The sequence below is a fragment of the Salvia miltiorrhiza genome, chromosome 2 (assembly GCF_028751815.1).
Source record: "Salvia miltiorrhiza cultivar Shanhuang (shh) chromosome 2, IMPLAD_Smil_shh, whole genome shotgun sequence".
NCBI classification, from domain to species: domain Eukaryota; kingdom Viridiplantae; phylum Streptophyta; class Magnoliopsida; order Lamiales; family Lamiaceae; genus Salvia; species Salvia miltiorrhiza.
Genome location: NC_080388.1, coordinates 48,802,852 through 48,872,609, shown reverse-complemented (window position 1 = coordinate 48,872,609; position 69,758 = coordinate 48,802,852). Strand labels below are relative to the sequence as shown.

Sequence of the window (69,758 nt, the reverse complement as noted above, 5' to 3'; positions counted from 1 at the left end):
CATTTTATCTGGTTGGGAAAGTTCTTCCACGAATTCTAGAATATTAAGGGACGCCCTTAACAGACCCCGCGGTCTTAAAGTTCCTCAGGGTAACTATACATGTACAATCATTTATTCTTATCAAATGTAGACATGTTCGTTTATAAAATAGAATTTATCAGAATAGTTGTCTATAATTAACTTGTTTGTTGGTTTATTGGGACCTCTATAGGAAATTACTATTTGTGTGACAATAGTTACGCAAACAGTGATGGTTTTCTAATGCCTTACAAAGGAGTTAGATACCACCTGAAAGAGTGGGGTTCCACTGCTGCTAGACCCCAAAACAAGGAAGAGCTCTTTAACTTGAGGCATAGCAAGGCCCGGAATGTGATAGAGAGGGCGTTTGGACTAATGAAAATGCGGTGGGGCATTCTCCGTTCCACCACTTTTTATCCAATTAAAATCCAGAATAGATTAATAATGGCTACATTTTTAATTAACAATTTTATCCGCACGGAAATGCCAAATGATCCTCTAGAGGCACAGTTTGATGAGATGGCAAACACTAATGCTACTAACTTTCAATTAGAGCCTGAGGAGTTCATTGACACCGTAGAGAATTCTCCTCAATGGAATGCCTCAAGAGATGCATTGGCTGACGAAATGTGGCTGCATTACGTGAATGAACACTAGGTGAAAACTGCCTTTCAACTTTATAAATTTAATAGTGTTTTGTTTTTGTTCTACTGCTTTTTAAATAATCTGAAAATTGTTTTTGTAAATACACCTGACATATATAAATGACATCGTTTTTTGTGTTGTTATGTATGATGTTGGTATGTGTTGTTATGTATAAAAAATAAGTTCTTTCAGTTTTTTGAACCGAATGCCTGACCATGTGGTGTATAGAATTTATGACATTACTTTGTGTTTTATTTCCGATTATTTCTATTGTGTATGTGCTATTGCTTTGTAAATAATCTGAAAATTGATTTTGTATTATTTGTTATTATAGAATTTAGTTGAAATAACAGCCTATCTTTTAGATGCTTATGTATTTATTATGTTTGTTTGCTATTAGTAAATAGAATTTAAAATCATGGTCTGTGTTGACAGATGGATGCTGAAACTGGGATATCAACGACTTCTCCTTTATGTAGTTGTGGACATGGACATATGATTTTGTTGTGCGCGGGTCTTGGAGCGAGGTACAAGGGACGATGGATTGGATTGTCACTGACCCGTGGTTATTTAGAATTTCACACAGTTATATTGTTTATGTCCATATTATTACTTATTGTTGGATTTTTTGTTGGTAAGTTCATGTGAGGGAATGGTCGATGGTATCTTCGGTATACTTTTTATTTACCTTTGGTTTTGTGTATCGTCCTTTGTTTTATGGTTGGAATTGTACTCTATTATATGGTAATAGATCTCCATAAAGTATTACGTTTCGGTTTTTGTTAGATTATGAAATTTGTTGAAAATTTATCCCACTTCTTTGTTGTCTCTATTTTTCAATTTTGTTGTGATGTTTATTCTCATAAATTTGATTTTGTGTATCTTTCCTTTGTTTGTGCTGAAAATTACCTTTGAATGAAAATAAATATGAACTTAATGCGATTGATTTGGTAATTGAAAATGAGAAATTGATTATGTGTTATCAAATGGTGTCATTTTCTGGAACAAAAACACTAAATCTGATTCGAACTAAAAAAAAAAGTTGCGTGCTGCGATACAAATGTTAACAGACTGCATCCACAAAATAAGTTAAAATATAACAAATCGCAACTTTGACTTGAATAATTCAATCAACAAAATTAACACCCCAACAAGTAGGGGTGGTAATTCGGTGCCGGTTTTTCGGTTAAAACCGTAACCGAACCGAAAAAACCGGTTATCGGTTAATCGAAAACCGGTTTTTCTCGGTTCGGTTATCGGTTAGTACTCTCACTGTTAACCGGTTTAACCGGTCGGTTAACCGGTTAAACCGATTAACTGGTTTTTTTAATTTAATTAATTAATTAATTAAAAAATAGTTAGTCATTTAGGTTAGGGTTTCCGCCACTTCATCCAAGTTCGAATTTCCAAACTGTTCCATCCAGTCCAGCCGCTCTCTCGCCTCTCTTCCTATTCTGTCGGCTATTCTCATCCCCGCCTCCCACCGGCGCCGCTGCCTCTCCCACCGGCGCCTCCCTCCCTTTCTCCAGTCCAGCAGGCGGCAGTCCCAGACTCCCAGCAGCGCTCGAGCAGCAGCAGCAGCTCGTCCCAGCAGCAGCAGCGGTCGAGCTCGTCCCTTGCACCGGCGCCGCTGCCTCTCCCACCGGCGCCTCCCTCCCTTTCTCCAGTCCGGCAGTCCCAGCAGCGCTCGGCAGCAGCAGCTCGTCCCAGTAGCAGCAACGCTCGAGCTCGCCCCTTGCACCGGCGCCGCTGCCTCTCTCACCGGCGCCTCCCTCCCTTTCTCCAGTCCGGCAGACCCAGCAGCAGCTCGTCCATTCAGCAGGTTACATGTTTTGAGAAGTTCATGAGTTGCTATAATGATGTATTATATGTGTTGGTGATTTGAATATGTATGATATGTATGAAAATCTAGTTGTCTGTGACACATCTAAACTAGTAAAGGTTTATACTGTTGGGTAAATTTCCAGAATCTCACATCTAGTGGATGAATGAATCCTCTGATATTTGAAGTGTGTTGAGATCTGCATTAAGCCTGCCTTGCATCACAGTGATGTTTATGTTGTGGTGGCTGTAAGTTTATTTACTTCATCTGCGACTAAGTTCCTATGAATAATTAGAATTACAACTGGTGGAGGCAACCTTGAATTTGGTGGAGTATGTATAATACTATTATTTTGGATTTAGAACTTATAATTCTTTTTCTCTAAAAAAAATGTATGATATGATGTATATGTATTTATGTGTTGGTGATTTGATTTCGCAGCTATATAGTTTTCTATTTGTTATGAATTATCATTTTAATTATGGTCTTTTAATACTGATGAATGATGATAAATCGATGATGATATAAGTTGATTATGGTCTTTTAACTCTTTTTTATTATATAAATTGAGATGATGATAGGCAATGTGTTTAATAATCTTTGCTTTGTTAATTAAATTGATTTGGACAATAATTTTTTTTTAGTATGTTGTCTTGATTAAGTAATAAGTTGACTAACTTCTTGATTAGATGGAGAGAATTGAAGATGGATCGCAATCTATCACACAACAAGCTAGCAATAGGCTTGGAATCGAAGACGATGATATGTTTGAAGAGGTTGAAATACGTGAACTAAAAGGTGATGATGAAGAACCAAAGGCAAAAAAAACTAGGAAATCTTCTGGGACAAGGTTCGATGTTTGGGCTGATTATATTCAGCTTATGGAAGGAGAAGGGGATGAAAAAATTAAGAAAGGGCAATGCAAGCGTTGTGGCAGAAAAATTAGGGCTGATCCGAATAGAAACGACACCACTGCTTTGAGGAATCATACTACTTCGTGCTTGAAGAAGCATCAAGCAACAGCTAGTCAATCGGTTCTCAACTTACAACCCACTACTGATGGAACATGATCGTTGACAAGTTGGAAATTCGATCAAAATGTCGTTAGAATGGCATTGTGTCAGATGATCATCATGGATGAACTTCCATTTAGATTTGTCGAGCGTGAGGGGTTCAAGATGTTTATAGAGGCTGCATGTCCTATGTTCAAGATCCCGGGCAGACAAACAGTAAGAGCTGATTGTATGAGATTGTTTTTGGAGCGGAAGGCTATTTTGAAAACTGTTTTTCAAGCTAAAGGCATGAGACGAGTGTCGATCACGACTGATTGTTGGACAGGGATCAACAACATAAATTTTATTTGTGTCACAGCACATTGCATCGACAATGACTGGAAATTGCATAAAAAGATAATCAATTTTCGCAAGTGCATGAGTCACACAGGCGATGATCTTGCTACTGCAATCATATCATCCGTGGAGGAGTGGGGCTTGCATAAGGTACTCTGTTGCACGATGGACAATGCAACGTCAAATGATGCTGCAATTAGGTACATGAAGCCAGACTTTGAGAGGTGGGGGACAAGTGTTGTTGGTGGCAAGTATTTGCACATGCGTTGTGTTGCTCACATCCTAAACTTAATTGTGAAGGAGGGATTGGATGAGATTGGCATGTCCGTGAGACGAGTAAGAGAAGCCGTCAAATGGATAAAGGCATCACCATCTAGAGCGGATAAGTTTAGAGGTTATGTGGAGGCCTTGAAGATTGCTTGCAGCAAGTCTTTGACTTTGGATGTGCCGACGAGATGGAACTCTACATATTTGATGCTCGAGTCTGCTGTGCCATATGTTGAGGTCTTCAATCTACATGTGAATGTAGTTAAGGAATTTGTACATGATTTGAATCAAAAGAAGCACAAAGACTTGACAATTGGAGTTCCTGGCAACAATGATTGGGCTAAAGTGAGGATGATTTGTGATTATTTGGGCAGATTTTATGATTTGACACTTCTCGTCGCAGGTACCACTTATGTCTTAGTCAATTTATTTTTAAAGGAAATAAGCAAGTCTTTTATTTCATGATTTGACACTTCTCTTCTCAGGTACCACATATGTCTCTGCCCATTTGTTTTTCAAGGAAATGTGCTCTATCTTTGAGTTCATTACTCAGTTACAGAGGGACACCGATACTGAGATTAGGTCCATGGCCAATGAGATGAAGGACAAGCTTGGAAAGTATTGGTTGAAAAATGATGAGATGAACCCAAGAATGAACAAGTTGTTCTACATTGCTGCATTGTTGGATCCGAGACAGAAGATAACACATGTGAAAAAGTGCTTGAAGAAAGTTTATGCTCCGCAGCGAGCAATTGAATTGTTGGGGGAGGTGCGCAACTCATTGAATGAGTTGTTTGAGTATTACAAGAAACAACTTGGTTCAACTGATGAAGCACTTGCGAATGCACCTACTTCGGTTCAAATTGAACCTCGAGTTAGTGGTGCTCGAAGTCATGTTGATGTTATTTCTGATGATAGTGAAGATGAAGATTCAGGCGATATGTCAGAGATTACTGTGTACTTTGCTGAAAAGAAATACAAGCACAAAGCTATTGAGGGGGATCAGTTTGATATGCTACAGTGGTGGTCCAAAAATAGCCCGTGCTTCCCTGTTCTATCCGAGATGGTGAGGGACATCATGGTTATCCCTATATCGAGCGTTGCTTCTGAGTCTGCATTTAGCACGGGTAGTCGTGTTTTATCTAAATTTAGAAGCTCGTTGACTGTTAATATGGTGGAGGCTTTGATATGCGCTGAGGATTGGCTCAAATCTAGTTCGTCGGATAAATTTCTCCAAGATGAAGAAGATGTGTCTGAGACTGAGTTAGAGAAGGATTTTGAATCGGGTGAGTACTTTAATGTCTTATAAACTATAAAATTCAAATCATTACAATTTACAAATATGTTAATTATTCTTTTTGTTTAATTTTAAAAATTTAACAGTTTTGACACAACTTGGGATGAGTGGAGGACATGGAGTTCGTGGAGAAAGTAGTGGAGATGTTCCTAGTCAGACAAGCCGAATTGTCTTACCGTGAATCCATTTATTTGTTGTTTGTGTTGACTGTTGAACTTTAGACTTATGTTACTTTATGTTTGTAGCCTTGTTGGTGGAGTTTAGATTAATTTTATTAGATTTTTTTATGGATTGAAAGTAATTGACTTATTATTGTTGTTTTTGGGTTTTGGCTATAATGTGAGTTAATATTGTTGTCTAGGTTGGGAATTAATTTATAATCATTGTTCTTTTTTTTTAATATAAATTACATGTGTCTATAATTTGTTTTTTGTTATTAAATTATCACAAGTTATGAATTGGTGCAGTGGGTAAGGTCTCATTCTTTCTTTCAAAGGTCATGAGTTCAAATCCTATTGCACACAATTAAAAATTCGAATTTTTTAAAATAAAAACCGGTTAATTCGGCCAAATTGAGAACCAGTGCATTAATCGGTTTCGACCGGTTAACCGATTAACCGGTCCGGTTCGGTTTTCGGTTAGAGGAATTCCTCTAAACCGGTAAACTGGTTCGGTTATAACCGAACCGACCAGTTTACCAGCCCTACCAACAAGAAAGAAACAATAGATTCCTTTGATTTGGGTGAGAGAGACGCCTATAACCAAATCTTTTTTGATCTACCACAATTTCTTGGTCTATAAAAAAACCTTGAAGGCTTAAACCTAATATTAATGCCATTCCTTTCATTTTGCCTGTTGCCATTAGAGTAGCTTTGAACATGTCTTCCAATACAATCCACCCTCAAGATTGCTATTTCTACAGTGGAATATGGTCCGAGGACCTCGACAATGAACTCCTCACTCACCTTGTATCCATGAAATTCGAATACCAAAACTCCAAAGGACCAAAATAGTAGCACAAATTGGCTGTCAATAGAGCAACGACTTCTTGCTCTGGGCCGCGCGTCCCTAAAGCAGTCGGCTTGGGGATAAAGAGGCCTATTCCAACTCGGTCTCCCGCACCTACAGAAGAGCCAAACCATGGAATTGAGGGTAGCTCATGCGCGTCGTCGCGGAGTCCGTGGAAATAGAGGAAAAAATTGCTGGCATTATTGATGAATTTGGATGCTTTATCATTTTTTTTATTGTGTTATTTTTCTAATTTGCATGATTACGTTCCACATGCAATTTGACACCATTAGGCGTTTGGACGAATTCACACATTAGCTATGTTATTGTTATTGTTAGTCATTTCGCGTTATGATGATTGTAAGTCAGAAATCAAGAAATTCATATTTATCGTCTAAAGGGGAAGGATGAAGCATCTTTATATGTTGCTCTTCGTATTCATTCTTTTCAAGCCCATATATATGATTGAAAATTACTAGAGCTATACAGCAGGTTCAGTGATTCACAGATATATGATTAGATGCATATCCTAAACCCAAAAGAAAAGAGATAGCAAAGAGCTAATGAATGACGTCCATTATGCCATACCGAAGGATACTTTGGAAAATCAGCCCAAATAAATACTGCCTCACCTCGCAAAACCCAAGCAAACTGCTGTTCACATTCGACCCCATTCCTTGGCAGAGCCGGCATCAAGAGGGCAGTAGTAGCACGCCAACTGCTCGAAAAAATACCCAGCAGAGAAACTCATTATTAAACTACAACAAGACCCTATTTTGGTTGAAATTTTTCGTGAGCAATTCTAGTTTAAAGTAGCAACGCATTAAACACAATAATACTATTTGCATGTTGCCATGTAAACATTCTGCTACATTAGTATTAAGTCGCATGTATTCACTATAAAATCAACTCAACATAATTGCCTTTCAAATTAAACTATCACAAACATTATGGTCAATAATCTTGAGCATTATTTGAAATTAAGGCACCGAATAAGTTCAAAAAAACAAATATCCTAGATAGATTCAAACAAAAATGAAGCATAAATTGCAACAAAACATGTTCTAAACAAAGCGAAATTGACATAGTTCACTCCATATGCATTGTCTTATGAAAAAAAAACCATCACTCCAGATTACTTCCACCGTTCTACTTGTTCTTCTCCTAAAAAAGGTGGTAAACGTAATCCGTCTTGGCATCTTCGGACAAACTTGTGAACACATCTAGGCACTCAACTTCTTTGGCAATCATATCGGTAATTTCAAACTTCGCTTTTTGGGACTAGCCATTGATTGAACTCAGTTGAGCATAGACCTCCTTCATCGCCTTGGAGATATCAAAATCATAGCCCATTCTACTTGCGATTGTTCGTGTCGTGACTAATCTTGGCCATGTACTCGAACATCTTCTCACCCCCGCCACCGTTCTTTCTCGATTTCTTAGGTACACGTACTTCAGGCTCGACTTGCTGGGTTTGGCTAACACTATCATAAAGAGGGACATTTTCATTCACATCATCTAGCAAGACATGATAATCACCACCGACTTCTTGAGGTTGGGTGAGATCGATGTTGCGATACATCTCATGTGCTGCCTTCATTAAATCTTCAGCGACGTCTCCGGAAGCCATGTCCTTCCCGAAGATTTCTGTACATTGATCAAAGTAGGGCCAACTTTTATATCGCATGTTTTTCACATTGCCATCCACCTATATTTAATATTATGTATTAGAAACTTTGTACACAATGAAATTAAAAACCCCAAACACTAACAGTTATTCACCTTGATAATATGAGCTTATTGCTCATCGGTGCAATCGACCATGTGCGTGCCATGCAAGTTGAAGCCCACACCACTAATCTTCAACATGCTCGATGTTGAGTTGTAATTCTTCTTCCAAGTCGCTGTTTTCAAATTTATATGCGGCATGCCTTTCAAGTCGGTTGTTGGAAATACTTTTTTCATCGACTTCTCCAATTTGTTCAAGTAGCCTGCACGAAATCCGTTGTCGGATTTCCAACCATCAACTACTAACTCCTTCAAGGCCGCCAAAAGAACCTTCTCCTCCCTACTTGACCAAGCACGACGTGTCTTGTCGATTTTATTAATCCGACCACCGCGCACGAAGCCACTGCTACCTGTTACGATTATGATTATTCAACAAAATACCAAAAGTAATTGTGTATAATTTCTTTTGTAAGAATCAGCTAGTAAAAGCTAATATCGTATAACCATAAATTCTTACTACGTTAATATACACTATACAATTGTCTTTCACAAATTCAGATTAATCAACATGAATTCAGATTTATTATTTTGATAAGAGAGCCTAATTCATTTCATGAAACAGTGATATCTTCTAGCAATTAGGTCCTTTGTAGTATGGCTTCAACATATAAACTATCAACCATGCTTTTCACTAAAATAATGTAAAGACAATTCAAAATAACCGACCCATTCCTGAATTCACATAAACATGTAGCATCTATTACATACTTTCACTATTCAACGAGTTTCATTAAATGCAACTGCAAATTTGTTTCAAACCAGAAGTTATACGTGGGCAATGCTTCATATAGCTATTCAATTCCATGAGGTTTAAGGAACATTAACAACAAAAAATAATAAAAAAAATTGCAGCAGTACAAAAATCGGCTGCATCAAATTATAGTCGAACAAAATTTATGAACTATTGGATACTCACTTTGCGTCCCAGAACTTATGTTCTAGTGCTTTCGATGCCTCGGTATTCAAAATACTCAGCCACAGACGAGGAAAACTGCTGGAACCCTAGTCTATTGCGTGATATGTGTGTCTCTGATGTTGCGATATTGCTTAGATTTGTGCATGGGGTTAATCCCACGTAAATGATGGTAATTTTTTATTTATTAGGAGGGCATATATGTATTTTTAAATATAGTGCAATAATCTGTAACCCTAATCCAGATCTTAATATATGCTACCAAAATAGATAGTTGTTTATCTACTATATTGTCAAACGAAAATTTAATATTAATAATCTACTGTATTATGGCTTAAATAACCGAACAATATTAATACAGGCTAATCTATATTAACGAACCAAACGTGCCCTTAGTCTCCTTAATAACCGTGCCCAAGTGAGGTGGGGTGGGGCCGCGGGGGTATTACTATATTTTTTGTGTCACGACCGGCCCTTAATAAGGATAATTAAGCCTGGGAAACCGTGACTAAGGGGGGGGGGAGATTAGAAGCGGGGTAGAAAGGGGAATAATTAAACAAGGAATGATAGTATTTAATCATTGTTAACAAAAGGAAATTTTATAATATAACGGAGGTTTAGTCATATTGACTCGAATAAACTAGTAAGTTCGGATAATTCCGACTTAGCCAAAATAACATAATTCTTCTGAGTACGCAGCGGAATAAGGTTCTTATTACATGTATGAAGACATGTATCCCCAGAGTTCATTAATACATAAGGATAAGACAAAAGACTCCGCTCGTCACTTCATCACCACCAGCAGCTGCTCAACCTGCACATTTAGAAATATATGCAGGGCTGAGTACAAAAGTACTCAGTGGGCACGTATGCCTAAGTATAAAAATACATGCTTCAAAACTGTAAATTGTCATGCCATCATAAACAGTACAGCAAGGGAGTTTTCGTGAAATAGGCCCAAGCTTACTAAATTCATTTGTGATTCTTAAAGTTCGACTGCAGTCTAAGTTCTCATAATCCATCATATCTGAAGCTATGTGCCGGAGAGGTGGCCACCTCTCACGGTCACTTGACCGGCCAACCCGCTAGATGACTCACGGTCACTGGTGTACACTAGCCCTGGCAGGATAGCTATCAACTGCTCAGGACCCGAATTCGATTACAACTTGGCAAAGCCACATCAGATAGATATCATACTGAAATTGAAACATTTTATGGCAAGACAATACTTGAAATAACTTAAATTCAAAGATTTTGTCATGAAATAACTTGTTCAACTGTAATATGAAACTCATTTGATATATATATATGAAAGTAATGCCCACCTGATAGCAACTCTTGTTGTGGTGCAGCAGCTCTCAATCTAGTTATTGCTCGCGCGCTTAACCTTTATTGCGGGAATTTAAATAAGATTTGTGCTCAAAGAGAATCCTCGATTAATGAGAATGCAAAAATAAATATGCATGAATCTCTTATGCATGATTCATTATTCCGACTTAATAGTCCGGGAAATTCTACTATAAATCCTAACTCTCGGATTAAATAAAATAACTAAAATAAGGCTCGTCGCATGAGGTCGGATAAATCACCATAATTAATCTGTTCACATCAGGGTGTTCTAATTCGCCAAATAAATAATCCCGCTCTATGCAGTAGATAGAAAGGAACTGACTCGGCTTATTCAATTAATAATATTATAAGTTCAAGTAATTAGAAGGCTCAACATAAGGCAACCTACTAATTAATTAAAAGTGGGCTTGAATGAAATAAATAATTACAGTCTTATTTATATATGAATCTGAAATCCAAATAAAATAATTAATCAGGGCCTAAGTATTAAAGAAAGGAAAGACTCTAATTCAAAATAACTCAGCCCAAGAAAATCGGCCTATGTAAACGGATTAAACTCCAGTTGCCATGAAATAAAGGATATGGGCCTAGTTAATTAAATAAAATCGGCCCAGAGAAAATATTTCAGCCCAAGTGGCTGAATTACTAACTGGGCTTAATTAATTGAATAATACAGAGCAGACCCAATGAAAATAAATAAGTCTGGACCCAATAAAATAATAAAGGTTGGCCCAAAACTAATTAGCACAAGCCCAATTCCTCTCCCTCCTTCGAAAACTCGGTCTCTCTCTCTTCTCAAACAGACGCTCCCTTCGGTTCTCTCTCTCTCTCGATCCGTCTCCAGCCGAGGCACCCGCCGCCACCGCTCCGCAATCCGGCGAGGCGGCGCTTCGCCGTTCCTCCCTTGTCGACGTCAATCTCCCCCTAGATTCTCGGGCGGATTTCTCCATTTTCACTCCGAGCCCTAGCTTCTCCCAAAATCAAAAATCGCCGCCGCCGCCGCCTATGGAAGAACGGCGAACGGTCGCTGGTCGTCGCCCTGCCTGACTCGGACGCTCCCTTCGCCCATCTCCTTTCGGCTTCAATCGTCCTTCTCTCCCTCGAATCTATTGAAGGAACGAAGAAGCCCTAATTTCTGCCAGAGAAAAGAATACCGCCTCCGCTGCAACTGGAAGGCCGGCTTCGCCGCGCCGCTGCACTCGCGGCGGCAGCCGCTGGTCGTCAGGCCGCCGGCTGCTCCCCCCCCTCACCTCATTTCCTTTCTTTCAAGGTCGAGGGAAAAGAAAAAGGGAGGAAACCCAAGTTCCTCAGTCAGAAATCGTCTCCGCCGCCCCTGAAATCTCCGGCGACATTGTCACCTCAAGCCGGCGTCGCTCCGCTTGAAACTCCACTGCCGCGGCGCACCGAGCTGCTGTTGCTATTTTCTCCGGGGTCGAAGGTTTGAGCCACGCCACGCTGCTGCTGGATTCGGGCAAAGGGTACTCCGCCGCTGCTGCAATCCAGAATCGGCGAGGGCCATCACCGAGGTCGGGAGTCGTCTGCCTTTCACCGCTCGACGCCGTCGACGCTGCTGTTCCCGCGAGTCGCCGCCCATATGTCGTCTCTCGGCTTGACTAAGTAGAGCAGCGCCCCTCATCTCTAAAAGCTAAGTCCCCATCTACTCTATTGTAAAGTTTTATTTTCCCTATTGTGCTTAGTATGTTGAGTTGCTCGAGTTCTACACACAAATTCTTACATAAAATAAATGTAACTGGTGTTCTGCATTATGAAGTGTAACTTCGTTGCTAAGTCCATTATGCTTATATAGGTCTTCTATCATTTGAATCTGATCATGTTTGATGGTATGAATGCAAACTGGATTGAATAACTGAGGTCGCATAAATACCTTGAGTATCTAGCTTGTTGGTTGGCTGTTGTGGTATTGATGATTGAGATGGGGAATAACTGAAATACAATGAAGGTGTTATTGCTTTAAAAATGCAGGTGGAGGTTATGGCAGGAGGTGGAAACGTTCAAGCCGAAGCTTACCTTGAGGATTTGGCGGAAGTTGGGCAGCTCTTTCTCTCCTGTTAATGAAGTCTCAAATGAACTGAAGCTTGTTCAAGTATGGCAGCAGGGAAGTCGACGCTGCTGTGAGTGAAAGGGGAGTCTGTTGGCTGGAGTTGAAGTTAATAGAGGAGGATTGTTGGCTGCATACTTGAGTATGCTAGAGAATAGGAAGAGGGGTAGAGTGAAGGTGATTGGAGGAGTGGGCGGCTGGCAGCTGCTAAGGAGTAGGGGTAGGGTGTAGGGAGAAGGGGATTGGTGAAGTGTGGTGGCTGGCAGCTGGGCTGTTTCAGCCCACACGCCCTAACCCCCTTTCTTTCTTCTTTCTCTTTTGCTTTTTCTTTCTTTGTTTAGCAGATGATGTTTTCGAATTGGGGCTAGGAAATTGTTTGGTAATTGATAGATAGGTTGTAAAAGTTGTGGTGGAATATGAATAAAATCCTTGTGTCTTGGAAATTCTAAGTCCTTAATATGAAATGCGCGTTTATGCATCTACTCGATACTCGCTTGCAAATATCGATTGATGTATAATAAATCTAAATTAAATCCGTAGATTTAATCCTCTTCACAAGTCGGAATAAATTCACGACTTAAGAAAGTACAAAAAAAAAACAAAATAATAATAACTAATAATATAAATAATATTTCTATTGCACTTAATAAATAACATGACTTTGCTAAGTCAGTTATAACCTGAACTAATAATTATCTCAGTAATCCTTATCGCGGTTTCTCAAGTGAAATAAAATAATAACTCTGCTTCAAGTGTGTATATATATATATATATATATATATATATATATAATTCAAAATCATAAGCGGATAAGCCTGATATTAAATCCTAGATAACCATTGGGTTTTATTACTGGATGATGCAATAAATAATTATCGCATTACTGGTTTTAATATAATTAAAAGAGCGGGTTATTACATTTTGTTTCTATTTTAATTCTTTCAAAAAACTTCTAAATTCAATTCGTGTAAAAATATTCAATATGAATGTTAAATTAAAGATTAGGAGAAGATCTTTAATTTGATGTAAAAATTATAAAAAAAATGAATCTAGATGAATAAGTTATAATCGTTTAAAATGTCAAGATTAATTTTTATTAGCTCTCATTTATCTATAATGTTGAACATTATATTTAATTTATTTTATTTTCGTTTGTGGGTGATAAAATAAGTAGATGTATTTTTTTTCCTTTTAAAAAAATTTACATGATTGTTTAATTATAATTATTTTAAATTTAAATATCTTTAAAAATTATAATAGTTTTTAGGGTTAATGCCTTGAAAAACCATGAACTTTGGTGAGATTTCAAAACTTTCCATGAACTATTTTTTTTATCAAATTTTTCATGAACTTAAACGCCTGAACAATTTTTCCACGATTTTTACCTCCGGTGATTGTCCGGTCTTAGGTGGCGCCTACGTGGCATTACCGAGCTGACATGGCGCCTACGTGGTAATACCGAGCTGATGTGGAGCCTACTTGAAAAAAAAATAGAAAATCGATTATTTTTCTTTGCTCTGCTCTGGTCGCCTCGCTGCTCTGCTCTGGCCGCCTCGCTGCTCTGCTCTGGTCTCTGCTTTAGCCGCCGCCTCCCTAACCCACCCTGCAGATCCGCCGCCGCGCCAGTCGCCGCCCTCTCCGCTGCTCCGATTCGCGGCCTTTACCACCACCACACCAGATCCGTCCACCGCTGCCTCCCTCACCACTGCCTCCGGCACCCGCACCAGATCCGGCGCCCCTACCGCCGCCGCGCCAGTCACCTCCGTCCCTCGTTCTTCTTCTTCTTCTTCTCCAAACATCCATCGCCGCCGTCGACTTCTTCTCCCTCAAAAAATCTTCTTCTTTCCCAGATCTCGCGCCGCCGACCTCACACCACCCCTCTCTCTCCACCACCCTCCCCCACCACCTCGCAGATCCGCCGCCCCCCTCCGCATTACCAGGTGGTTAGAAGAGCTCTGCCCACGGAGACGGAAAACTTTCTTTCCGGCGAGCTCGACCACTAACACACACAGAGAGAGAGAGAGAGAGAAAGTTTTGGGCTCAAAACGACGTCGTTTTGATTTACCGCCGGTGACGCCATGTCACTTTTTAGGTCACTTAAAAATGTCATGTCAGCACTCAATTTGGGGATTTTTGAAAATCATGGCAAAATTGATCAGCCCCTTAAGTTCCTGGAAAATTGGATAAAAAAAATAGTTCATGGAAAGTTTTGAAATCGCACCAAAGTTCATGGTTTTTCACGGCATTAACCCTAGTTTTTAATACATAAGGATAATGAAATTTATACTAATTTTAATATGAATCTGTAAATAAACGGTTGCCACTACCGGACAAGGTGACAAAATATTAATCACGTATTATTAAGGTCTCAGGTTCAAATGAATCTGTAAATAAATTAGTTATATATATATATCATAAAATATTGTAGTGTAAATTTATTTAATTATGTGGACGAATTATTATTTATTTATATAAACATATTTGTTGTTATATATTTATTTATATTATTTATATTTTTCCTGATTTTTAATTAGTTTTGAGTTGTTTAAATATGAACTTATAATAATAATAATATAGTTTGAACTTTTAAGAGCCCAAAATTGTTATATTAAATGACCTCTATTAATTTTGCTAGGGTAAATATCACTTTTTGGCCCATCGTTTGAGCGTTTTCTCAAATATATCCCACCATAAGCATATTTACAAAACAATACTCATCGTTTCATTTTTTTCTTATTTGTGGCCCGCAAAAATTTTCCGGCTACCGGTAAATGACGTGTTCCGGCCAAGTGCCATGTAGCTATTACACGTCAACATTTAAAAAAAAGAAAAAAAGAAAAGAAAATACACATCAAACTAAAAAAGTAATAGAAAATCACACCTCACTTAAAGGGAGAAAAACAGTTCATCTCCTCCGTAAGGTCTTTCAAAATTGCACTCTTCAGCGCGCCAAAACCTCCATCGCCTTCAACCTCTGATCATCCCAGCAGCATAATCCTCCATCGCGACCCCCTCCACCTTCGATTTCTCCCTCCCCCGCCTATCCTGCCTATCCTCTGTCGATTATTCTCTCTGCCTCCATCTCCCTCGCCCTGCTTGGAAAGAAATCGCGTTTGTAACTCACCGCCATATACTAGTGGTGAAATCCCTGAACGTACCGAAAAATCAACAATAAAGTCGACTTACCTGCAGGGGAGGGAGGAGCAGCCAGAGGAGATGGTTGGGGTGGGAAAAATCTGCAGTGGAAGGAGCAGTCGAGGTTAGGGTTCAATTATTTTGAACATCACTCCCGTTTGAATCTTTTATTTTGAGGAAAGGGGTTTGAATCTTTTGTTTTTAAAAGCAAGGCACGCTTCTTTAACTTATGATGTGTATTTTCTTTTCTTTTTTTTAAATGCTGACGTGTAATAGCTACATGGCACTTGGTCGGAACACGTCATTTACCGGTAGTCGGAAAATTTTTGCAGGCCACAAATAAGAAAAAAATGAAACGATGGGTATTGTTTTGTAAATAAGAAAATCCGTGGTGTCTCCATATGACTTTCACTGATGTGATTGCCTTATTCCTGAGTTGTTGCACTTTTCGATCTAGAATGGCCTCTGGTTTTTCTTCATAGCTCAAGTCTGGGCTAAGGATCATCTCTTCTTGGTGGATCACGTGCTTTGGATCGTAAACGTACTTCCTGAGTTGTGATACGTGAAAAATGTTGTGAACGTTTCCAAAACTTGGCGGTAACGCCAACCTATAGGCCACTAGGCCTATCCTCTCTAGAATCTCATAAGGTCCTACGAATCGGGGCCTAAGTTTTCCCTTGACACCAAACCTAGTTATCCCCTTGGTAATGGTAGGAGATACCTTTAGGAAGACCTTGTCTCTTATTTCAAAACGTAACTCAGTTCGGCGTGCATCAGCGTAAGATTTCTGTCTATCCTGTGCCTCCTTTATTCGCCCTCTGATCTGGCGGACTATCTCAACCATCTCATTGACCATGTCCGGTCCTAAAATTTTTCTCTCACCCACTTCATCCCAGTAAAGTGGGGATCTGCACTTCCTTCCATACAGCGCCTCGTAAGGCGCCATATCAATGGTCGCCTGATAACTATTATTGTAGGCAAACTCGACTAATGGCAGCACCGATTCCCAGTTTCCGCCTCTGTCCAACACCACTGTTCTTAACATGTCTTCAAGGGTCTGAATTGTCCTTTCAGATTATCCATCTGTCTGTGGATGGAAGGCGGTGCTGAAATTTAGCCTCGTGCCTAACTCCTTTTGTAAGCTCATCCAAAATCTAGAAGTAAACTTCGAGTCTCGGTCCGAAGTGATCGACACGGGCACGCCGTGTAAGCGCACAATCTCCCGAACATACAACTGAGCCAGCTTGTCTGACCCGTATGTGATCGGTATTGGTATAAAATGAGCACACTTCGTGAGTCGATCCACTATTACCCAAATGGCAGTGTTTCCTTTCCTTGTCTTGGGCAAACTGGTCACAAAGTCCATTGCTATGTGCTCCCACTTCCATTCCGGGATTTCCAATGGTTGTAGCTTTCCATATGGCCTTTGGTGTAGGGCCTTCACTTGTTGGCAAGCTAGGCATCTCTCTACAAAGGATGCTATCTACAAAGGATGCTATGTCTCTTTTCATGCCTTCCCACCAAAAATGCTTCTTTAGATCTTGATACATCTTAGTGCTCCCCGGGTGGGCAGTATAAGGGGTATCGTGAGCTTCGCTCATGATTTTATCCTTAAGTTCATCATCGTGGGGGATGCATATCTTTCCCTCAAAGAGGATAGCATTATCTGATGCTTCTTGATAATTCTTGACGCCTCCTTTTCTTACCGCTTCCCGTAGCTTTTCCATCTTCTCGTCTTTTCTTTGTGCTTCTACGATCATCTTTCTTAAATTAGGTACCGTTGCCACAACGCTTGCTATCGTTCCTGATGGTTTGACCACTTCCATGCTCATTTTACCAAATTCTCTTATGAGCTCCATCTCTCGAGTGATGAGAGATCCCAATTTAGATTGAGTCTTACGACTCAATGCATCAGCCACTACGTTGGCCTTGCCTGGGTGGTAGTTAATACCACAGTCATAATCTTTCACTAGTTCGAGCCATCTCCTTTGCCTCATGTTAAGGTCCTTTTGCTCGAAAAAGTATTTTAGGCTTTTGTGGTCCGTGAATATCTCGCACCTAACTCCATATAGGTGATGTCTCCAAATCTTCAGTGCGTGCACCACCGCGGCTAACTCCAAATCATGAGTCGGGTAGTTAAGTTCGTGTGGTCTAAGTTGTCGCGATGCGTATGCTATCACTCTTCCTTCTTGCATCAGCACGCAGCCAAGTCTATTTTTGGACGCGTCTGTATAGATCACGTATTCCTTGTCAGCTGTTGGGACGGCTAACACTGGTGCCGTAGTTAACTTTTCCTTGAGTTTTTGGAAGCTCTTCTCGCACTCCTCTGTTCAAGAAAATTTTATCCCCTTCCTGAGTAGTTGCGTCATTGGCCTTGCGATTTTGGAAAATCCTTCTATGAACCTCTGATAGTAACCTGCCAATCCTAAGAAACTTCTTATCTCATTAGGGTTAGTAGGCGATCTCCATTCGCGCACCGCTTGCACTTTCTCAGGGTCCACTTTAATCCCTTCTGATGACACAATATGTCCTAAAAACGTGACTTCGCTGAGCCAAAACTCGCACTTGCTGAATTTGGCATAAAGGCGCTCCGTCCTCAACGTTTCTAGGACAATTCTCAGATGTTCCTCATGGTCTTTCTCGTTCTTCGAGTAGACCAAGATGTCATCTATGAATACCAAGACAAATTTGTCTAAGTACGGATGGAACACTCGATTCATGAGGTCCATGAACACGGCTGGCGCGTTGGTTAGCCCGAATGGCACAACTACAAATTCGTAGTGGCCATACCTAGTTCGAAACGCCGTCTTAGGTACGTCTTCTGGTAGAATCTTCAGCTGATGATAACCAGACCGCAGATCGATCTTTGAGAACACGCTTGCTCCCTTGAGCTGGTCGAAGAGGTCGTCTATCCTTGGTAAAGGATATTTGTTCTTGAGTGTCACTTTGTTCAGTTCCCTATAGTCTATGCACATTCGCAATGTGCCATCCTTTTTCTTCACGAAAAGTACGGGTGCACCCCAAGGTGATACACTTGGCCTAATGAATCCAAGATCCAAAAGTTCTTGAAGTTGTATCTTGAGTTCTTCCAACTCTTTAGGAGCCATTCGGTACGGTGCCTTTGAAATGGGAGCTGCCCCGGGCTCCAAATCAATGGTAAACTCGATCTGTCTATTTGGTGGTGGCCCTAGCAAAATCTCTGGGAACACATCTGAACAGTCTCGTACAATTGTCACGTCTTCTATGCTCTTTTCGGGTCCTGGCTCTTCGTGCAAGTACACGAGGTAGGCTGGGTGTCCTTTCTTCATCATTCTCGTTGCTTGCAGAGCGGAGATGATCATCTTTCTTCTCCCCATGCTAATTCCGTGGAAATGTGACGGCTCCCTTCCTGGGGGTCGAAACGATATCCGTCTTTCATTACATAGGATGGTGGCGTAATTCTCAGCCAGCCAGTCCATTCCTAGAATTATGTCCACGTCTCCCATCGGTATAACATATGAGTTGTTCACTAAAACCCTGAGTGGTCCTATGTTCAGTTCTAGGTTCAAGCACACATGTTCTACTGTCGTCATCCCCCCTATTGGTGATGATATACTCAACCCCTGATCAGCTCTTTCCGTTTTTAGTCTTAAGGCATCAACGCAGGCACTTGCAATGAAAGTATGCGATGCGCCCGTATCAAATAGGAGTACAACAGGAGTATTGAGTAGCATGCCCATACCTGCCAGGTTTCCCTGGTTGTTCTCGGGCTGCTTCTGCCTCATAGCATAGGCTCTAGCATGACGAGGCTCTTCATGTTGTTTCTGTTGTAGCTGCTGTTGTTGGCGAGCCTGTTGCTGATACGGTTGTTGAGGTTGTGGTTGGTACGGTAGCTGTTGGTGCTGCTGTGGCTGCTGATACTGTGGTTGCTGCCCTGGGTATGGTTGGGGCAGAGCTTGGATTGCTCGCAGATGCGGAGCCTGGATAGGTGGGTTCGGCCTTGAACCCGTTCCGTGTTGCTTATTCGGGCACCGGTTGGCATAGTGCCCCTTCTGGTTGCAGATATAGCAACTATCACTGCCGGCCTTACAAATTCCCACATGACTTTTGTTACATTTGGGGCAAGGTGGAGTTCTTTGCTGGCTATTTCCCATCTGTTTTGATGCACTCTGACCCCCATAGCTCTGTGACGGGAAAGTCTGCCCCTGCCATGGCCTCTTCTCGGCTTGGCCCGAGTTACTATTGTCCCATTTTCTCTTTCCTTTGAAATTCTGATCATGATTCTGATTATGTGGAGGTGCTGGCATAGGTATAGATGCTGGTCTTTCTCCCGGCATTGCTGCCTCAATGTCCAATGCTCGGCTGAGCGACTCAGTATAAGACAATCCTCCATGGCTTGCCAACGCCATCCTGATTTCGTGCCTCAGACCGGCACAAAACTTCTCAGCCATTTTCTCATCCGTGTCAACCTGTCCTGGCGCATACCTAGACATATCGCAGAACATCCTGTCGTATTGGGTTACCGACATCTTCCCTTGTTTCAGATTATAAAATTCGGCCTCCTTCTTCTTGCGATAGTTCTTGGGTATATACTTGTCATATAAGCCCGCTTTGAATTGTTCCCAAGTCAGATTTTCCAATTGCTCGACTGTCATTGTTTTCATCCTTGCTTCCCACCAGAAATCAGCTGACCCAGCCAGTTGAAAGGACACGCAATTCAGGCGTTCTTAATCAGTGCAGCGCAGAAAGTTGAAAATGCGCTCTATAGCGCGTATCCAGGTTTCGGCCTCTGCCGGATCCCCTATTCCGTTAAAGGTAGGTGGGTTCTGTCGCAGGAATAATTCTTCGATTCTTCGTTCCGGCTGCACAGGTGGTGGGACAATTTTCGGTTCAGGCCCAGCTTCCGGACCTCTTTCCTCATTTCGGGGACCCCTTCCCCTTCCTCTCGGACGTCCTCGTCTTGGTGGCATTCTAATGAGTCAAAACATAAGTTGTCAGCGCATTAAAACGCAATAAGGACATACTATCATTTCTATAGTTACTCCTTAACTCATCGAGTTCTGCTCCTGCTAAAACTTAAGCGAACATACAAATAAAACATAGCGGGACGACTTGCCACGAAGGACCAATAGGTCACTGTATGCACCTCATAAGAAAATTGCCTCAATGGGGACTTCACATCGATATGAGAGCCTGGATCTAAAGATCTATCTAAGTGCTACCCCTGACGTACTGGCCATCTGGCGGAACCTTTACAAGGTATTCTGTCACGGAACGCCCTGCGGTTCGGGTGATCATAATTTGAACTACCGTACCTCAACATCGTAAGATCTTAACACTAGACTCGGGTATCAATCGTGCAGTCGCTATCATGTTGTAAATAGTACTGACTAGGGTTCGATTGAGGTATCCTATTATGCCGCGTCTAACTAGTCATATATATATATATATATATCACACTTATTGTTATGAGAAATGCTCATGATACTCGTTCGATTAAGGCCATAGCTGATTCGGTGTCCCGCCTTGCGTGAACAATCCGAACGAAGAACTATGCCCGTGTCATCAACTAGCATGACACACTTCTTTACACCTCATCGTATCTTGGTTGTCAGTTTCTTGTGTCCCCTTGAGTGACATTTGACTTCCACCTCTTGTGGCTCACTCTTCACCTTAACCTGTGGCGAAAAGCAATTGTGTTTCTGCTAGTTACTTCTACTGTCTTTCTCACAACAGTGATCATGCATTCTTAACGCATCTAAGTTCATTGAGTGATCTTCTTAATAAAGGCATATGCATGATAACAAACACTTTCGCATTCGCGCGAAACATCAAGCTTTTGACTCTTGAAAACCTTTTGTTGTTCTTTCTCCTGGTTGAGCATGGCGAAGTGATGAAGTGTTGAGCTTTGGTTGACTCACTCTTATATACTAGTGATCATACTAGAAAAATGGATTAACTCTAGGGTTCAGAGCAAATGAACTGCTCTGATACCACTCTGTCACGACCGGCCCTTAATAAGGATAATTAAGCCTGGGAAACCGTGACTAAGGGGGGGGGAGATTAGAAGCGGGGTAGAAAGGGGAATAATTAAACAAGGAATGATAGTATTTAATCATTGTTAACAAAAGGAAATTTTATAATATAACGGAGGTTTAGTCATATTGACTCGAATAAACTAGTAAGTTCGGATAATTCCGACTTAGCCAAAATAACATAATTCTTCTGAGTACGCAGCGGAATAAGGTTCTTATTACATGTATGAAGACATGTATCCCCAGAGTTCATTAATACATAAGGATAAGACAAAAGACTCCGCTCGTCACTTCATCACCACCAGCAGCTGCTCAACCTGCACATTTAGAAATATATGCAGGGCTGAGTACAAAAGTACTCAGTGGGCACGTATGCCTAAGTATAAAAATACATGCTTCAAAACTGTAAATTGTCATGCCATCATAAACAGTACAGCAAGGGAGTTTTCGTGAAATAGGCCCAAGCTTACTAAATTCATTTGTGATTCTTAAAGTTCGACTGCAGTCTAAGTTCTCATAATCCATCATATCTGAAGCTATGTGCCGGAGAGGTGGCCACCTCTCACGGTCATTTGACCGGCCAACCCGCTAGATGACTCACAGTCACTGGTGTACACTAGCCCTGACAGGATAGCTATCAACTGCTCAGGACCCGAATTCGATTACAACTTGGCAAAGCCACATCAGATAGATATCATACTGAAATTGAAACATTTTATGGCAAGACAATACTTGAAATAACTTAAATTCAAAGATTTTGTCATGAAATAACTTGTTCAACTGTAATATGAAACTCATTTGATATATATATATGAAAGTAATGCCCACCTGATAGCAACTCTTGTTGTGGTGCAGCAGCTCTCAATCTAGTTATTGCTCGCGCGCTTAACCTTTATTGCGGGAATTTAAATAAGATTTGTGCTCAAAGAGAATCCTCGATTAATGAGAATGCAAAAATAAATATGCATGAATCTCTTATGCATGATTCATTATTCCGACTTAATAGTCCGGGAAATTCTACTATAAATCCTAACTCTCGGATTAAATAAAATAACTAAAATAAGGCTCGTCGCATGAGGTCGGATAAATCACCATAATTAATCTGTTCACATCAGGGTGTTCTAATTCGCCAAATAAATAATCCCGCTCTATGCAGTAGATAGAAAGGAACTGACTCGGCTTATTCAATTAATAATATTATAAGTTCAAGTAATTAGAAGGCTCAACATAAGGCAGCCTACTAATTAATTAAAAGTGGGCTTGAATGAAATAAATAATTACAGTCTTATTTATATATGAATCTGAAATCCAAATAAAATAATTAATCAGGGCCTAAGTATTAAAGAAAGGAAAGGCTCTAATTCAAAATAACTCAGCCCAAGAAAATCGGCCTATGTAAACGGATTAAACTCCAGTTGCCATGAAATAAAGGATATGGGCCCAGTTAATTAAATAAAATCGGCCCAGAGAAAATATTTCAGCCCAAGTGGCTGAATTACTAACTGGGCTTAATTAATTGAAAAATAAAGAGCAGACCCAATGAAAATAAATAAGTCTGGACCAATAAAATAATAAAGGTTGGCCCAAAACTAATTAACACAAGCCCAATTCCTCTCCCTCCTTCGAAAACTCGGTCTCTCTCTCTTCTCAAACAGACGCTCCCTTCGGTTCTCTCTCTCTCTCGATCCGTCTCCAGCCGAGGCACCCGCCGCCGCCGCTCCGCAATCCGGCGAGGCGGCGCTTCGCCGCTCCTCCCTTGTCGACGTCAATCTCCCCCTAGATTCTCGGGCGGATTTCTCCATTTTCACTCCGAGCCCTAGCTTCTCCCAAAATCAAAAATCGCCGCCGCCGCCGCCTATGGAAGAACGGCGAACGGTCGCTGGTCGTCGCCCTGCCTGACTCGGACGCTCCCTTCGCCCATCTCCTTTCGGCTTCAATCGTCCTTCTCTCCCTCGAATCTATTGAAGGAACGAAGAAGCCCTAATTTCTGCCAGAGAAAAGAATACCGCCTCCGCTGCAACTGGAAGGCCGGCTTCGCCGCGCCGCTGCACTCGCGGCGGCAGCCGCTGGTCGTCAGGCCGCCGGCTGCTCCCCCCTCACCTCATTTCCTTTCTTTCAAGGTCGAGGGAAAAGAAAAAGGGAGGAAACCCAAGTTCCTCAGTCAGAAATCGTCTCCGCCGCCCCTGAAATCTCCGGCGACATTGTCACCTCAAGCCGGCGTCGCTCCGCCTGAAACTCCACTGCCGCGGCGCACCGAGCTGCTGTTGCTATTTTCTCCGGGGTCGAAGGTTTGAGCCACGCCACGCTGCTGCTGGATTCGGGCGAAGGGTACTCCGCCGCTGCTGCAATCCAGAATCGACGAGGGCCATCACCGAGGTCGGGAGTCGTCTGCCTTTCACCGCTCGACGCCGTCGACGCTGCTGTTCCCGCGAGTCGCCGCCCAGATATCGTCTCTCGGCTTGACTAAGTAGAGCAACGCCCCTCATCTCTAAAAGCTAAGTCCCCATCTACTCTATTGTAAAGTTTTATTTTCCCTACTGTGCTTAGTATGTTGAGTTGCTCGAGTTCTACACACAAATTCTTACATAAAATAAATGTAACTGGTGTTCTGCATTATGAAGTGTAACTTCGTTGCTAAGTCCATTATGCTTATATAGGTCTTCTATCATTTGAATCTGATCATGTTTGATGGTATGAATGCAAACTGGATTGAATAACTGAGGTCGCATAAATACCTTGAGTATCTAGCTTGTTGGTTGGCTGTTGTGGTATTGATGATTGAGATGGGGAATAACTGAAATACAATGAAGGTGTTATTGCTTTAAAAATGCAGGTGGAGGTTATGGCAGGAGGTGGAAACGTTCAAGCCGAAGCTTACCTTGAGGATTTGGCGGAAGTTGGGCAGCTCTTTCTCTCCTGTTAATGAAGTCTCAAATGAACTGAAGCTTGTTCAAGTATGGCAGCAGGGAAGTCGACGCTGCTGTGAGTGAAAGGGGAGTCTGTTGGCTGGAGTTGAAGTTAATAGAGGAGGATTGTTGGCTGCATACTTGAGTATGCTAGAGAATGGGAAGACGGGTAGAGTGAAGGTGATTGGAGGAGTGGGCGGCTGGCAGCTGCTAAGGAGTAGGGGTAGGGTGTAGGGAGAAGGGGATTGGTGAAGTGTGGTGGCTGGCAGCTGGGCTGTTTCAGCCCACACGCCCTATCCCCCTTTCTTTCTTCTTTCTCTTTTGCTTTTTCTTTCTTTGTTTAGCAGATGATGTTTTCGAATTGGGGCTAGGAAATTGTTTGGTAATTGATAGATAGGTTGTAAAAGTTGTGGTGGAATATGAATAAAATCCTTGTGTCTTGGAAATTCTAAGTCCGTAATATGAAATGCGCATTTATGCATCTACTCGATACTCGCTTGCAAATATCGATTGATGTATAATAAATCTAAATTAAATCCGTAGATTTAATCCTCTTCACAAGTCGGAATAAATTCACGACTTAAGAAAGTACAAAAAAAAAACAAAATAATAATAACTAATAATATAAATAATATTTCTATTGCACTTAATAAATAACATGACTTTGCTAAGTCAGTTATAACCTGAACTAATAATTATCTCAGTAATCCTTATCGCGGTTTCTCACGTGAAATAAAATAATATCTCTGCTTCAAGTGTATATATATATATATATATATATATATAATTCAAAATCATAAGCGGATAAGCCTGATATTAAATCCTAGATAACCATTGGGTTTTATTACTGGATGATGCAATAAATAATTATCGCATTACTGGTTTTAATATAATTAAAAGAGCGGGTTATTACATTTTGTTTCTATTTTAATTCTTTCAAAAAACTTCTAAATTCAATTCGTGTAAAAATATTCAATATGAATGTTAAATTAAAGATTAGGAGAAGATCTTTAATTTGATGTAAAAATTATAAAAAAATGAATCTAGATGAATAAGTTATAATCGTTTAAAATGTCAAGATTAATTTTTATTAGCTCTCATTTATCTATAATGTTGAACATTATATTTAATTTATTTTATTTTCGTTTGTGGGTGATAAAATAAGTAGATGTATTTTTTTTCCTTTTAAAAAAATTTACATGATTGTTTAATTATAATTATTTTAAATTTAAATATCTTTAAAAATTATAATAGTTTTTAGGGTTAATGCCTTGAAAAACCATGAACTTTGGTGCGATTTCAAAACTTTCCATGAACTATTTTTTTTATCAAATTTTTCATGAACTTAAACGCCTGAACAATTTTTCCACGATTTTTACCTCAGGTGATTGTCCGGTCTTAGGTGGCGCCTACGTGGCATTACCGAGCTGACATGGCGCCTACGTGGTAATACCGAGCTGATGTGGTGCCTACTTGAAAAAAAATAGAAAATCGATTATTTTTCTTTGCTCTGCTCTGGTCGCCTCGCTGCTCTGCTCTGGCCGCCTCGCTGCTCTGCTCTGGTCTCTGCTTTAGCCGCCGCCTCCCTAACCCACCCTGCAGATCCGCCGCCGCGCCAGTCGCCGCCCTCTCCGCTGCTCCGATTCGCGGCCTTTACCACCACCACACCAGATCCGTCCACCGCTGCCTCCCTCACCACTGCCTCCGGCACCCGCACCAGATCCGGCGCCCCTACCGCCGCCGCGCCAGTCACCTCCGTCCCTCGTTCTTCTTCTTCTTCTCCAAACATCCATCGCCTCCGTCGACTTCTTCTCCCTCAAAAAATCTTCTTCTTTCCCAGATCTCGCGCCGCCGACCTCACACCACCCCTCTCTCTCCACCACCCTCCCCCACCACCTCGTAGATCCGCCGCCCCCCTCCGCATTACCAGGTGGTTAGAAGAGCTCTGCCCACGGAGACGGAAAACTTTCTTTCCGGCGAGCTCGACCACTAACACAGAGAGAGAGAGAGAGAGAGAAAGTTTTGGGCTCAAAACGACGTCGTTTTGATTCACCGCCGGTGACGCCATGTCACTTTTCAGGTCACTTAAAAATGTCATGTCAGCACTCAATTTGGGGATTTTTGAAAATCATGGCAAAATTGATCAGCCCCTTAAGTTCCTGGAAAATTGGATAAAAAAATTAGTTCATGGAAAGTTTTGAAATCGCAACAAAGTTCATGGTTTTTCACGGCATTAACCCTAGTTTTTAATACATAAGGATAATGAAATTTATACTAATTTTAATATGAATCTGTAAATAAACGGTTGCCACTACCGGACAAGGTGGCAAAATATTAATCACGTATTATTAAGGTCTCAGGTTCAAATGAATCTGTAAATAAATTAGTTATATATATATATATCATAAAATATTGTAGTGTAAATTTATTTAATTATGTGGACGAATTATTATTTATTTATATAAACATATTTGTTGTTATATATTTATTTATATTATTTATATTTTTCCTGATTTTTAATTAGTTTTGAGTTGTTTAAATATGAACTTATAATAATAATAATATAGTTTGAACTTTTAAGAGCCTAAAATTGTTATATTAAATGACCTCTATTAATTTTGCTAGGGTAAATACCACTTTTTGGCCCATCGTTTGAGCGTTTTCTCAAATATATCCCACCATAAGCATATTTACAAAACAATACTCATCGTTTCATTTTTTTCTTATTTGTGGCCCGCAAAAATTTTCCGGCTACCGGTAAATGACGTGTTCCGGCCAAGTGCCATGTAGCTATTACACGTCAACATTTAAAAAAAAGAAAAAAAGAAAAGAAAATACACATCAAACTAAAAAAGTAATAGAAAATCACACCTCACTTAAAGGGAGAAAAACAGTTCATCTCCTCCGTAAGGTCTTTCAAAATTGCACTCTTCAGCGCGCCAAAACCTCCATCGCCTTCAACCTCTGATCATCCCAGCAGCATAATCCTCCATCGCGACCCCCTCCACCTTCGATTTCTCCCTCCCCCGCCTATCCTGCCTATCCTCTGTCGATTATTCTCTCTGCCTCCATCTCCCTCGCCCTGCTTGGAAAGAAATCGCGTCTGTAACTCACCGCCATATACTAGTGGTGAAATCCCTGAACGTACCGAAAAATCAACAATAAAGTCGACTTACCTGCAGGGGAGGGAGGAGCAGCCAGAGGAGATGGTTGGGGTGGGAAAAATCTGCAGTGGAAGGAGCAGTCGAGGTTAGGGTTCAATTATTTTGAACATCACTCCCGTTTGAATCTTTTATTTTGAGGAAAGGGGTTTGAATCTTTTGTTTTTAAAAGCAAGGCACGCTTCTTTAACTTATGATGTGTATTTTCTTTTCTTTTTTTTAAATGCTGACGTGTAATAGCTACATGGCACTTGGTCGGAACACGTCATTTACCGGTAGTCGGAAAATTTTTGCAGGCCACAAATAAGAAAAAAATGAAACGATGGGTATTGTTTTGTAAATATGATTAGGGTGGGATATATTTGAAAAAACGCTCAAACGATAGGCCAAAAAGTGATATTTACCCATTTTGTTATATTGATGGGTTTAGTGTTATTTGTTTAAAATGAGATTGACTTCAATTACTTACAATCTATAAATTTAAGTTGATAATATTGTTAGGGTAAATGTCATTTTATGTTCCATCGTTTGACCTAATTATCGATTCTTTCCGATAATATCTAATTGGTACCCAATCTACCAATTTTTTTTTAATTGTGTCCCGTAAAAAATTTCCGGCGCTTGGGAGTTGACGTGGAACACCGGAAATTTATTACGTGGAATTTCTAATCCACTTGGAATTGCCAACATTATTAAACTTAAAAAAAAACCTATGTGGCACTAAAACATAATACCGCATTGAGGGTTTGAAGAAAAAAAATACCCAAATCATAGAAAAAAAATCGGCACTCTTTGATGCTTGCCCTCCAGTAGAAAGAACAAATTGAAGAAGTTAGTGGAAATTCAAACAAAAATCCCAAATCATTTCAGTCAATCACCAGATCCCTCAAATCCCCCAACCCTTCCCCCTTCCCCGCCAACGAAGATAAGAAGAAGCAATGCAGCCACAACTCGCTGACGCTTTTCGATTATGACTGCTTCCACTGCAACACCAGCTTTTGGTTTCGCAGGGATTCCTCCCCCAACCGCGAGCTCATCCACCAAGCCATCAAAGCCTTCAAGGACTACTTGAACTCTGGTGGCACATTCAAGAACTCCGTCAGTTCAAAATTGAAGAACTCTCTTCCAGATATTGCAGTTGCAACATTCACGAAACGTACTCTCTTCGTCTCTACCCGTCAATAATTCTATGGGCAAGGGCACCTACGCTGCCCGCCTCTCCAAGCTCGTCGTTGTGCCCTACATCACCACCCGGTGATCTCATCCGCCACGAGCTCTCTTCATCTGGCCCCCTCTCCTCTAAGGTCTCTCTCTCTCTCTAGGGTTGTGAATTAGATTAATTTAGTGCACTCTTAAAAACGATTTGGGGATTTTGCTGCTGTGTTTTGTGAACTGTAGTGGCGTTTTGTGATTCCAATTTGGGGATTTTACTGCTGTGTTTTTTAGCATCTGTGTCAGTGGAACAGACTGGTCTTGCAACGAGATGAACAATGCCCTTTTTATTTTTCTCCATTCTTTGTGCCAACGAGATGAACAACACCCTTCTTCTTCTTCTTCTTTAGTTTTTGCATTAACAATTCATTTGATTTTCAATTCTAAAACTAAGGTTTTGAGATTGGAGAAATGTCTTTACAAGGACGATGGCTCTGACTTAAAAACACGTTGAATTGTTGAATTACGTGTCTTCTTCTTCTTCTTCTTCTTCTTTTTTTTTTTTAATAATTCCACGTAATAATTTTCAGGCGTTCCACGTCAACTCCCGGGCACCAATTTTTTTTTACGGGACACACCTAAAAAAAAGTTGGTAGGTTGGGTACCAATTAGATATTATCGGAAAGTTGGGACATACTCGATAATTTGGCCAAACGATGGAACATAAAGTGACATTTACCCATATTGTTATTACAAATTATTTTAAATTATACTAATATTTAAATTAATTTAATTTTTTTTACCAATTAATCTAATTCATAATTTATGATATTTTTATATTTTCGAATAATATAAAATTTTAAAAATGAATAAATATATCGTGGTAAACGCATGGAACAATGTACTAATAGAAAACAAAACAAATGTGAAATCAAGTATTTAAGTATAATTTTTGTCGATAGAGGAAGTATATTTGTAATTGTAATTGTAATTTGTAATTTTGATAGTACTATAAATGTTTCCAGCACAGCCAAACAGGCCTTAAGCGTCATTTTCCAATCGATTGCAGAGGCGGGAATTTTCACTGTAATAAGCAACACGCAGAGCACCACCTCTCTCTCTCTCTAACTAACAACCAAAAAGTGCACACAACCACGCACTGGAAATGGCGGAGGCGCGTAAGAAGCAGCAGGCGGCCAAGCAACTACTAAAGCAAATCGGCGAGCAACTCGTCGCCTGCGAAACTTGCCCAGATGAGAGCATTATCGTCAAACTACTCAAGGTAAAACAGAAATAAGGAGCTCCATTTTCCCCTACGCCTGTACATGTGCTTTTTTACTGTATTTCAACTCCGTTTTGCTGGTTTCGCCCCTTCTCCTGTTTGTATGTTTTGATAATTTTGCAATTACATATATTTAAACAGAGATTGTAAAAGGGGATGAGGTAGATTACTGTTGGCTTGTTTGCATTAGTTTGAGTTTGTTGATTCATCTCTCATCAAAATTTTACTTAATAGTAATGCGTATCTCTATAATTCAAGTCTGGGTGTACTGTCTTGGGAAATTTGTTTTATGTGCTCATGATTCTTTCTTCGTTTTGTTTTTAAATATTTTTTTCAGTAATACCATTACAGCAGATGTACTGATGTACAGTGTGGCTGGATGATCCTTTGGGTTTCAATATATATATATAAGGAGTAGGTTTTTGGTGTAATATTGACAATTTTACTTTTAATGGTACACACGAGGCATTAATTCACATGCAAGTAACTGTTGCGATTGGATTGATCGACTTCGCTCATATTTGCAAATACATATTTTCACGCTTTGAATTAGCATTTTCTGACCCATGGTGTTTGTCTTTCATTTTTAGTGGATCAATCACTGTATGTTGATGTGATACTTTTTTCAGTTTCCTTGTACGTTGTGGATGACGTGTTATTTTTTATGCAGAAAGCTACAAGTGCATTCATGGAGTTAAAGCAGTCAGACTCAGAAAATCATTCATCCAAACCACCTGGTAATTCTCGAACGAGGCAAGGCATACTTGACCAAAGAGACAGAGATGCTTGTGTTCTCGCACCAGATCCTGCTTTTAGCCATGCAGTTTCGTCGGTAAAACATATAGTTGTACCTTTTCATATTATGATGGATATTATCAGTATTCAGTTATATGGCCTCATAAGACGTACATGTTTGGTTGGTCCCCATCTTTCTACAGAAGATTTTTAGATTTCTTTTACGCATGTTTGAGGAGCTTCATGACACCTCCAGCAAATATTTCCGGACACGGGCCAAAATATTGGAGACTGTTGATAAACTGCAGTTTTGTTTGGTAATGCTTGATACTGGATGCGAAGATTTGGTTCTCAAAATGTTCAAAAGCTTCTTCAGTGTTGTAAGGTTTGCTTTCCTCCTCATGGCTCCAGCATTCTTTACATTTCTTTCATTAGCGTTTCTTGATTATGATTAAAGGGTATCTTGTACAGTCATGTATCTCAAATTACATAGTTATCTGATTCCTGAAAGTACCATTATGAAAATAACTACAGATTAGGAAATCAAACCCAGACTATATAAATTTATCAAATAGCATCTGAACTATAATGTATGAATCGCTATAACTTTAGCACTTTGTTAAGGAGTTATATTTGTGACATTTGAGTTACAACATCACTAACGAGTTCATTTCCAGTATGTGTGGGATTCTTTTTGTATTTTGTGGTTTTTCTTACAAGTTTGTTTTTAAATGAACTTATGTGAAAATGTTTCTTATCCAGAAAAAGAAAGAAAATAGAAGTGAACATTCTAGAATAATGCAAATAGTTAAGGACATCCTCCATTAATCATCTTTAGTTGTGACACCCTATTGCACTTGTAAACAGAAAATGGTTTAACTTATTATTGTTGTTCATGTTGTTACATTATTTTTTGAGGCGAGGTGTAACTTTCATCAACTATTTTCCCACATAAAAGAAGAAGCCTAAGATGTAGCATAAATAAGAAGGCAATATGCTCTTTTAACTGCAGATCTCCTAACATGAATGATCTAAATTCTGTCAGCATTTTTTCAAAATGTCTCAGATATCTGCTCCCCGCATATGTTTGAAACAAAGCTCTTCTTCAGTTCAGTTATCACTTTCACAATCAAATTTAGTGTCAAAACCAAAATCAAGGACTGGGAATTTTTTATTAGCTGCCAATATAAGCTCTATCATGGTTTCACCTATTATTGCCAATCATACGCCCTTGGTTATAATGTCTCCAAAAATATTAAACCAGAATCTGCTGACTTTATTTAATCATTGCAAAGAAATGATTTACTATTAGATTCTAATAGATTCTAACATCTGCCTGTCTAATGCTTTATTTCCTAAATTAACAAACTGTTTATTCTTTTCTGTAAATGCTCTATTTGTAGACTTTCCTGCAGAAAATTTTCCACTATCACATGAGGCGATCCTTTCAAAAATTCATTTTCGGGCAACATGGTCTAGCATTCTTAAGATTATAGCACTCATGGAAAGGGGCATTGTGCAAATATTTTGAGATGTGTGCGATTCTTTTCGTAACCTCTTTGTTTATAGGTAACTAAAATATTTAGAAAATTTTGTGCTGCATTGTTAATTTACTTGCAGGGAGGATCATCCTCAAAGTTTGATTGATTCAATTTCATCAATCATCACAAGCATCTTGGCGGAGAATGTGGAAGCAGACCCTGACCCTCTTGAAAGGAATACATTTCAGCCACTGTTAGATGTGATTCTACGGAATATTATTAGGGAGAAGAAGGTAATCTTCAGAATTTCCAGATTCTGTTTGTGCTATTCTGAGCATAAGTCTTGCAGAAGTAATTTTCTGTAGTACAAGCTGATATTCTATATGGCTACTACTTTTTGCATTACTCTTGCATTCTCTCACGCAATGTCATTTTTATAATATTTAGTTTTTTTCTTTGGTCTTATGCTCCTTAGGCTGCAGCATCTGCTTCCTATCGACTAGCTGCTTCTGTTGTACAAAATTGTAGTGAAAAGTTGAAGTGCTATATATGTCGGTTCTTGACGTCATGCATATTGAATAGAGATGCAGTTGGGAGTCCGTTTAAAGAATCTTATCATGAAATTATACTTGAAATCTACCAAGTTGCTCCTGAGTTGCTTCTCTCTGTCATACCTCATTTGACCCATGAATTACTGGTATGTCACCACCACCACCATTTTTCTGCTGTTCACCTTACACATCTCATTGGGGGTCAATGTAACTTGCAGACTGATCAGGTTGATGTCCGGATTAAGGTTCTTAATTTAATAAAAAAGCTCCTAATGTTGCAAGGGAAAAATGTTGCACGGGAATATCCATGTGTCTTGAACGAGTTGCTGAATAGATTCTCAGACAAGTCTGCAGAAGTGAGGCTTACTGCTCTTACTTCTGCTAAAGCGTTGTACATCACTAATCTATCTGGGAAAGATTCACTTGAGGCACTCTTCAGTAAGCTATCATAAAACCAATTGTAAGTGCTTGCATGTTGCTGCTATTTTCCCACTCTCTGATTTTTAATCTTTAAATGAATTGCAAAGCTGCCATTGGGGGTCGGCTGTTAGATCATGATGACAAAGTGAGAATGGAAGCAGTGAACGTGGTATGTGAACTAGCTAAGACTAACTTGAATCGGATATCCTCAGATTTAATAACTCAAGCTGCCGAAAGACTTCGGGACAAGAAGGTTTTTTTTTTCTTCAAAGAGTGTTTAGCTTTAAGCTTTTGTTGTGTCTTCCCATTTTCTAAATTTCCACTTCAACTTTTCAAGGTTTTGGTCAGAAGTAAAGCCTTTGAAAAGTTGGTAGAACTATACCAGGAATACTGCACAAGGCTTGCTGCATGCATAACCTCTTTCAATGAAAAAGTTGAAGAAATTCCTTGCAAATTTTTGATGCTTTGTTATGAGAAAGACTGCCAGGAGTTCAGGTATCCTGCCTATTCATATTAAATTTAGCCAATCACTTCATTCATCTCCCATAATGGAAAGGTTTTTAATTTAATTTCAGGCCCCAAGCCATGGAGCTTGTGCTAGTGGATCTGTTTCCTGCTTGTCTTCCGATTGAGGAAAAAACAAAGCATTGGATATCTATATTTTCGCACTTCAAGCCTCCTCATCATAGGGCACTGAAAATTATTCTATCACAGAAACGGAGGTGTCTTATTAAATCAATTCTTTTCTTTTGCTTGCAGTTTTCAACTATATGTTTCAAAATCCATTCTTTTTTCTTTTCCAGGTTAAGGGATGGGATGAAGCATTATTTGGACCTGTGCAGAAGAACAGAGGTATAACATAGAATTCGTCCAAAGTGATTTTCCTTAACCTCTCTGAGTAGATGGCCTCAAGGGTCTTATGTCTGTGGCCAATCCTTGGTGACTGCATGACCTGAATCTCACACAAAATTTGTATATGTAAAGTAAAATATTAGGCTAAAGTTTGTTGTGGTTGATTCCAAATGTCATTCATAACCTTTCTCCAATATTTCTCCCTGCAAGTTATGTATTTCAAAAGTTTCTATATATATTATCCTTAATGTGGTAGCCTATAAATGACATCAACTTACACTGAAGTTCGTGATAATTGCTATTGATAGCGCAAGAGAAGTTAAATATTATAGTCAGTGGAATCAGATTTGGGAAAAGAACATGATTTGCTGGATTCCTTTAAGGGTATCGAGTTCTGAGATGTTCAATGTGTTAGAGTTTACAGAGTGGCGTTGGTAGTAGAAACACCAGTACTGGTCATTCTTATATATTCTGGATAATTTTTTTAGAGGTGACAACAATGATTGTGTGTATTTCATGACGAGGATCATCATCTTAATTTTTGGTTTTCTCTTCTTTTAATGGGGTGCAAAGATGATCTGATTTTGATATATAGAAATGGATGATTGGGCCTTGAAGTTGTACTTCCAGGCAAAGCATAAATTATGCTGTGTGTTTAGACTAGTCTTAAGTTTAATATCTCTATGACTATATGATCTTGAAGTTACATTATCTTTTCCTGTATTGTCATTAGGAAGCATTCAGTGTCTGCTTTATCCTGACTGACCTCTGCCAGTTTGCCACAATGCATGTCTGATAAGTTATTTTCTTTGTAGCATCTTAGGATGAATTTCTTCCATTAGATTCTCTATATACCTCAAACAGGTCAGGACAGCTGTTACCACTCTATTTCTTCATTCTTTTAAATGCAATGATTTCTTAATTATTGATTTATGAAAGTGTAACATTTTTGGAAAGGATTACTACTAGGTAGGACCATTTGCAACATTGAGCTGCATATATATACACAGATACATTTTGTATGTATATTTTGCAAAATATATTAACGTAATGTAGATGTTGTCTTGCAGGATACTGGTCCTGGAGAAACTGACAGAGAAATAGATGCACTGGTTGTCAAAATGTGCTCATGCTTTCAATATCCTGCCAAGGCAAAAGATTGTTTTCAGAAACTAAAGGAACTCAGAGATAATAGGGTTTTTAGTGTGTTAGAGAAGTTTCTAAAAGAAAATTCAGCTGACTCTGACACCATAAAGGTCAGTCTAATACATTGATCACCCTTCATAATTATGTAGATGATGTTACGAACTAATTTGGATTCTTAATTGTTGCATCTGGCATCATATCATATCATTTCATTTCATTTCATCCTTGTGCATTTATGAGGCCTCTTATCTTAAATGTTTTTTACTATGTTATGATATCAGACACTGAAATTATCAGATTGTTGCTGTCTGCAAAAGGAGTAAAATATTCTGCTGGGTCATTTCTAGCTCTCCGTTGGTTATTGTGTCTTGAAAGGAGTAGGCAAGATTTTGAGAATTAGGAAGTATCTTCAGAAGAGGTCTTGGGATAGGATTAAGTTTGGAGTTGCTTTGTGGGATTTCAAATTAATGCATTTTTTTTTGGTTTCAGATGCAGGTAGAGATGGAGTTGTACTCTAGAATGTTATCACTTTTTTGGAGATGACCTGTTAGTAAAACCAGCACAACTAAAAACTTCTATTACATTTCTTGTCCAACTAAAGAAAAAGATGCAGATATTGAGGAATGTGCTTTAGTGGATATGTCCTGTGTGTACTGTTTCTTTTCTTCTATTTGAACACCACCACCGGTCGAACATACAAAAATGATATAAGAGTAGATACAGTTTCATATCTTTTACTTTGGGTGAAATTGTTATATTTTGTTTACGTGTCTTTAACTATCATACCACAAATACTTCACCTGATCAACTTCTCTCTCTTCCTTTATTTGTTGTCTACACAGTATAATGATATGTAAGTTGCTGTGAAATCCTATTTGCAGGATGTATACTTGAAAGAGCTCGGGGAACATAGAGCACTTTCCGAATTCTTTCATCTACTTTTTAAAAAGTGTGCCTTTAATATATTTGGCATTGAGCACGTCAGCTATATTTTAGATTGTCTATCAAGTGAAGATGCAGAAGAAAAGCGCTTAAAAAATTATTATGCGCAGCTTCTTCTGGTAAGATTGTTTGGTCTACAAATTAGCCTACTTGGATAATTTTTAATTGTTTTTTAGGGATATTTGCCTGTAAATACACGAACTTTGGAGGTTTTATAAAATTCCACATGACCTTTTTTTTTTTTTTTTTTTTCTCTTGAACATAATTACATGACATTTCAATTTTTCTGATTTTGCACACGATTTTAAATCTCCCCCAAATCAAAGCTGAGTTGGCAGTTAAAAATTCCAACATGGCCAAATCGGTGATGATAAAAACGACACAATATTGGAACACATCAAAATGTCGTCATGTGTAACTAAATATGAGTTTCATATCCGCAATTCGTTCAATTGAGGGGAATTCATGAGTAGTTCAAAAAAGGATTCACGGTCGGATTGAAGTCTATTTTTGAAGAGCATGGTCGAGAAAGAATTCATATCGTGACGACATATTGATGGGAGGGATGGGGCATATTTCAAGTCCATCATTGAGCTCGTTGATGGCACATTAAGCCGCTTCTTGGATTTGAAAGTCATATTTAGTTATAAACGGTGGCGTTTTGGTGTGTTTCAATACCGTGTCATTTTTTCTCATCATCGATTCGCCAACTCAGCTTCAATTTGGTTGGAAATTTAAGATCGTGTGCAAAATTAGAAAAATTGAAAGGTCATGTATTTTGTTCAGAAAAATAGGTCATGTGCAGTTTCCGAAAACCTCCAAACTTCGTGTATTTTATAGGCTAATATCCCTTATTTTTTATATAGCTTTCTGCAGAGGTAATTAAGACATCATGTTTTACTATCTTTGTTTGCTTAGACAATTATCAGTGCCTTCCCCTCACTGCTTAAAGGATCAGAGACAGAGTTCCAGCAATTGATACTTGAAAGGGAGATTCCTTTTAATGAACAGTTGATTGAGATGTTAGCTAGAGAGGGGTGTCATATGCCTGTTAAGCTCAGGTAAAGCTTTCAAGTAAATTACTGTCTTAACAGTTGTTTCTGTAGCATGAATTCGGAGAGAATCAACAGCATGTTGTTTGGTTATCTTTAGCATTATCTACAAACAATTGTGTGAACTGCAGTGAAATGTTTTTGATGATCTCGCTATGCAGTTACCTCCTTTTGCATCTTGGTACACAAACTGATGGTGATTTTATTTTTAAAATACAATTTGCACTTGGTAGAGCTCTAAAGACACCACCAGCATTCTGCATTATGAGAAAAATTTGCAAATATAATGTTTCTCCCCTAAGAAATGTTCATCTGTATTTATATTGTTGACAGGAGAAATTAGACAGAGGTAAAGTAATGGACAACTATTTGTCGAAGAACTTGCCTGTTTTCATGCTCACATATACTTTCAAGATACATAAGGCATGAGGCTTAAAAATAAAGAAAAAAACTTTAGCTTATATACCCTTTCTGTGCACTTTGTTTTTATTTTTCTTTATTTTTTCTCAACAGTTTATTTCCTTTCCATGCAGTGATGTATACCCTTTCCTGGAGAAAGTATGTTTAGAAGGAACTCGTTCACAGTCTAAACTTGCTGTTACTGCAATATGTGCATTAGTTGATACCTCTGAGCAATTTATTTACCCTCAACTTTGCAAGGTTAAACATCTTACTTTCTTGCCTATTGCTGATAAGTATTGCTTGATGCTACAATTTCTATAATATGTGTGTAGGGCTGTATTATATGGTTTCAAATTTTTTGAATAAGATATTGCAAGCTAATGATGTTTTCTGTTTTGGGGTTTGATTATATTTTTGTTCTTTTGCTAGCTTTTCGAAACACACTTCTTATTCTCCACTTCTCTCATCTTTTTGGGGTTTGGGGATGGGGGATGGGTTTTGTTTGATGTTCTACCAATGAAGTGCAAACTGCTTCAGTAATAAGATAGATTGTCTTCATTAACTGGCATATATCTTCTGTTCACTTTCAAGTTTCTAGAGTATCTATGTAAATATTGTGAGCATATCAAAACCAAATCCAACAGTGAAATGCGTTCAGAAAAGAACAGCAATTTCTTCTAGGATATTGAAGGATAAGTAGATTCTTATGAGAATGGTGAGATGTAAAGTTATTGTTTACCTTGTATAAATTTTCAATCTATGTATTTAGTTTTATCCATTATCTTATGCAGTTCTTATGTCAAAAATATTTTTTAAGAGCTTGACTCTGCTGATACCATCGGACTGAATGTTCAACTTTGTTTCCCGGTTTTTGTTACTAGATACTAGTGGATTCTCTACAGAGTGGAAAGAATGCTCCTACTGTTTTGCAGTCCTTGGGCTGTCTGGCACAATATTCCGTTTCAACATTTGAATCTCAAGAAAAAGTGATTACAAATTACATTCTTGAGAAAATATTTCAACAAAATGATGTAATACTCTCCTTGATTTGCTTTGATTGTTCTCACTTAATTCTTTTTGAATTTGTATAGAACATTCATGCCTACTACTTGTCTTTTGGGTTCTCCTTGTGATTAGGATCTTGCTTTAAAGGATCTTGAGCCTTCAACTTATTGCAGTGTTTGTGAATTAAAGGTAAGCTCTTCTCTGAGATTTCAATGTGTGCAAAAAGTTATCAATTAGCAGATTCGTGTTAACGTATCAGAGTAATTTTTTCTGTATGGCATTTAGAAGTTAGAAGAAGAAGAAGTAGGGTCTCATTGAGCTTCACAACTTTCAAAAACTTCACCCATTACAGTTTCTATTCTGGTGGCGACTTGATTTCATCTTTCAAGGTTGAAAATATTTGTATTTGTGGAAATATCGGTATTATAATTTTACAAAAATTCAGATGGATATTATGATGTCAATTAGATTTTTTTTTTTAATAAAAAATCACTATAGTTTCCTAACATTTTCAGTTTTATTTCATTTTGATACATCTTTATTATTTGCTCAGTGTTTTTTTAATTTGTACTACAAACTAATCAATATTTATATTGTTACTGATCTGCACCTTTATCAATATTTTAGTGAAACTACGGTGGAGCCCCCATTATCAAATTCAGTGACCCCCCTAAAAGATGGAAATATTGAGGACCTTTCTTGATATTCCAATTATTTATACGTATAAAAGCTTCCCATTATTTGAGCTTATTGTGCTTGTTGTGCGGAGCATTTATGTATTTTGATATCTGTTGTGATTTAGCCAAATAAAATTCGTTTAGGTTGAACAAATTTTCTTTTGTAGGTTTATGGGCTTAAAACAATTGTGAGGAGCTTTCTACCACATAAAAATGCATATCTTGGTCGTCCATTGAGTTTTTTGCTTGAGATTATCCAGCAGATGCTACAAAATCATCACTCGTCTGCTGGCTGCATCCAATGGTGAGGGCATATACAAATGCTTTCTGAGGGTATTAACCTCCATATTAATTGTCAAAGTGTATAACTGTATATGGCCTCAGTTAACAATTACTAATTTGACCTTTCTGAGAACTTGTTGATCTGATTCAGGCCAAACTACTAAACAGATAAAATGACATTAAAGTAATCAGCTTCATTTATCTCTAGTTTTTTTACTCACTTGGGTCTGGGCTGGATCCCCATTCATGTTCTTTTCTCCCTTTTACAGATGTGCATGCATGAGATTCTTAATAAATCTTAAAGATTTTAATCTTCTGCGAAAGTGCATTGCTAGCTCTGACATAATTTTCTTCAATAAGCTACAGTGATATGCCTTCATTGACATGATCTTGTTGTTCATAGTCATAGAGAGATAAATTTGGTGGACTTCAGGGGCCAAAAATTAATGCTAGGCTCTACTGATAGTTTCATCAGCTTTACTATGCTTTTAAAGTTTTATCTATCAGGGCTTTGTTTGGTTTTTTATTAGGCTGCTTTATTTCATTGTATTTTTTTTACACTGTAATTATCATATTTTATATTTTGCATCCGTGGCTTTAATTATTCGGCTAACCATTGACCATTTACCTTTCAGTATCTGATATCTACGAATTATTTAAGTACATGAATTTTAGTGAAAGTCATTAATGTGGCCTTTCTTAGCCGTATGTCATACCTCTTTTTTTTTGCAATAATCATCATTTGTATATTTGGTTTTCAGTGGACGTGATGAGGCCTTCATCCGATTAGCTGCAGCCAAGTCTGTTCTTCGGCTTTCAAGGAAATGGGATTTGCATATTTCTCCAGAGATATTCCGCTTAACAATATTAGTGGCCAAGGTCAGTAGAACTTGAGATGAACATATACAACTTAATAATAATCATAAATGTGAGGATGTGGAATGAGAATGGAAGTCGCTGCAGCTATAATGTCTGTTCAAATAGTAGAGTTACCTAATCGAATCATCATTTACGATACTGAGTTGTTAAGCAATTCCTGCTTCTCAATTGCTCAACTATCTTCCTTGTTCCCTTTCCTCTTGTGAATGCTCAGTATGCTGTCTTGCTTCGTTTGGTACAGGAGGACAAAATAGTTGGTTTCTGTTTACCATATCATCTTTCATCTTATTGTATGACTTGTGGATATAGAATAATTCATGAAGGAGTTGAGAGAATGATTTTTCATCCTCCTTTATGCATTGTGCATGGGATTATTCTCATTAAAACTTCTCCAAATTAATTAGAACGCTGGTTATATGCAAGAATGATCCTTTACTTATAACTTCCAAATGCCTTTCTAATTTCTAACAAGATCTGTCACTCTCTATGTGCTAGGAAATACTAAAGTAACTAATCTTATATTGCCTTGCTTTCAGAGGCTACATATCCCTACATCACCAACATATCTTTCAATTACATTATATAAGTTTGAACCGGCCCTCTTTCATATTCTTTCTGATCCTTGTGTTCTCGTCCTAATCTCTTAGTTCTAAACTCTAAAGTAGCTTTGTTAATTACTCAAAAGTATCTTTTTAGTGATGTAAACTGACTTTTGATAATTGCTTTACTATTCTTGGTTGCATCCTCAAAAGCCATAACGGAGTTGCAGAATAGTAGCTGCGATAGAGTCAGTTCATGATTTGGAAACACATTTTTCTTTATAAGAAGCACATTGTTTATAAATAAAAAAGAATTACTGATAGATGTCTGTCCATTCACAAAAAAAAGAGAAGCTTTATCTGAAACATTAAGCTTCAATTTCTTGTGATGTCATTTACATAAAAATCCTTAAATCCTCCGGCAGTTGAAATCCACATTGTTTAGGGATCTTAGTTTTGATGTTGGATTACCATAGCAATGGTAGGATGTTTAGTTTCTGAATCATTAAAAGATTTACATTTAATATGAAGTATTTTCTGGCTTCAGATTTTGTCTAATACATGGTCAACTGGTTTGATTTTGTCCAATACATTAAAAGATTTACATCAAATATGAAGTATCCTCAACTGGTTTGATTTCAGTAACTGTTTGTTTTGGACAGGATCCTTCTCCAATTGTTCGCAGGTCATTTACTACCAAACTACACAAGTTGTTGCTAAGTCACGCTGTGCCCATTAGATATGCATGCGCCTTTTCTTTTGTTGCTTTAGATCCTCTCGAAGATTTGTGCAGTAATGTAAGTTCTTGTTATTTGCACTGTATTTATTTTGTCATGCTCTAATTAACTTGTAGACTAAATATGTGGCTTCTCTGCATGATAATATTCTTCAGGCCTTAAAGTATTTAGAAGAATTTATTCGTGAATATGGTAAAAGAGTTCAAATCCATGAAACCATGACTACAGACAGAGCAGCTACTCACTGTGCATGCCTAGTTGTGTTTTTGATACATGTTCTTGTGCATGACCATAATTTCCCTGCTCCGGACTGTGAAGATGTAAAGATATATGCTGAGTTTATGAGGTACAGTGAGCTTCTTTTTGGGTAATGCAGTTCACAGCAACAAACGTCTATAGCATCTATGCAGAATATTATATTTCTTTCTCCTAATTTCCTCTATACTTCTTTGGGCAGTCCACTCTTTGTCACTGTGCAGTCACTGAATGGTAATTTAGTTGATCATAACTTGCGAAGTATTTTTAGTGCATTGAAGAAGGCTGAGGATGCTATTGATGCTCAAATGACTCCGGTAATTACTCTACTGTCCAGTAATTGATGTACCAATGTATTGTATAAATAACTCATTGTTCTCATACTGCCTTCATGCCTGTCTTCACTGTAGAAGGTGCGTCTTTTAGCAGAAGTGGGACTCTCTATTTTAGATTCTTTGAATACCAAAATCACGCCTCTCGGCCATACTCCTGCCATAGTTCTACTTCCATCATCACTATACAAAAATGGTTCTTCTAAGATGAGAGAGGCAAGTTTTCTACTTATGCTTCTATATGGCATGTAAAGACCTGTTTCCTCCTGATGCTATATTAATGCTATCTTACTTCTGTAGGCTGATCCCTACTCTTCACTTTGTTGCAAAGCTAATCCATGCTTTACTAAGAATTTGGTTTCGAGCCTCAAAGCAGAGGTTTTTTTGGTATGTGTATGAACAGTTAATCGCTAGCATTTTTTACTTATTTGTGTCGCTATACTTTTGAATATTATTAAGAATGGTTTCCTTTCCCTAGATTGGTAGCACCGGCACCAAGCACAAACATCAGTTTACTGAGAATTCTTTACGACCAAGTGGCACTAGGCACATCAAACCAAGTCCTACATATGGTTATAAAGAGAAATTGTTGATGGATAAAACTAAAGAGCAGGTCGTTGAGCTCCAAATAGGACAAAAGGAGCAGTTAGATTCTTCCAATTATGAAGCTGATACAAGAGGACAGCAAAACCTGGCCATGCTGCCCCTACTTGGAACTGTTGTACTGGACAATAAGCTTTCTGCTGCTGAAGATAGAAACAAAACAGATGCTTGTAGAGAACTGGAAGTCACACCCTCAGACCATTGTGATTTGATGTCAAAATCCTCATTGCCTCATGATGAATTTGTTGTTAGTTGTCCAAGAAACAAAGATTCAACTAATAAAACAGGCAGCTTTCCTGCTGAGCCATCTGGATCATCAACATCCAGCGACCAAGTGAATCATCTTACGTCTAAGGTGAGTTAACTTCACAAATCACGATAAAAATACTTTCAAATGTCTTGCTTGGTCACTGATCTTTTGCCATTCATTATAGAATACGGAGAATATTGAAAACAATGGTGGAGGATTAAACAGCAAACATATTAAAACATGCACTCCAACTGAAGAATGGTGATAGTTTCTTTGGTTAAATAATCTTAGTTCTGGAGCATATGGTTTGTGCATTAAAAACTGACTTGAATTTTGATGCAGCTGTTCTGTTGTTGAGGACAGTTTTGATTCCACCAAGATCACTCACCAGGTAAATAATCACTTCCTCGTACCTCTTGTTATAATTTGAAAATCTTAACATTTGGAGTATTTGGTAACAAGGAATATTTTATTTGACTAATGTTTTAATATACCCAGTTTTGGGGAACCGCCACACTGTTGAGTGTTGAGGGGAATGGAAGTCATATCCAATTGCCATTATTATCATTCCCTTTCTGATTCTCCTTTTCTAATCAAGCACCTCCTAAATACACTTCACTTCATGTTAACATGGCAGAGATGTTCGTCACATATCCAATAAGACCGTTTCTATTTTTCCTCATCCAGTGCCGGTAATCAAATTCTAGAGAGCAACTGGCTCCTAGATGGGCCCCAACCGAAACAAGCTTAAGCTGCTAGGACAATAGAATTGTTCCGTTATAAACTCTTAATGCATAAGTCATTATTAGAGTTTAGGAATAACTTGGTAAGTCTAGAAAAGTTTGAATGGTCCATGTAAGTGATGTGCCTTGAGTTACTTAAAGTGGTAAGTTAGTACTCGTAGTTAGGTGATATGTGGTGCATGAATCATCAGAGCTTTTAGGCTTGTGGGTCAGAACTAGTTAATTCAACTGCCTTTTTAGCCTTAGCTAAATTTTGTTTATCATACAACTCCTTACAAAATAAACGTTAGGGGATTTTATATGGAGTATTTTTTTATATATATAATACTCAGTTTTCCCCTTAGGTTGTGTTCTCTTTAGGGTGCGTTCTCTTTGGTTGTAAATTTATCATGGGAAAAGGAGGGATAAACAAAATTTAACCCTTTCCTTCCTTTCTTTTCCCACATTTCCTACTTGACCCTTACTCATTCCTCATTTACACTACAAAGGAGGGATAATATTATCCCTCCAAAAATGGGGTGATAATATTATCCCTCTTTTGTAGTGTAAATGAGGAATGAGTAGGGGTCAATTAGGAAATGTGGAAAAAGAAAGGAAGAATTTAAAGGGTTAAATTTTGTTTATCCTTCATTTTTCCATGATAAATTTACAACCAAAGAGAACTCACCCTTAATGGATAAATTTGTCATAGGAAAAGGAGGGATAACAAAAATTTATGCCTTTAAATGCTCCCTTTCTTTTCCCTCATTTTCTACAAAAGAGAAGTTCATCATTTTTCATTCCATCTTTTCACTTCAAGGAGGGATAATATTATCCCTCTTTGAAGTCAAAATAAGGAATGAAAAACTGTGAACTTCTCTTTTGTAGAAAATGGGGGACAAGAAAGGGGGCATTTGAAGGCATATATTTTTGTTATCCCTCCTTTTCCCATGATATTTATCCATCAAAGAGAACTCTCAACCTTAATGTTATTGAGTAGGGATTTGCTGATTTCATTTAAATTACTAGCTTGCTCTGACTATTCTACATTGTTGCTTCAGTTAAATCTGTTACCTCTGCATGTTACTGTGCATTTTCAAGTGCCTTGTCTAATGTTTCTCTCTGTGATATTGCCACAGGATTTGGATGATCCCCTACCACAAAACTGGTAAGGTCTTAAAACCATGGAAGTTTATTTCCAACAATATGATTGCCTATCGTCTTTTCATTTCTGACTTGTCTAATGTTTCTCTCGATATAGCATTTTTACAGTATCTATTAAATCCTCATTCCCTTTTCTGCTGAATAGTTACCTACTCTGGCAATAAAGGCAGCAGTTAAAAGTCAAAACATCTATCCTTTCCACGAACAGCTTTCTTCATGATACTCAAATTTTACACTGGTTTCGTACAGTATGTAAGAAAACTAGAAAAGATATGTAGAAATTGTGGAATAGTTTGCTACATGTGGATTGATGACATTGCTTTTTATCCTTAAATCAAATCCAAAATGGTACCTCAAGAATTTTCATGTCCAACTTGCACTTACTGGAATCTTGTAGGACGACACGTTAAAGAAAGTATAACTAGCTTCCTTTTTTACGTATTGTGGCCTTCAATTTTCTCGAGATTGTGAAAACTGCACATAACTTGAAAGACTATTAATAAATAGCTTCTCGTCTCCCATCCAAATTTCTTGTAGCATAATCCTTGATATAAAAAACTTTACAGTGATCAAAGCAGCAGTTGTACAGCTAACGCTGAAGCAGAAAACCTGGATTCATATGCATGTGATTCCAAAGAAGCAAATTTGCCAAAGAAAAGAGATCTCCGCATCAGAAAAGTTCCTCAGGCTGGTAATATTATAAGCCTTGAACTCATTGCTTAGTGCACAGCAATTCCACATGTAGTGTTACATATATTGTACCTCTTTGCTCACAGCGAAAAGAAGTAAGCAATTGCATGATCCCATTGGAACAGCAAGCTCTGAAGTCCTTGATTTGAGTGGCAACCAGGTAATGTTAGTTTGGTTTTTGGATAAAAATCAAACTACATCTTCGTCCCAAAATTTCTTCTTAAATCACCTTTTTTACCAATATAACTATGATAGATACAAACATAATTGCTCTTTGCTTGTGATTGAATCAAATATATTTAGCTGCTTGCTTACGATTCGTTTCCTCTGGTTTTGTTCATCATTTTAGCCAAGGCGGAGCAAAAGACTGAAAGTTTGAGGTAGTATGATGCTCCAAGAACAGCTTAGTTTGGTGACAAACTAATGTGATGGAAGTAAATAGGTTGTTTATATGTTGATAGGCATAGGCATGATTCTTTATTTCAGTTTTCTTGTCAGAATTAAATTGGTATCTGTCGAATATGGGCCGGTCTGACCCGGTCCCATTTTTAGACGGGTTGTGCCATATCGTCTCGAATCTTTGCCTGCCTTGCTCTCATCATTTATTCTAAACTCTTTAATTATGCTATTTTATTTATTATTTCTTCTATTTTTATAAGAACTGGTAAAATTATTTTTAGTTACTATACTCTTTAATTTACTCATCCTACTTCAATATAACAAAAATGAAACCATTCTTGAAAAAGTGGTAAAATATTTGTTGCTAATGTATGCATATTGTGTAACTCGGGTTGATTTGATAATAACACTATAATAATTTTTTTTACAAAAACACTATAATAAATTCAAACTTTAAATAGTAAATAAATTAATAATAATAATAATAATAATAATGACGATGATTTTATATAAATATTATTGTGTTATACAAATATGAGCACAATATGAACTTACTGTATTATTGAATTAAAAATTAAGAATGTTAGTTTTATACATCACTGATTTGAAATTATTATTTGCTTATCATGTGTATATACCATCTCTCAAAAAGAATCATGTTAATATAACAAGGAAAAATGAAGTTGAGAAGATCAAACATTAAACCAATTAATTTTGTACGATTCGCATAGTGCGAGTAATTTTCAATCCTATACAAATCCGTCCAAGGAAAATCTAATTTTCAAGTGACTAAAAATATAAATATAAATAAAGTTTATTATTATTGCGCGAAGGTTTGCACCGTCCATCAATGGCGAATCTGAAAACCGATTCCCCCCTCTCCACCCGCATCGCCCGTTCTTTCCTTCACTTCCTCAGCTCCGGTAATCATCTCTCTACACCGTTTACACGTACTTGATTTTGATTGTCGGCCAATAGTTGTATTGATTTCGGGGGTTTGCCTAAGAAGGTTTTGTGAAATCATTTGTTCAATACATACAGTTGAACCGTCGGATGGAGTTGACAGTGAAGCGCTTGAAGTTGCAAAGGAATGCTTGGCGGAGGTTTTTAAGATTGATCAGTCTTCAATTGGTAGTCAGTCGAAAATCGACTCGCTAGTCGACATTTTCAGTTCTAGAGAAGAATCTGAGAGGCGTTTCGGTAACAATGGTGATTCTGAGGCGCCGACTTTGTCTAGTGGGAAGAATTCTGGAGTTTCAGTGGCACCACAATCATCGGTCCTCTTCTTACCTTGTTGCTTGTGATATTGGGATTGTGATTGTTTTGGTATTTAGGTTGTGACTCAAATTTCAACTGTACTTTTCTCTGTGCACACGATTTTTTCGCACGACACAACTAGTTACCTTATTTGAGAAGATTAAAAATTGGATAGGTTTGATATGAAGTCATTTGATTAGAGCCTCCTAAATCCATCAAAACTGATCTAAATAATCAGAACACAACCTGTTGGAAAGTAGAAAATGTATGTGTTTGCCTTTTTTTTGGTAAGGTCTTTCTAAGTTTGGCGGAGACCGGATATTTCTTTGATGTTCTCGGTGCTCAGCAATTCTATTCTATTAGTTTTATTAGTTTTATATCATTGATTATGTTGGTTGGTGGGGCCATGGGTTGGGAGTGAGGTATGGATATTTTCCTTTTATGTTATTGTGCCATTTCATGTAATGGCTGACGCTAATTCTGTGATGTTCTATTTCAGGATAAGGACAGGACAAGGGAGCCACATTCACTTGGTAGGGGCTGCAACACTTTTTCCTATGTATATTGAGTATATGGTTCTTATAGATGTAACAATTCTTAGAGCTATGATAGGAAACAAGGTTTGTGCTGTTGTTTAAATATGATAAAAAAATCCTTACCTCCTTGTCCACCTTTCCATTAGTACTACTTAATCAATCTAAGTCAACTAGTGCTAGGCTCAAGGTAAGCTCGTCTAGAAAATTCCAGGCGTTAGCTATCCTAACATGACTTGACAAGAAAATTGATAAGCTCAAGCTCTACTCTACTTGATTAATGTTTTTATTGCATCTTAAGTACATGTTGGTACTGTTTGAAAAACTAAAATAAAGCTCGATGGTTACTCGAGTAGCTCTAATATTGACCTGAACTCTACTAATTTTGATTAGGATTGCATGCCTATTGACTCAAATATCACTGAGCTTGAACTTGAGAGTTACTTAGGTAGGGTTTTCTTGATTGGCCCAAATAGCTCAGCAACTGACTTGACTCACTTACATTCCTTAACACAGTTCACATTATTTTTTTGAGAGTACCAAAAAGTCTTACTGCATGTTCTAGTTAAAGCACCTCGTCTTTCTAAGGTAGCGGATGTACTATTGTTTTAATTCTTGGCTAGAACCTATAATATGAGCCGATTTTCTTTCCTTTTGGAACACATTGCTTCAGAGGAAATGAGATTTGTGGCATAAAGCTCACACTACCTGTTTATTGCAGCATTCTGAATATTAGTTATGCTGCTTTAGGCTTGACTAAGTTGATTCTGATGAAGGTGAGGAGACAAGGATAGAATACCATATTTGTGTTTGCCATCTATGAAAGGAGGTTTTTCCACCTATTTGTCCTTAACTTGATTGATCTTGAGAATGGGAGAATAGTGGGGATCATTTGTATATTTTCCCTTATAAGTTAAGAATGTATTCTTCCAATAAAGGATAACTCTGTATTTTGCATTAACAGGAAAAGATGAACTTTTTGGGCAGTTCTTTGGTGCTCTTGAAAAGCTCCACTATTTCAGAAGAATGCCTGATGGGAATGATGATCAGATCCAGCTTGACAGAGCAACATATCTATTTCATAATGCTGTGCAGGTATGAGGTGCTTAACTTGATATGGAAATTATTTATAGTTTTATGATTGTACATTTTACATGGTATGTTGATTCAACATTAATGATGTGGGAAGCGTGGATAGCTACCATTTAGTGCTTCACTAGCCTTTTCTTTGTTGAGAGTTCTTTATATTCATGCATGTTACTTGGCCAAGGTCATTCATTTTGTGGATATCAAGCGGCAATCTTATTCTACTTACATCATACATGCACCAGGCATTTCTTCAATGTCACGCTGTCTTCTGAGCACCAGATGATTGAGGCAACTCAATGTAGGTTTTGGTGATTCATTTGATTGTATATCATTTTCCTGGTGTTAGCAGGAAATGCAAACAGCAGGATGTCAAACTTTTGATCAGAAAATGCTGGCAGAGACCTTTAAGACACAAGGTACTTTGACCTGAAATTCTTAAACCAAAAAAACACATGCTAGAAATTTATCAATAATGTAAATAGGAACTAATAGGGCATAGTCCCCATGTTTTTTTTTAACTACATGATTTCGCAATAATGTAATTGAAAAGAAAATCTATCTTGTTCAACTAAAAAAGGAAACATATTTGGGAGAAATCTGGAAAATTAATATTGTCGTAATGTGGTTGAATGGCCCAATCAAATATCGTGGAATGCCGTTGGGTGGGAACCTTTTGACCCCCTAGTGTACCCCTCAAGTTTTTGTACATAAAAATTGAGTTAGATGCTCTACCAAGTTAGTAGATGTCCCTCTTTAGAATACATAATGGAATTGCAAAATTGAATGGGAAAAATTCAAATCCTATTCCTAACCTAACAACTAAACGCCGAAAAGTGGGTTGAGCCCAACTAACAAAAGCTTAACTAATTTAAATAAACAAAGTTCCAAATCCCAACTCTTCATAATTAAATTTGATCCATTCATCATCCAGCTTCATGCAATCGAACTACTTCAAATATCTTCAAAAATCCACCAATTCATCGAAATTTATCAAAACCACCAAAATAATTCATGAACGCTATATTAATCTCCATATGACATGATTAAGCACTAGAATGCACCAAAAATTCTCCAAATATGCGTATAAAATATGTCTAATCAATTACTCATTCCTTTACAACGACTTACTCATCCTCTTGTTGATAAATCTTTTTGTTCCTCATAAGAGTATCTTCTTTTGATAGGTAACAAGGCCATGCAGTCTAAACTCTACACAGAAGCAGTTGAACTATATACTTTTGCCATTGCTCTATGTGATGACAATGCTGTTTACTACTGCAACAGGTTAGTATCATATTTATGTAGATTAAAAATCATCTATTTTATATCTTGAGCCTTCATACCATCAAAATGACATCCTAATTGTGTCAATATGCCGATTTTATGTTTTGTTGGTTTTTTCAAGTCCTTAGTGCTTACCTAAAATTTGTCAGGGCAGCTGCATATACCCAGATTCAACTATATGATGAAGCAGTTCAAGATTGTTTGAAATCCATGGCAATCAATCCAAATTATAGCAAGGCTTATAGTCGCTTGGGATTTGCTTACTATGCCCAAGGGAAGTACAGGGATGCGATTGATAAAGGATTTACAAAAGGTTGGTGGTTTTAATTGAAAAAAGGTTTTCCTTTTAAGTTTATGAAATGAAACAAAATGTAGTTTTAATCAGATTAGTTACTATCTTAGTTTCTCTAGATTCTTCTGTCATTTTGCCATAAGTAAACGGCTGACATAGTTTTCATGCATAAGCTTTAGATGGAATGGTATGGAACAAACTCTTACAGAACCTTTCATATTGTTTCAGATGTCAGTTGATGTTATGTACCTGCCGCTATGTTATGGTTCTGTGAATATGTTAGTTGAGATCATATAGGTTGACCTTGTGAAGATGTACTACATACAAAAGTTGAATCTTATAGAATTATTGTCTTGTTGGCAGCCTTGCAGCTGGATCCTAATAACGATTCAGTGAGAGAAAATATTCGGGTTAGTTGACATATGCTGTGGATATTGTAGGATTTGTTAGTTGTTAAATATGGTTAGTATGTTTAATATCATTCCTATTTTCTTATTCTAGGTTGCCGAACAGAAGCTGAAAGACGAGCAACATAGAGCAGGATCTGGTCAGGTACTATACTAGTAAAGCTGGGGTTTAAGAATATCATTTACCTTTAAGAATATTTGGGAATGCAACATCACTTGTGTTGAAACAACAGATTGAGAGATAACCGTATTACATGTACCTCAAACTGAATCTTTACAGTTCAATTAAACTTTTTTAAATATGAGCAATAGTTCCGAACTTTATTTATAGCTGCTGTTTCCCTTTCACAGAGTTCGACCTCCACGAGTCATGGACAGTCCAGCCACCAACATGAAGGTCGACCAAGAAGTAGTTCGGCATCAGCACCTCCACCTCCATTTTCCATGCCTTTCAACATGAATGGTTTTCCTCCTGATATCACTAGCATGATGATGAATATGACTGGCAACATATTCCCTGAACACTTTCAAGATGGACCTGAGGGAGCGAGTCAAGCTGGTCCACACGACGAGCCAGGAGTCACAGTAGGTGGCAATGTAAATTTCAACGTCAATGAGCTGCCTGAGGAGATATCTGGTGCTTTCAGGTCTATGATGGGGATGTTCTCTGGAGCAACACCCGATGGGAATCAACAAGATAACAACAATGGAAGACCAGCTCCGAGCTGAGACAGCGATTTAGTGCTTGAACAAACGCATGTGGAATCCTGAAACTCGATCTCTACTTTTGAACGTCAGGTGGTTGTTATTGTAACCCTACCGCAGTTTTACTCAATAGATTTGCATTTGCAGGAGCAGAATCTGGGTTGCTGGAAGTATAATGCAAATTCAGGTAAATTTTTGAATGATCTGCAATGATGCCGCATCAGTTTGTTCGAGAAGGATATTTTTCTCTTATTTAAGTATAGTGCTATTTTTTCGTTTCTTTTTTTCTTATCCTTATATTTTAACCAATTTTAGGTTCTCGCTGGTATTTTCTGATTCTGACACATTTAATTTGTGTACAAGGATGATATGTAATTAATTTTCCTTTTTATTTTTATTTTTGGTGCGTAACACTACGAGTAAAACTGTTAAAAAAATGACTGCGTTCACATTGTTGCATAAAAAAAATAAAAATGTTTTTTTATACGTTTTTTTTTTCTTTTTTGAGAATGTTTTTTATACTTTTATTTGCATTGATGTTTCAACTCAAAATTCTTTGAATTGACTCGAGGTCATGCAGTGCAATGAGTTTACTTAAGTCGAATCTCATGAAAGGCTAAATAGGGTGACTGGAATAGGTTCGTCGTTAATCTACTTCACTCTAGGCATAAATAAATTAAAGAAAGCAGTTAACTTATCTAGAGTGAATTGATAGAAGAAGAAACACAGATAAACACAGGAATTAATTACAGAAGAAACCAACGTTAATTTCAATTCTGATCCTAAGAAGAAACCAACGTTAATTTCATTGGATAGTTCATGCCATTTATAATTCCATTCTCCATTAGGAAATGCATTGTTTCACCAAATCATTTTGAATTTAAGAACCTTAAGAATTATGTCATATTCGATGGCTTCGAGTAAAAATCTTAGCTGTAACAACTTGGTAGGAGCTGTTAAGTTGGGCTTTACAACACTTTGCATGAGCTTTGATCAAACATTTGTTAATTCATTGTCCAACTGTGCTCTCTTGCGACTTATTCCACTTGTAAGTTTTCAAATTGTGGATCTCTTGCTTAATTTCAAGCGTGAAATTAATTCCTAGTAATTTGTACTCGCTTGCGCTTTATTTTCTGTATTTTGCCACTATATGTTAATTAATTTGCTCACTATTTTGTTGTTGAATATTTGCAGTAGTCCATGCCATAGATGACTCACGGTCTGCCGAGAAACACCAAATTTGACGATTACTTTTAAATCTCCACACTTTTTGGCTTCCCACCTTTATTGTCTTGGAGAAGGAATTGAACAATAAAATTCATTGAACAATAAAATTCCTTTCACCTGTCATTTAATCATTTTGCCTCATTTTGTGGCTTTTCGAGAATTTTAGAGGCTGCATGTCTATTTATTTATTTATTTATAGGTAAAACTGCACGATGTTTATTAAAAATATGTATTGTGGCCAACTTATATAGAGGATTGTGTACTTGTGTTTTTGAGATTTTAAAAGGGAAATTTGAATTCCCAAAAAAATTAGAATGAAATTTGAATTTTGTTCTTCATTGCATACTTTAATTTATGTTCTTCACAAATTTGATAATTGGCCCCAGAAAACACGCTCCCAATCCTATTCCCCCGTTTTAATTTTGGTTATTTAATTTCAATCAATGAATTTAAAAAAGTCAGTCTACTCTTCTCAAAAAAAAAAAAAAAGTCAGTGGTTCGGGTTTTCGTCAGTTGCTGAACATCGCTCTTCTTGGCAAAACAGGTTGGCGACTCATTCATGACCCAGGTGCTCTTGTTTGCCGTGTGCTAAAGGCGAAGTATTTCCCTCACACTGATTTTCTTAATGCCAAAGTTGGTCACAACCCAAGTTTCTCTTGGCGTAGCATTTGTTCAGCGCAGGAGCTTGTGAGACGTGGTGTTTGTTGGCGTATTGGTGACGGTGCCCGAGTTCGCGTGTTTCAAGATCCATGGCCTGCGTAAGGAGGGATCTTTTCGTGTGTTATGCTGGTTTAAAAGTTCACGAGATGATGCTACCGGATTCTCACAGCTGGGATTTTGATTTCATTAAATCTATGGTCAGTGAAGAAGATTTTCACAATATTATAAACATTCCTCTTCTCCCTAATGCAGGTGAGGATACTTTGGTCTGGCATTACTCTGATAACGGGAGCTATATTGTGAAATCGGCTTACAATCTTGCGACTCTTGATGTCTCTCATAGCTCGGATGGGAATTGGAATGGTTTATGGAAAATTAATGTCCCTCCCAAGGTTCGACACTTCCTGTGGCGTGCTGCTAGGAACAATCTTCCATCTAAAGAGAATCTGCTCTCTCGGGGGATTACGGTGGGAGGTGAGTGCCCTACTTGCAATAGTGGCTTTGAAAACCTTTGGCATACGTTTTTTCATTGCCCGTTCGCCGAGGAATGTTGGCGTCTTAGTCACTTGGAAGCTGTGGTAGATCCCATTATCGCCCGGAGCGAGTCTTTCCATCATGCTTTATTCTCGATCATAGAGGTAGCGAATAGCGATATTAAAGCTAATATTTGCACGGTTCTTTGGCAAATATGGAAGGATAGGAATGTTGTCGTTTGGAAGAGCACCTATCCGACCCCTTCGAGATCTGTTACGTTGGCGGTCAGTGCGCGGATGGACTGGCTTTCAGCACGAAGTGTAGATACAACTGCGATTTCCCAGCTGTCTTCGGTGACCACCTGTGGCTGTGTGGGATGGCATGGACTGTCTTTAGGATCAGTTTTGTGTGGTGTTGATGCTGCCTTTTTTGATGATGTTGGCGCCATGGGTGTTGGGATTGTTCTTAGAGATCATGTTGGTAACTATATCATGGGGAAGGCCGTGAAAATTCTGGGCAGACGCCGTGTGGAGGAAGGAGAGCTGATCGGCATTAAGGAGGCTCTTTCTTGGATCAAAGAGCTAGGTTATGCTAACTGTTAGTGTAATCGACGAAATTGAAAATAACAAGAAACGAAACAACGATTTATGTGGTTCGGGAAAAACCCTACATCCACGGGAGGGGATCTTTGGATCTTTTCACTATCGGAATATTGAGATTACAGATACAATCGAGAGCTTCAAGCTCACAATAATGGCTATGCTAACCGCTCTCTCTCTTTCTCACTCTCAATCTGTACTTACTCAATATTCACCCCTTCTACAATGAGACCATCTCTCAAACTAATCTCCCTTATCCAGTATTTATATCGAAAGAAAAAACTGATCATGGCCAATTGAAAACAGATCTGGAAACTGAAAACTAATTAGCTTCAGTCTTCAGTCGACTAATTTGGTTTCAGTCTTCAGTTGGCTTAAGACTTCAGTCCTCCGACATTTCAGTATCTGGTTTCAGTTTATAAGCCATAAATCAACACTAACGGCATAGTGGAATCGGACTGTAAGATAGCTTGCGATGTAATTAATGTGGATGGTAGAAATAAATTGGAGATGGGGATTATAGCTGATTTTTGCCGCCATGAACTCTCGTCTCTTCCGAGATTTAGTGTTCGTCATATCAAGAGGGATCGCAATGTCATTGCTCATAATTTAGCAAAAGTCGCGAGAGATATTACTTCACATCATATATGGAATGAACCTCCGTCTTTTGTGGTGGGTCATCTCCACATTCCATGTTCTTGTGATCAATAAATTATCCTCGCCTTCTCAAAAAGAAAAAAAAAGTCAGTCTACTTTAATTAAGAATATTAGAATGTATTTATTTATTTTTTCTAATAAAGTAAACATGTAAAAAAATTGAATTATTTTATCGATAGTGCCTTATTACATGAACCATATTTATTTTTTGTTAAAGAGAGCTTGTCTTTAGCATAATAAAAAGGAAAAAAAAAAGAAAAAGAGAACTTGTCTTTTACATTTATTTTCTTGTGCCACAAACTCACAATTTTTTTGGCGTATTCAGATCCAAGAATAGCACCAAATTGTTTGGAAAGTTTTTTCTCAAACCATCTTTTGCTTCCAAAAACCTAAAATCGATATTAGGAATAAGTGAGAGTATTTGATTGGGCGGAATCGAATTCATCGAAAACAAGTACAGAAAATCTGCCGCCAACATTCTGCAGTGAGTGTGTGTTTCGGGTCAAAATTCCTTTGTTGCTGGTTTTATTTACACTTTTCAGTTTTCTGGAATTTTTCATTTTATTCTGAACGTTTCAATGCGCGGATCTTTTCCATCGCTATCTTAGTTCAGTTATGTGAATGTGGACCGGTTTCTTGGGTTGTTTAACGTCATTGAATTTCGTCGTTGGTTAATTCATGTATTTGTACTATCCTAATGCGGATAACCTTTGGCGTTTCTTCTGTTAAAATTCTTAGTTGCATTGTGTAATAGCTGCTCCTTTGCTGGATGCAGTTGGTTGCTTGGCTAATTTTTTGATACATCAATTAACAACGTTCACAACGTGCACCTTATTGTATGATTTGTTTTCTCTCACACTTGGCCACCTGAAAGCCTAAATTTGTCGAAGTTGGCTAAGGGATTCACTCATGATCTTGCACTTCTTAAAGAAAGAACTGTTTAGAAGGTTATACTTGTCGTGTATTTGAGCGAATGCTGTTTGAAATCTTGAAAACTATAGACCTTAAAGTGGCAAAGTGCGAGTTTTGTAAAGTTAAGATAACTAGCCTACTGATATTTGGAAAAAGATCATATAGTCTCATGAAGTTCGGATGCTCTGTTGTAATTACCCTTTGCAAAAGTTGCAATTCGCAAGTTTAGTTAATGTTGAAAATTTTGAGGAATTTATTGGTTGGATATGTATTTTGGCAGTTTGGAGGTAGGCTCTACTGTGAAACAAACAAGGTAGTTTTTTGTATGGTTCAACTATGTTCTGCAGATAAGGATTTAGCTTGCTGTTGATTAATGGCTTGTTTCATTGCTTTAACGTACCAGGGGCTAGTGCTCTTGTTCCTCCCAGCTGATAAAATGGATGGTACTATCAATAGGTTTGGAAAAGGTATGTTAATTGCTTATAGTGATGAGAGTTTGTAAATAAAATTCTATATGTTTTTGAAAGTATCATATATTACTTTCCATTATTGCACCACAGCTCATTTTGAGCTTATTTTCCCTTCTCCAACCCATTTCACATAGACACGGAAGAATTTATTTATTGACAAATAGAAAGCACACAACAGAATGTGTAATAACAGCTTCCTAGAGCTAGCCTTTTAACTCCCTGGATAATAGTGTGAACATTATTGTGGAATAATATTCTCTAGATTTTTTACTGAGTTTTCAGTTAGGTTCCTTTCGACTTTAATGGGCCACATCTTTTTAGCCATAATGAAAAAGCCTAGAGAATAAATGCAAAGTGGACCGATCAAACAAGTTTCAGAGTTCCTCTTAATTTTATTATGCAAGGAACAGGTGGGGATTAATTTAATCTAAGTTTCTGATCCCATTTCAAGATTGTGGTATGCGGTATTTCAGAGCCACAAATTTGTGAGATCTAAGTCCTGTCGTGTGAGTGATTGAAAATTCTAACTGTTTAGTTGTTTCCCTTTTGAATACTTATTTAATACTACTACTAATTATCTCTATTGCTTTTCCAATATTATCAGCTTATAATTCATATAACATTCTAAATACACACCAACTTGGCACTCTTGTGAAAGTAGGGCCAAGAGAACTTACAGGTGCTCGAGATCTTATAAGTCACTTCAAGTTGTTACCTCATCACGACTTTTTCTGCAAGAATTCACGTCCTGTGTCAGTTCTGGACACGCACTACCTCTCCAACGTGGTTGGTGACACAGAGATCAGGAAAGGGGAAGGGATGCAATTGGATCAGCTTGTTCAGACTACATTATCAAGAGAGAATTCTGCATGTATAAAGCCATTTAACTTAGATGTACTTGGAGAAGCCTTCCACCTTCAGGAATCAGCATCTGTCAACCTGTCTCCTGTAAGTAGTTTGTCAAATGCATCTTTGAGATTGCACTTTTTTATTGAAATACTACTAATTATGGTCGATTGTTTTTCTATTATAACTTCCTAAACTTACGACCCAGCTTGTGTTTCTCTATATTTAGAATCATAACTTTGATAAATTTTAAGCTGAGATGAGTATTAACCACTCATGGTTTGTTTTAGGCTGAAATGGGAATCCCCACGATTGCTGTAAAATCCAAAAGTGCCTCTATAGCCAAGGACAAGCATAAAAAGCACAAGGACAAACACAAGGAGAAAGATAAGGAGCGTAAGAAGCACAGAAAAAGTAAAGAGGAGAAGGAGAAAAAGCGAGATAAACATGACAAGGTTTTTAACTAATGCCACTCTTGCTGCTTTTCTTGGGTAAAGAGTGTAATCTGATCTTGAGAGTTTAGAGATTTACAAGCTAGTCAAATGACTTTCAACTATTGATTGCTTTGCATCCACCATTCTGTTTCATGAAACACAAGGACCTTGAATAGTTCCCCTTTTTCCTTTACTAATTGAGAAGAGTGAAGGAGGAAACAGAGACGTCTCATAAGTGGTTAATATCAGTCCCGTCCCGTGCGAACTTTAATTTGTTTCACTTTCATAGTCTTTTCTTCCAAAGACCTTTTACCCAGAAAGAGTTTGCTTCATTCTCCGATATCTCTCAATTTTTCAATAGATTGACTCTGCTATGTAAATTATGATGGTGAATCCAGAGAAAGAAGCGAGAAGGAGATGATGATACCAGTGGAGTTAAGAAACACAAGAAAAGTAAGGTGACATGGAGAAAAATAATATCGGTTATAGCTCCTTGATCTTTTGACCAAGGTTTCTTTCTCTTCTCACTTGTTTGTAACAAATGCAGCATAAGAGCTCAAAGATTGATGAGGTGGGGACGAGAAGGTTTCCAGCGTAAAGGGTTATGATTTGTGAATGACCTCTCCATGTCCTTATGTTCTGTTACTGCTGAGGTACAGTTACTAACTTTGCAATAAGCTAATGCTTCTCTTCCTATTTATTTAAAGCAACATTCTACATTATCCATTTCTCACGGCCTTACATTCGAGGCTAGAGCTAACTGAAAACCTAAGAAGATCTTACACAAACTCACATTTAAATTCGTGAAGGTTTGTCATTTTGGTGTTACTTGATCTTCACATTTGCCTTTCTCAATGCAGAACATCAAGAAAGGTAAATCGTTGCACGGATTTATTTCAAGACGATGTCATATGCTACAAATGGTATATATGTACGCTGTTGATGACGTGTGTTTGACGGTCTCCTGTGACGCCTTTCAGCTGGATGCATGATTATCCGCTTGATACTTCTTCAGTATTTTCTCTCTTACCATTGCTTTTGAAATTCACCTCCAAATTAGGAGTGAAATTGTGTTCCTTGTGCTTTGCCTCAGTAGTGAAATTGTGTTACATTTATGTGAATATTTTGGCTTTAGAGGGAAACTATTGCTTGGTTTATATATGAATCATGATTTATACGATATGTACTAATGTCGTTCGGAATTTTATATGCAAGAAAAACATAAATCCTATCTTTGGTTAAAAAATAGGTTGCTAGACATGATGAGAGAGTGATATATGTTTAGTGTGTACATTGATTTCAGGGTTCAACTCTTATGCGGAGACGCTTGTACAGTGAGAATATTTGTCAACCACATCAGTTAATTTTGATCATTTTAGGGTAATAGTATCTAAATATATGAACTTTCGCATATTTCTATTTTGCACGAATGTCTCTAAATATATGAATTTTCATTTTTCTAATTTTGCACACAACTTATATTTCCATCAAATGAATGTTGAGGTGAAAGTTGAAACTATGTAAGTGGCTGAAATGGAAGTTTTCCTAATGACATTAGATAGATTGCACTATAAGAGCACAAAAATATATTTAACGAATCAATAAGAAGTGAGACATGAAACAATAAAAGTCGGTGTTCATGCAACTCTTAGTACTTTCTACGGCTGCATGTTCCATTTCTTGTTGATTTGTTGTATTTATATGGTGTAATGTACCTAATGTCCAACTACATTGTTTAGGAAGACTTCCGTTTATGTCACGTTGACAATTTTGATTTCCACCTCAACAAAAAAAATATTCTGTGTATAAAATTAGAAAAAAGAGTTGAAATTTTGTATATTTGAAAGCATGATTTTAAGTTCATTGCAAAACTAGAAACGTGTGAAAATTCGTATAATTGGGCATTATTATTCTTTTTTATTAAACTAGCATTTGCATCCCATGCAATGCATGGGAAAATAATTTTAAAATTTATATTTATATAAAATTAATACTAATTCAATTATTATATTTATAAATATAATAAAAAATTAATTTTAATTGAATGTATTTGAATTGAATATTGAAAAAATAAAAAAAATCACAATTATAAAATTTGATATTATGAAAAATAAAAACAAAAAAATAAGTTAAAAATTTAAAAATAAAATACTAATTAAAAAGAATTAAAAATATATTTATTCAAAAACGATGAGAGATGAGAGAGAAATTTATAAAACTTTAGTATTTAAACAAATTTAATTTTTACATTTTAAATCAAATATTTTCATAAAATATATCATATTAAAGCTCTTATCGTGATCTTTAATTTGATATGCATATTAAATATTTTATAATTAATCGAATTTCATAATTTTGGAAAGAAATGTAACAATAAATAAGAAGTTAAAGAAAATGAAAATAAACAGAAAAATATATAGTTTAAACATATACCTTTTATTTTATTATAACTACAAAATTATCACTCAGTTTTAAAATTGATTTCAAATTGTAAACTCTCTTTTTAATATAGTATAGATGAGCGGAATTTTATTCTTTTGGCTAAATTGACAAGATTATGAGAATTGACTAAATTACAAAATAGCTATAAGTAAATTGGCTTTTATTAGTTATTTGTTGGTCAATAATTGATTTACATTTTTTTTTTTTTGTAAAAATCCAATTAGCTTTTCTTTTGTCCTAGCACGCGACTTCATAAATCCAAGAATGAGCTGTTCACGGCTGCAACAAAAAAAAAAAAAGGACAAGGATGACCCCTGGCCTCATTCTGAATTATTATTATTATTATTATTATTATTATTATTATTATTATTATTATTATTATTATTATTATTATTATTGAGGTGGAGATATATGTTATACTACCTTCATTCACATAAAAAATTGTCATAATTTTCTTTTTAGTCTATTCATTGTAGAGGTTAAAATCTACAATTGAAGTTGACGTCTGCACGTCCGGATAAATTGGGCACTAGCAACCTGTCAACACAAGAACACGTAAGAGCCCTAGGTTGAGCACCGGGAGGGGGTGTCAACCGTAGAGCCTCCGACGCTCAAGTCAGTAACGGAATAGCGAAGTAGAATGATAAGTAAATTGAAATAAGAGAGAAAAGCAGGCTAGAGTGCGCGGTTATTCCAGGCTGTAGGCGGCGTCGGAGGGTGGAAACGGTGACAGTAAGTTGTGATAATGGAATATGGGAGGCGGAGATAGGCCAAGTTGGCTGTATCCGACTTGGAAGAGTAATCAGCCTGGCGGCAGAGTAGAGAGAGAGTTCAAGAAGTAGAGAGCAAGTAGAATTTCGTGTCCCTTCATGATCTAGTCTGGATGTTTATATAGGAGACATCCAGCCGCTAGGGTTTTTACAGCCTGGCCCCGTCAAAACCCTCATCCCTCCGGTTGTTGCGATTTGGACGGGATCATGAAGATTCCCCTCTGACTGCGTCAGCTTAGTGGAAGACGTCTTTTTAGGGTTTGACGGCTGGGCGACCTTTTTTAGGGTTTTGACGGCTAGGTCTTATAACTTCGTCAATCCAGGTCGGCTATAACCCTTGGGCCGCATGCGATATATCCAGCTTGGTTGTGGATTTAAGTCGATCTATAGTTTTTCGGGCTAGACGGACCAGTCCGTTTGACTAGTTGGACTTTTTAGGATTGTGTTAAACTGGCAAACTAGCTAGTTGGGCTTAGGCCGAATGCAGCCCGACTGTTTAGACAATTTGGACCTAAAGTGGATAGTCAACCTGGGTCGGTCCAGGTTGATCCTGTGATAAGTATAACTTCACTTATTGGGCTAGACGACAAGTTTTCTTAAGTAATTGGGACAACCTTGTTAATGATCCAAGTTGGTCCGAGGTTTGTCGGGCTGGACTGGCCGGGTTTGTTCGGCTCATTAGTCCAGCTTGAAATGTTAATTGGGCTTGAGCTGAGTTGACAAATTTTGCCCACTACATTCATTCATAAAAAAATTGTCACTTTCATTTATAATAAGTTTCATACTCCCTCCGTCCCATTAAAGTTGGCCACATTCTTTTCGACATGGAGATTAAGAAAGGGATTGTTATGTGTTAATTAAGTGTGGTCCACCAAAATTAAAGAGTTAATTAAGTCTTTCTTGAACCTAAATCTGTGTCTTCTTCTCCATTTTTCGACCAACGGCGATCGCGACGGCAACAAACGCCCCAAATTTTCTGGCTATGCGAGTTTGTCTGTCACCAAAAAATCAAAAACCAAAAAATCAAAAAATCCAAACCAAATCAGACTCCAATTTCCTCAAAACCAAATCAAACCCCAATCAAAACCAAACGGCGACGTGCGGCGGGAGAGGGAGAGGGAGGTCGGGGGCGGGACGACGGCCGACAACCGGAGCTGCTGTCGGAGAATAAGAGAGAATGGGGGAGGGGCTGAAGCTGTTGGTGCGTGCGTGTGAGAGAGGCAAAGCCCTAACCCCAAATCAGCGGCGGAGGCAAAGCCCTAGCCCCAAATTGGAGAGGCAGCGCCGACTGGAGAGGCGGAGCGGCGGAGAGGCAAACCCAGAACTGCCAAATCAGAGCAAACCCGCGCCGCAGACGAGGTGGGCGGCGGTGCTCTCCGTCGGGGAAGAAGGGGGTGGCGTCGGTGGTGCTGTTGTGCGTGCGTGTGTGTGTGTGCGCGCTCAACGAGAGAGACAGAGGGAGAGAGCAAAGACGAGGGAGATGGAGGTGAAGGGAAGGGACGGCGGCCGGCGCTGCTGTCGGCCGCCGGAGAAGAAGAGAGAAGGGAGAGGTTTTGGGTCTGTGCGTGTGTTTTGTGTGTGTGTGTGTTTTTTTATTTAAAGTGGATTTAGATTTAAGTAGAAGTTTTAATTAAATTAAGTTAGTGGCTTTAATTAAGTCTTATTTTTCCTTCGTTTAGAAAGTAGCCAACAATAATGGGACAAACTAAAAATGAAATGTGGCCAACTTTAATGAAACGAAGGGAGAGAGTACAATTTTACTCATATTTAAAATGAAACGCTTACTTCACTTATAATTTCACTTACATTTTATTAAAATTCGTGATATCTATAATATGACAATTTTTTTGTGAACCGAGAGAGTAGGTATTTTGAATCATATGTTATAAGTAACACGTGTATCAAATTATGTTTTGAATATTTCTTGATTACTCAATTACTAATTCAAACATGTAAAAAACTTAACATCAAATAATATTTATGTTAAAATAATACTCTCTCCGTTCCAATAAAAGTGGTCACTTTCTTTTGGGCACGTAGATTAAGAAATTCATTATTACTCCCTCCGTCCATAATTTAAAGCCCCACTTTGATGTGGGCACGGAGACTAAGAAAACTGAAAATGGTGATGTGGATGAAATAAAATGGTAGTTGACTAAAGTGATAAAGTAGTTGACTAAAATGTTAAAGGTGTTGTGTGGTGGGTCCACTAGTGATAAAGTGTAATAAATATAGAATATAAAAATAATAAAGGTGTTGTAAGGTGGGTCCATTAATGGCAAATGATAGTAATTTTAAATAAAGAGGGAGGGTAAAAAAGTACAAAAAGCAGAATAGGGCTTTAAATTGTGGACAAAAATTTAAGGGGAAGTAGGGCTTTAAATTGTGGACGGAGGGAGTATGAGTTAATTGAATATGGTCCACCAAAATTAATGAGATAATTAGTACTCTACTTTCTTCCATCCATCTTCTTCAACCATCAACCTAGCGTAACAATTTCAGAAACAAGAAAAACATAGCAAATCTGAAAATGATATTTGTGCAACCGACGAAAGCTAATTCAAGCCAACACAAGAAATTCTACAACAATTGTAGCTCTTCGATAATTTTATCCTTCTTAAAAGTACAGAACAAAGGGAAGAATTGACGTCGATATATAATTTCACCTGCAGATTGAGGGACGAGCAGTGAGCGGCGGCGAAGAAGAATCGACGACGATAGCGCCGGGAAAAAAATTCACCACAAGCCGGAATAAAAAAAAAAACTCACCTTCTTCTCCGATCACCCCTCTATTTCTCCCCTCTTTCTTGCTCTGATTAGTCAGCGATAGGGCCGCCACCATCGGAGCCCTAGGCCTCCAAACTAGACACCCAAATCGCGGCCCCAACTTCAATTTTCGGCGACCACGGCGAAGGCCACCGTCGTCGATTCTAGCCCTCAAATTCCATTAACAGCTAACGGTGGCAGCAAATGAGCCTTGTATTTGTGCATGTGGATAAGCTGATCTTGAAGCGGCGTGGTGACGAGGAGAAAAAGAGATGGGGGAAGAGAGAGAGGGCGGAGTTTTGGGGGGTGATGGCGAGGGAGTGGAAGGAAGAGAGAGAGAAAGCATGGGGGTGGCGAGAGGGAGAGAGCAGAGGCCGGTGCTGCTGTCGCCTGGGCGGTCTGGCGGCGGGGGTTGGGGTGGGGGGGGGGGGGGGGTGAGTGTGAGTTTTGTGTGTGTGTGAATTTATTTAATTATCATTTAGGTTTAGTTAGACATTTTAATTAGATTAATTAATTAGGCTTAATTAAAGTAAATATTTTTATTTTAAGAAAGTGACCACTTTTAGTGTGACAAACCAAAATAAAAAGGTTGCCACTTTTATTGGGACAGAGTGAGTAGTATTTTCAGAAAACAAAATTATGCATAAAAGAATATTTGAATATAATTACTAATAAAAATTATCATTTAAAATACCTAAATACAAACTCATGAAATATATACTTATTTGAGAGCGCTTTTGAAATAGTTATTTTGAAAAATGAAACACAATATTTGGCCACTAATTGAAAAAAATATAAGATCTAATCATTTTTTACATTTTAAGATTGTTTTGCCCGTAATTAGGGCGGACCAAATTCGGGTTTGTGCGCGGGTTAGGCGCATATGGCACTATTAGTGCTAATAGTATCATGCGCGAATGGTACTAGTGACCATAAGAGAGAGTATATGGCACTAATATGACCATAAGTATCATTCGTGCAACACTACATAAGAGAGAGTATATGATACTAATATGGTCATAAGTACCACTCATGCAGCACCCTAAATGGAGAATTTAAACCATAAATGGATAATCTAAACCCTAAATGGGGAATCTAAACTCTAAATGATAAGTTAATCCCTAAATGGATAATCTAAACCCTACGGGGAAGTGATCAAAATGGTCATATAACTGTACTCATCTATATAAGACAAGACAGTGTATCGGTACAAGTAGATGACATTGTTGACACTAATATGGTCATTAGTACCATTCGTGCATGACATTATTGGCACTAATAGTGTGAAGTGGTCACTAGTACCATTCGTGTATGACACTATTGGCACTAATAGTGCCATGTGTGCCTAATCTATGCATAAATCCGAATTCGATCTGCCCTAATTAAGAGCAAAACAGTCATAACACGTAAAAAATGGTCAGATTTTGTATTTTTTCAATTAGTGGCAAATTATTGTGTTTCCTTCTTCAAAATGGCCAAGCGAGTATATTGTTTCTACTTATTTTTTAGTGATACTTATATATACTGAACGAATGAAATTAATATCAACTGAGCAATCGCATGGTCTAAACCACGAGACCAGGAGTTCGTGGGTTCAATACTCATATCAAGCATGTCATGTACCTATTCGGTCCAGTCCGTTCGCTCGGTCCAATATTAATTTTGTTTAATTATATATATATATATATATATATATATATATATATATATATATATATATATATATATATTTGCTTATGCCCTTTTCGGCCACATTCAAATTTATCATTTGCATATATTAAAAGTGTCATTTGCATGCATTAAAAATGTCATCTATAATATATCATTTATTTTTATATAAAGTATTATTTGATTCTATAAAAAATATCATTTACAAAGTACCATTTGCGTAGTATCATTTTATGTTATTAAAAGTGTCATTTGTAATGCATCATTGGAAGTATCATTTCTCGTCTATTCGAAAGTACTAATAAAAACATGATTAAATACGATCCGATAGAAATACGATAAAAATAAGAATTAAAATAAATAAGGAAGGGTATAAATTTTGTGTTGCTTGGCGGGCGGAACTAGGGGTGGGAAGATAGGGTTTGGGTATAGGGTACCCGATTATCCGACCCGAAAAAATCGGGTATCGGGTACCCTATACCCGAAAAATTAGGGGTCGGGGTCGGGGTCGGGTACTTAGGGTGTTAAAAATTCGGGTATCGGGTATACCCGAAATACCCGATTTTTTAATTAATAAATTTTAAATTATTTAATTAAATTTAATTTAAAAATCTGTAAAATTTTGAATTAAAATTCAATTTTAATTTAAAATTTTAGACTTGGGAGTTGAGATTTGTGCTTGTTGATTTTTGATTTGATGTTATATATTATTTGTTAATACATGGAATTAAAAACATATACAATTATATAGGGAAAGACTGAAAATATGGGCTAATTTAGGGTACCTGAATACCCGACTCGGGTATTGGGGTACCCGATTTTTTTTCGGGTTCAAGTATAAGATTTTGGTCTTATTCGGGATCGGGTACCCAATTTTTTCGAGTAGGGTACCCGATTCCGACCCGATTCCCAGGCCTAGGCGGAACAAATGATGGGATTACAAAAAAAAAGTCTCCAAAAAATCAAAACTCGAACTCTAAAATAAGAATTAAAATAAATATTTAATAAAATAACACTCACTCCGTCCACCAAAAGTATAGGGCACAAGTTTTAATTGATTTTTATGTAGTGGAGAAAGGGTCGTCCCACCAATTTTTAAAATGAGTGGTTGAAATTGAATTGAGAGTGATTTGTTTGTAAATAAAGGATATCTGTAAGGATAAAAGATAAGAAAAAATTGTGAGTCCATATTCAAAAAAGGAAAGTGCCATACTTTTGGTGAACACCTAAAATGATAAAAGTGTCATACTTTTTGTGGACGGAAAGAGTAATTTTAATTCTAACGGGTTACATGAACTTGACACAAAATTATCCTATCTGTTGGGAAATGAAAGAATATTCAATCCCATGTTTTGATGATACCAATACCACTGAAAGACACATTCTACCTAATGGTGGTTTGAGTTTCTTGGAGTGCTAGACTGGACAGTGAATACAAAATGACTGAAGATGTCAGCTCAACTGAAGGACGCACACAAGTCCAGAACACACCCAGAGATGCAGACTCAACTGAAAACTCTCAATTGAAGGAAATTGTATCAGCAAACAGAGGAATCCACGAGTCATGACATTCGGGCACGTGGACAGCCTCCAAGAGATGATGCAACACTTAAAGAAGTCAGAAGCATTGACCTTGAAGGACGGAGTTTCTTCTTTTGTATAAAAGCTTGCAGCATCCGTACCAAAGGACAAGATGGTCATCTCTCCATTCATCAAAAAGAAATAAAGACAAGTGTACCTGAGCCAGAAAAGAGAAGTTATCTCCCAACGATAAGATTTGAAGAAGAAGATCTCCGTCAACGGATCTATTCCTCAGAGACGCCTATAAATAGCTTAGAAGATTTCTCAAGCGAGAGAGAGAGAGAAGAGAAGAAAATAAAAGATTCCGATTCAATCCTCAATGCCGAAGTTGCATCAGAAAATCAAATAAAGCTTAATATTCCTTAAGCATTGAATCGATGAAGAAATGATTTAAATGTTGTAAAATCAGTTTCACTGATTACCTAAACTCTCTTATTGTAACTAGGAATTTCACTTAGATAAATCATTAGCCTAATTACCGATTACTTGAGATTCTGTACTTAGTAATCCTAGTTGGTATATTACAATACCCCTTTTTAAAAAAGCGAGAAGAGTGTTTGTAATCGAGCTTGAGACATTGACCAAGCTCAGTGGTTGTTTAGTACCAGTAAACTAAACAGTTAGGTTGCTTAGCACCCGCAAGCTAAGTGTGTAAATCCAACCCAGCGAGTTGGTTGATGAAAGGTGTTTCCTTATCAGTATAGGTTGCTTTGCACCTGTAAGCATTGCAGATAGGTTTGCATTGCACCTGTAAGCATCGTGGTTAAGTTTGATGTGCACCCGTAAGCACATGCCCAGAGTGTTCGTCAAATTGATCATCTGGCCGTCGATGTAGGAACGTTGTTTTTCGAACCACATAAAAATCCCTTGTGTTCTTACTTGCTTTTATATTCAGTATTTGCGCATATCTCTGTTTCTATAATTCTGACTAACTGAAAAGAGTAACTAAGGGATTCTCTGTGAAGAAAATCTTTCAAGGCTATTTCACTAAAGTTTAATATTCCGCTGCTAGAGTTATAGGTTTAACTGATCAATCTTTCGATAGTCAGTTAAATAAGTAACTCTACTCTGTTTTACTTACGACCGAAGCCTTAATTGGACTGAAGTTAATTGACCAGCTCGATTAACTGAAGTCACCCATTAAACCTCTGTTTCAGTATTAGTCGTCACCTCTTGTTAACTGAACCTCGCATTTTCAAATCAGTAAAACTGTCTTTCAGTACAAAGGTGTTTGTTTTAAGTAATATTGACTCAAAAATAGTCTACAAGTGTATTCCCCCTACACCTGTCCTTTCAACCTTCAGGGGACCCAACACTATTCTTATCAGGTTGACACGACAAGGACACAAACCCGATAAGGATCGACAATAATCCATTAATTTAGTCATGTCCAAAATGATTAGCTCTAAATGAGATCATGAGATATACAACTTAAAAACTGACACTTGTAATCATTTCATTAGTTTTGCATATTTATTTTAGATCTTAAGATAAAATCTTAATATCTTTTGCATACTTTATTACTATTTTTTTTCATCACCATTCATAAATTAATCTCTATAAATAGAGATCGTATTTGTTAGTATATTTTTACACACATTAAAATTGTAATTTATGTCAATATTAGTTTAGTTTGCTACTACTTGGTATTGGTATATTTTCAATTTATTGTTCAGTTTTACTTTTTGGCATAACATTTTTTTGTTATGATTTTAATTTTTTATTTTATTTTTATTTTATGTAACTTTTATTCTTAAAAAGTAATATGTCTATATAATAATTATATAAAATATTGGTATGGGATGATTGGAATAATCATGGATAAACTTATTAAAATAAATACATTTGAGTTTAAATGAACATTGATTATAGAGAAAAAGATAAAGATGATTAAATATTAAAGAGATTGAATATTCATATAATAGAAAAAAAAGATAAAAATCAAATCTTACTCTCCCTGTCATGTGAAACTGGAGCAATATATTTTTGAACTGTCCGGTGAAGTTTGAGCACTTTTCTTATATGACAAAAAAAAAATTTTTATTCATCTTTTTCACATTTTCATCTATCACACTTAATATACAAAAATTTCCTTAAAAATTGTGTTGAAAAAGAAATTATTTAAGCTTTACGGGACAAAGAGAGTAAAGAGATTGGATAATAAGATGGTGGAGATGACCATGTTCTAAGAGAAGCCAATTGAATAGGATGGAGGTTGGGGGTTGTTTATCTATTCTAGTCTATAGTATATTAGTAGGTAATTGTAATTAGTCAAGAAAGGAAGAAGAGATTCAATTCTCTAACTCTTCTTGACTTGACTCCATCAAATGGCATCCACAAAAATCCAGCTGATTTCAGTAAAAATCCAGCCAAGAAAAAACTACTGAAATTTCAATGCGTGTGG

General features: G+C 37.7%; 4 protein-coding genes and 1 long non-coding RNA gene across 11 annotated transcripts in view; 4 read left to right on the top strand and 1 right to left on the bottom strand.

The window, feature by feature from the left end:
- The first annotated feature begins 28,493 nt into the window (after window positions 1–28,493).
- LOC131011893 (sister chromatid cohesion protein PDS5 homolog B) lies at window positions 28,494–46,517 on the top strand. The gene is made up of 31 exons (XM_057939789.1): window positions 28,494–29,036; window positions 29,954–30,166; window positions 30,837–30,998; window positions 31,105–31,286; window positions 32,522–32,675; window positions 32,858–33,079; window positions 33,152–33,371; window positions 33,461–33,606; window positions 33,691–33,848; window positions 33,929–34,075; window positions 34,157–34,205; window positions 35,276–35,461; window positions 36,233–36,412; window positions 37,212–37,354; window positions 37,879–38,005; window positions 38,629–38,778; window positions 38,885–38,941; window positions 39,597–39,733; window positions 40,473–40,590; window positions 41,792–41,926; window positions 42,022–42,212; window positions 42,324–42,438; window positions 42,532–42,669; window positions 42,754–42,840; window positions 42,932–43,411; window positions 43,491–43,567; window positions 43,649–43,697; window positions 45,168–45,196; window positions 45,759–45,883; window positions 45,969–46,042; window positions 46,232–46,517. Exons 2-31 carry the CDS (start codon window positions 30,050–30,052, stop codon window positions 46,259–46,261), a joined length of 4,185 nt encoding a protein of 1,394 aa, XP_057795772.1. The 5' UTR covers window positions 28,494–29,036; window positions 29,954–30,049; the 3' UTR covers window positions 46,262–46,517.
- Window positions 46,518–47,071: 554 nt separating this feature from the next.
- On the top strand, window positions 47,072–52,245 carry LOC131011892 (uncharacterized). 2 transcript variants are annotated; one of them, XM_057939787.1, is made up of 10 exons: window positions 47,072–47,204; window positions 47,323–47,558; window positions 48,038–48,071; window positions 49,036–49,166; window positions 49,510–49,576; window positions 50,345–50,444; window positions 50,594–50,757; window positions 51,100–51,146; window positions 51,238–51,288; window positions 51,495–52,245. In XM_057939787.1, exons 1-10 carry the CDS (start codon window positions 47,132–47,134, stop codon window positions 51,870–51,872), a joined length of 1,281 nt encoding a protein of 426 aa, XP_057795770.1. In that variant the 5' UTR covers window positions 47,072–47,131; the 3' UTR covers window positions 51,873–52,245. The 2 variants fall into 2 exon arrangements, with proteins under 2 accessions (XP_057795770.1, XP_057795771.1); XM_057939788.1 differs by lacking the exon at window positions 47,072–47,204 and having other exon boundaries at window positions 47,322–47,558; window positions 50,599–50,757.
- A 3,418-nt stretch (window positions 52,246–55,663) lies between these two features.
- On the top strand, window positions 55,664–59,309 carry LOC131011890 (mediator of RNA polymerase II transcription subunit 19a-like). Of its 3 annotated transcripts, XM_057939786.1 has the most exons (8): window positions 55,730–55,949; window positions 56,658–56,690; window positions 56,781–56,844; window positions 57,509–57,795; window positions 57,984–58,148; window positions 58,526–58,585; window positions 58,675–58,780; window positions 58,988–59,309. In XM_057939786.1, the coding sequence occupies exons 3-7, from the start codon at window positions 56,814–56,816 to the stop codon at window positions 58,723–58,725; spliced, it is 594 nt and encodes a 197-aa protein (XP_057795769.1). In that variant the 5' UTR covers window positions 55,730–55,949; window positions 56,658–56,690; window positions 56,781–56,813; the 3' UTR covers window positions 58,726–58,780; window positions 58,988–59,309. The 3 variants fall into 3 exon arrangements, with proteins under 3 accessions (XP_057795767.1, XP_057795768.1, XP_057795769.1); XM_057939784.1 differs by having other exon boundaries at window positions 55,664–56,690; XM_057939785.1 differs by having other exon boundaries at window positions 55,669–56,690; window positions 58,526–58,580.
- Window positions 59,310–63,898: 4,589 nt separating this feature from the next.
- On the bottom strand, window positions 63,899–64,532 carry LOC131011889 (uncharacterized). The gene is made up of 2 exons (XR_009097133.1): window positions 64,109–64,532; window positions 63,899–64,005 (listed from the first exon to the last, which is right to left on the bottom strand). It is a non-coding gene; the product is annotated as an uncharacterized LOC131011889 (long non-coding RNA).
- A 4,985-nt stretch (window positions 64,533–69,517) lies between these two features.
- LOC131011888 (long chain acyl-CoA synthetase 9, chloroplastic) overlaps window positions 69,518–69,758 on the top strand; it is a 6,195-nt gene continuing 5,954 nt past the window's right edge. The window contains exon 1 of one of the 4 annotated variants that reach the window (XM_057939783.1): window positions 69,518–69,758. This exon is cut by the window's right edge and continues 142 nt beyond it. The gene's annotated coding sequence lies outside the window, so the exon portion shown is untranslated. The other 3 variants (XM_057939780.1, XM_057939779.1, XM_057939781.1) reach the window with 3 other exon arrangements.

What these genes read in the sequence shown, in the direction of transcription:
- LOC131011893 (XM_057939789.1), top strand. Translation starts at nt 30,050, where the DNA reads ATGGCGGAGGCGCGTAAGAAGCAGCAGGCGGCCAAGCAACTACTAAAG. An exon ending in CTGACTCTGACACCATAAAG is followed by an intron (nt 35,462 to 36,232) that starts GTCAGTCTAATA and finishes TCCTATTTGCAG; the next exon opens with GATGTATACTTGAAAGAGCT. An exon ending in AAATATTTCAACAAAATGAT is followed by an intron (nt 38,779 to 38,884) that starts GTAATACTCTCC and finishes CCTTGTGATTAG; the next exon opens with GATCTTGCTTTAAAGGATCT.
- LOC131011892 (XM_057939787.1), top strand. Translation starts at nt 47,132, where the DNA reads ATGGCGAATCTGAAAACCGATTCCCCCCTCTCCACCCGCATCGCCCGT. An exon ending in AGAGACCTTTAAGACACAAG is followed by an intron (nt 49,577 to 50,344) that starts GTACTTTGACCT and finishes TTCTTTTGATAG; the next exon opens with GTAACAAGGCCATGCAGTCT. An exon ending in TGATAAAGGATTTACAAAAG is followed by an intron (nt 50,758 to 51,099) that starts GTTGGTGGTTTT and finishes TCTTGTTGGCAG; the next exon opens with CCTTGCAGCTGGATCCTAAT.
- LOC131011890 (XM_057939784.1), top strand. Translation starts at nt 56,610, where the DNA reads ATGTTGAAAATTTTGAGGAATTTATTGGTTGGATATGTATTTTGGCAG. An exon ending in TATCAATAGGTTTGGAAAAG is followed by an intron (nt 56,845 to 57,508) that starts GTATGTTAATTG and finishes TTGTGAAAGTAG; the next exon opens with GGCCAAGAGAACTTACAGGT. An exon ending in CATCTGTCAACCTGTCTCCT is followed by an intron (nt 57,796 to 57,983) that starts GTAAGTAGTTTG and finishes GGTTTGTTTTAG; the next exon opens with GCTGAAATGGGAATCCCCAC.